General features: G+C 42.8%; 1 protein-coding gene and 1 long non-coding RNA gene across 4 annotated transcripts; both read left to right on the top strand.

Annotated features, from left to right (window-relative positions):
• The first annotated feature begins 27,080 nt into the window (after positions 1-27,080).
• LOC141500419 (uncharacterized) lies at positions 27,081-45,733 on the top strand. Of its 2 annotated transcripts, none has more exons than XR_012471920.1 (5): positions 27,081-27,187; positions 34,264-34,316; positions 34,872-34,969; positions 36,216-36,359; positions 44,759-45,733. It is a non-coding gene; the product is annotated as an uncharacterized LOC141500419 (long non-coding RNA). The 2 variants fall into 2 exon arrangements; XR_012471921.1 differs by lacking the exon at positions 44,759-45,733 and adding an exon at positions 36,557-41,650.
• Positions 45,734-53,172: 7,439 nt separating this feature from the next.
• NANOS3 (nanos C2HC-type zinc finger 3) lies at positions 53,173-56,890 on the top strand. 2 transcript variants are annotated; one of them, XM_074203572.1, is made up of 2 exons: positions 53,173-53,936; positions 56,204-56,890. In XM_074203572.1, the coding sequence occupies exons 1-2, from the start codon at positions 53,426-53,428 to the stop codon at positions 56,221-56,223; spliced, it is 531 nt and encodes a 176-aa protein (XP_074059673.1). In that variant the 5' UTR covers positions 53,173-53,425; the 3' UTR covers positions 56,224-56,890. The 2 variants fall into 2 exon arrangements, with proteins under 2 accessions (XP_074059673.1, XP_074059672.1); XM_074203571.1 differs by having other exon boundaries at positions 53,194-53,936; positions 56,166-56,883.
• Positions 56,891-65,120: the final 8,230 nt, after the last annotated feature.

A 65,120-nucleotide genomic window follows, 5' to 3' on the forward strand; every position in this document is an offset into this window, starting at 1 on the left:
AAACCAATTGTCCTAAGTGAGAAATGAGGGCCTGAATTAGGGTGGTCTGGGTATTGAGGGAAATGCAAGAGCGGCTATAGAAATGGAAACAAGATGACTCCACATGAGGGTTGCTTTCACTCCAACACCCCCTAAAGGCAGGAAGTGGTCAATGTAACCTCCCCCCCACCAAGTCTCTCCCACGGAAGCTTTTGTCCTTGAAAGTGGGAAACCTGTTCAAAGAGAGTTCAATAGCCATCTCACTAGATGGGTTTGCTGGCAAGGACAGGGAGAGACAGGCAGGGCTGATCTGAGCCAGAGGTGGGGAAAGCTAGAGGTCAGGGGAATGGGTTGGGATAACACAGAATCTCGAAAGCTGAAGTTTTCTGATCTGTAAAATGGGGTCAATACTACTTATACTACCTATCTCAAAAGACTTTTAGGGGGCAGCTAGGTGGCGCAGTGGATAGAGCACCAGCCCCGGAGTCAGGAGGACCTGAGTTCAAATTTGACCTCAGATACTTAATAATTACCTAGCTGTGTGGCCTTGGGCAAGCCACTTAACCTCATTGCCTTGCAAAAAAAAAAAAAAAGACTATTAGGATGAGGAAAATTATAAAGCATTATAGAAATCTGGTTACAGGGTGTTGGGTAGGTAGAGCTGGATGTCATCTTAGAAATGATTTCTAAGATAAGACCATCCTGAAATATTGAGTCTTCCTTGACTGGAGTCTTCCCTGGGAAGGACTGGAATCTCTAAAACAGGGAAGGAACCCAGAGCATTGTGAGCAGAGGTTGTTGGTCAGAGGGTTCCATCCAAGTGGGCGGTATTAGATGATCCAGGAAAGGAACAACCATACAGGTTTTTTAGTTCCTTTTTGTTCAGTTTAATTCAGTGTAGAACAGTGGAAAGTCTACCTTAGAGTGACTTTAGAGGTAGGGGACCTGAGTTCTGATTCCATCTCTGTGAGCTTGAAATAGTCCCTTTCCAACTTGCCTGGGCCTCGGCTTCCTCACCTTTGAAATGAAATCTAGAAAAGAGGGGCTTCAGCCACTTTGCCCACAAATTGGGTAGGGATGGCAACAAAATGCTCTAATTTTAGGGGGAAATCTTTGGAAGAGGAGGTCAGAGGAAAATTTGGTGTGGCTAGAACTTGTTTCTGCTCTGAGTGGAGCTAGCCAGCCCCCCCAAAACAGTCTGAGGGGCTTGTCCAAGCCGAGATTGAGGTGAGGGATTGGAGGGATCTGCAAAGTGGCTCTAGGGGGCTGCAGGGAGTGGGAATGAAGTCTGGTAATTGTCCTAAGCCCAGAAACCCCCTTCCCGCTGTGCACAAATATACTGGCAGCGTGGGGATGAATCTGAGTGTCCCCGTGGAAGGAGCTGGCAGGAGGCTCCCAGAGGGGGTGGGGTGGGGGAGGGGGCCTGTGGCATGAGTCAGAACCCAGCAATGTGCCAGTGAGTCACCAGCAGGGCGGGTTCCCCTGCTTCTCCCCCCTCCAGTCACTCACACAAAGGCCCTTTGAGAAAAGCCAAGGAGGCCTCAAGCCCCCATTTCCCCCCAACCCCAGCTGCAGCCCCACCCACTGCCAAGATCCCCACCAGCAACATTTCAAGTCTCCATGAAGCCCGAAGGCCAAGTGGTGCCAAGGCTCCCAGGGCCCATGTGTGCTCGGTGAACCCCATCCTATGGCTTGGCTGGGAGAGAAGGTCACAGTTTGGGGGTGGAGAGTGTTAGCCTCCAGGATGGGGCCTTCCATGCCTCAGGGAGGTGTCTGCCTTGCCTGAGTCACTCTCGAGGACAGAGGGTCTTATGACTTAGGACCCATGCAGTGGGCAAATTGAGTCAGGTCATTTCTATGCCGAGGAGAGGCAGGAAGGAGGGAAGAACCTCTGGTACGTCTTTGAATCTAAGAGGTCTGATTGGGACATGCACAGATAACAGTCTCCTAGCATACCTTCTCCAAGCAATGCTCCCCATACACAATCACTCTCCATGGGCATAATTAGGGGCTTCTGGAAGTTGGCATCAGCTTCTGTGCCCCTTGCCATATCCTCACATCCATCTTCCTCTCATCCCCAAACCAGCTCTAAGAACCCCCAATTGCTGTGTCTAAGAAGAAATGGAAGGGGGCATCCAGGGCTCCCCATACTCCTCTCATAGGTGTGCCCCCTTCAGCACCATTCCCCACCCCCAGCTTCTGCAGCCTGGGTCTTGCTTTGTCCTCTGACAACCCCCTTTCTATTTCCTAGTGCCAAGATATGAAGAAGCCATGAGATACTATAAAGAATCTCAGTTGTCTCAACCACGTGTGAATAGAAATCTCCTTTATAACATCCCTGGTGAACAGAGACTACATGACTTGCTCAGGAGGGGACTTAGGATAATTAGAATTGAACAGAAAGTGTTTTGTTTTTGTTCTATGTTTTACATCACCCCCAAATCTACCCCTCTGCAGTTTCCCCAGGTGTTCTTAATCCAGCCTTCTGAGGCCAAGAAGAACAAATCTGTTCTCTCTTCCTAATGACTCCCAAGTGGATTTGGGAGCCCATTAATTTGGAGGTCTCCAACTCTGCAGTGCTTTACCCATCCAGGCCAGTAAATCTTGGGCAACTCTGGACCACGTTGTTTAATTCAGTTTGCTCCAAGATTTCTCCTCAAGGCTTTCCTAGGAGGCTCCACCCTATGACTAGCCCATTCTCTTCCTTGAGAACTTTTACTCTTGTTCTTTGAAGTTCCTTCTTGGCAACCTGTTAGAGCCTGCTTCCACCGACCAGACACCTATCCAAGTGTCCCTCCTGTGATTGTTTTTTTTTAAATTTTGAGTGCTTTGCTCACTCTTGTATTTCTCTTGTTGCTGTAGAGCAACTCAGATAGAGAGCTGGTAATTAAAAGTTGAGCCTTTACCTTCAGGAGAAGTTTGGGGTCAGTCTTATTGTCCAGTGTTACTAGCTAGCCAAGGTATTATGTAGTGATGGTCAAGTTAAAGACAGGTTCCCTTTTGTGGTCCTTAAAATACTTGCAGCTATAACTCTCATGCTCCTCCTAAGTCTTTGCTATACACCCCCAATTCTTCCCCTTATTCTAGACTCATTCCAGTTGGGGGAGGGGGACTGGAAATAGCAGGGGAGCTCCATTCAAATCCCAGCTTTGGTTCTGACTGCCTCCGGGAAGTTGGTCAAGCCCTTTCTCTTTCCCAACTGTAAATAAGGGGGTTGGCCCAGATAATCTTTAATGTCTATTCCACTTCTAAAATTATGATCCTGTAATTCTAAAAATGAGAGAGTTGAAGAAGCCATGCCGCAATCACATGGCACTACCTCTTATTTTCCTTGTACAATGAGGTAAGGATAAGTCAGGGCTACCTCTTTATCTTTCAAAGCATCCCCCAGGATCCCTAGGAGAGCTGGGATGAAGGAAAGTACAGAGATCTAGGGACCAAGGAAGAGGGAAAGAAGAATGGATTCCTAACACTGCCAAAGACTTAAGAGCCCCTCAACCCCCACATACCCCAGGCTAGGCTGGAGATGCCCATCCTGTTCTCCAGTAACCCAGACAGACAGTTCCCAGATCTCCTCTCCTTAGTTACTGATGGGAGATAGGAATGGAGGAGGGGAGAAGGGGGTAGAATATAATTTCCTTGAAGTCTGACGAGAACAATCAATGGTCAGTGTGCTGTATGTCAGCTCAAATAGAAGGGCTCTCTTGAGAGGTCAAATTTCCATCACAGTATTAGAAGGAAAGTCAAGCCTTTTCTCAGTCTCCATTTTCTCTTCTATAAAATCATGAGATTCAATTAGATGGCTTCAGCAGTGGAGTGGAGAACAGTGGAGAAAACCTTTGGGATGGGCCTGTATTCTAGTTCCAGCCCTGACACCAGTTCTTAGGAGTTTAGGACTGGAGGGTCTGCAGGGGTGGTGGAAAACCATTCTAACTCTAGTCTACTAGAGGAGAAAACAACCCCTGGAAGGGAAGTGACCTAGCCAAAGTCACATACATATTAGGTTTTAGCCTAGGGCTAAAATCAGAAAAGTCCATATCCAGTCATTTTTTCCCTTGGCCAAGCCTTTTTCCTGCTCTGACCTTCAGTTTTGCTTCTCTAAAATGATTAGGTCAGACTAAAGGCTCCCTGAGTTCCCTTCCAAATCAGACAGGCCTGGATTCACACGCAAATATATGCTCATATACTAACAAAAGCTAACATTTATCTCATGCCTTTAGACCTTTAGTCATACTGTCAACATAACAACCATTTGAGCTAGATGCTTTTATTATGATTCCCCAACAAAACAAATGAAGAAATAGTCAGAGAAAGATTTAAGTGACTTGCCCAGGACCACACAGCTTGATTAATGTCTAAGGCAGCATTTGAACTCAGGTCTTCCTGCCACTGTTTATCCTGCCATCTAATTCTTTACATTCAAGAACATCCAGACCCAAATAGCCCAGTTATTGCTTCTCACATTTGAGGCCGGGGGTAGGTAAAGGACGGGAGAGAAAAACTCAGGCTACTCTGCAAGAGAGACTTGGGCAGGGGATAGAAACCCCGGCAGGGCCACAGACAGCGGTGGTGAAGCCCTGGGGAGCAGCGGCTGACTCACTGCTTCCCTTGGTCTCCCTTCTGAGTCACTGGTTGGGGGGGGGGGGATGAAGGGAAAAGGCACCAGAAAAGGAAGAAGCATGGAGACATTCCCACGCCCTGTGGGGGGATCCAGGCATCCTGTCTCGGCTCCTCTAGGCTGAGGAACCCCCTGAACCCCACCTCTGACAGCTCACAGTGCTGGCCCCAAGGGAGCATTTATTTCATAGGCACTTGTTGACTGATTTTAAAGCTGCAATGAGGGTTCCCCACTTCAGAATGGGTCATATGTGTGGGGGGGATCCAATGGAGTTCAGGAGCCAAGCAGTTTTTTCCATCTTTGCTAGGTTAAAGACAATGGGACAGTATGAAGGACTGAGGACTCTCATACAGTGAAGAGGGTCAAGAGATGCAGAAGGAGCAGTGGTCTTCCAAATGGTGAGGAACGCTCCTCCTGTCCCTAGGCCCCACTCTGTTCCCCCCTTCACCCCACTCCCATTCTGGTCTGGGTACCTTTTCTGCAGAAACTGACCTGAAGAGACACCAAATCATATATCTTGGTAGAGCAGAAAGACTAGTGGTTTTGATGTCAGAGGGCCTGGGTTAGAATCCTGCCTCCACCATCCTTAGTTAAGTCACTTCCCTTAACTGGGCCTTTGGCATGAATTAAAAAAAAAAAAAGAAACGATTGCATTAGATTCTCTGTAAAGAGAACTGGGTTTGAATTCTGCCTCTGTCACTCTGTGCCTCAGGTGAGCTCATCTGTAAAAGCTCTGGGCTCACACATGGCCCGGGGAGGGCTGGGCAGAGACTGGGGTGATGCTCCTCAAGGGGAGCCCAGGTAGAGCAGTTCTACCCCTTGTCCCTCCAGGCTCGGCTCTCTGGGGTCTGCTGCCCTCCAGTGGTGCTCTGCGGGAATGACAGCAGCGAATAAAGAAGCTCCAGGCTACGTGGGAGTGAGAGAAGGAGGACCAGATGTTGGAAATGCCGCCTGGGGAGGGAGGAGAGGAAGGGAGTATCCCGAGACCCTCTAATTAGTTTCCACAGGCCCAGAGTCCCCAACCCCGCCCCGCTCCCATACATGTGACATGATGCAAAATGCAGAGCTCAGTCATAAAACGGCAAAGAAAAGATCTGGACTAGACCAGGACACCTTGTGGCCTCATTAGGGGACTACTCTTAAACTCAGCAAAGACATTTCCAAAATGTAATGATCAGAACCGGTTGTGCGATCCTGTAGAGAGTGAGGAAGAAAGGGGGTGGGTCTTGGGAGAGAGGCCCTCTCTCAGGGAGAACTTAGAGGTGCCCCATCCCCATGTTTACCCTTTATCTCTATGTACTTTTTTTTTTCTTTTGCAAGGCAAATGAGGTTAAGTGGCTTGCCAAAGGCCACACAGCCAGGTAATTATTAAGTGTGTGAGGTTGGATTTGAACTCAGGTACTCCTGACTCCAGGGCCAGTGCTCTGTCCACTGCGCCACCTAGTTGCCCCTCTTATGCGATCCTGATAATTCTGTCATGATGATGCTATAATTAGTCCCATTTTACAGATGAGGAAACCGAGGTTTGAGAAGCCAAATGCCAGTTCAGATGAAGAAGCATGGGCTATGCTAGGGGCAGGACTGAGAAATCCCAGAATGATCTTTGACTGGTGAGAAGGGAAGCCAAGGACAGCAAAATGTTGGATTCCTGAAAGGGGAAGAGACTCAACCAGGATCACCCAGGGAGTATTAAGATTCCTTTCTAAAGTTTCTGACTCTAATGGTTAAAACCCTTTGCCAAGTTGGTTTTCAGTTTTAACTCTGTTAAAAATGATAATAAGGTTGGATAAAAAGAATCTCAAGTTTCCCTCTGGCACAACAGACCTAGATTCACACACACACACATGCCTAGACTCACAAGACTCCTAGAGGCAAGAATATGCAGGCCCAGTGGACCAGTTATTATCCCACGCCTCAGGATGGGAGGAGTTGGGACAGGATAGGAAGACTTCTGCTGCTAAGAAGAAAAAAAGGAGACAGACCAGGACATACTCACTCATGGGAGAAGCTTTAACAGAGACAGACAGTGGAGACAAACCTTAGGATGTTGATTTGTTTAAAGACTCCAGAGTGGAGGCTCAAAAATGTTGAAAACTCTGTGTATAAGAGATGAAAGCAATTTGTCAGGAAGAGATTGAGGCAGAGAGACTCATTTGGAGGCTATTACAATAGCCCCAGGAAAAATATGATAACTGTGAAAGTGGCTGTAGGAGGGTAGAGAAGGGGAGTTAGAGATGGGGAGATAGAATGGGTGGGACTTAGCAGGTTTGAAGACTGATTGAGTCTGTGGGGTGACTGAAGTTGGACACCCAGGAGATTAGAGAGGGAGGACTGCCTTGATAGAAATAGTAAGATTAGGGAGAGGGTCAAGTTTATAGGGAAAGATGAGTTATTTTGGTCATAACCACTCAGAAAGTGTAGCCCCTCAAGGAAACTCTGGAACATCTTTATCCCAAATCTCACTCCCACTGAATGATTGGGGTCCCCAGTATTTAGATATCTATATCAATCCCTCAGCAGTCTAGAAGGTATTCTTTTTTTATATAATATTTCCCCCACTTGCTTGTAAAGGCCATTTTAATATTCAAATTTTTAAAAGGGGGGTTCTAAATTTTCTCCCTCCCTCCTTCCTTTCTCTTTCTCTCCTCCCTGAAATTGTAAGCAATTTGTATAGATTATACATGTACAATCATGCAAAACATTTTCATATTAGTCATGGTGTAAAAGAAGACAAAGACTAAAGGGGAGAAACAGAAAAAAAAATAAAGTGAAGCCCAATATGGCTCAATCTACATTCAGACTCCATCAGTTCTTTCTTTGGAGATGGATATAGAATTTTACATCATGAGTTCTTTGGAATTGTCTTGGATCCTTGTATTGCTGAGAATAGCTAAGTCATTCACAGTTGTTCATTGTACAATCGTGTTATTACTGTGTATAATGTTCTCCTGGTTTTGCTCACTTCATTTTGCATCAATTTGTGTAAGTCTTTCCAGGTTTTTTCTGAAAACATTGGACTCATCATTTCTGATAGCACAAACTTGCTATCCCTAATTGCTTGGTTTTCCCTCAATTTCCAATTCTTTGCCACTACAAAAAGAACTGCTGTAAATATTTTTGTACTTATACATCCTTTTCCTTTTCCCTTGGTCTCTTTGGGATACTTACTGAGTAAGTGGTATTGGTAGATTAAATGGCATGCATAATTTTATGGCTCTTTGGGCACAATCCTAAATTGTTCTCTAGAATTGTCAGATCAGTTCACAACTTCACCAACAGTGCATTAGTGTCCCAATTTTCACCTATGTCTAGGGATTATTCTAAGTCAGTAGTGTCAAATAGAATAGAGACAGTAAACTTACTTAAGAATCCCTACTGACTGCATATTGACTTAGAAAATCACAAATTTGTTCTATTGGGTTCTTATTTATTTTATTAAACATTTCCCAATTAAGTTTTTTTTTTGGACAAGGCAATGGGGTTAAGTGACTTGCCCAAGGTCACATAACTAATAAAGTACTAAGTGTCTGAGGTTAGATTTGAACCAGTCCTTCTGATTCCAGGGCAGGTGCTTCATCTATTGCACCACCTAGCTGTTCTCCAATTAAGTTTTAATTCTGGTTTGGTGGGCTGATAGTTTGATACCTCTGCTCATGAGATCGGGGATAATTCTGTGATGTCATTGGTTTCATGACTTTGATTCCCCTTAAAATTGTCAGTTGAAGATCAATTTAATAAGCCAGTCAGAAGTAGCTTTTGGAAAGAGGTATTTACTAAAGTGGTATCATAAGAATAGTTGGCACAAAGCACCCCCCCCCAGATATCTTTGAGGCACCATTCTCCAAATACATACAAAATACTGGGGAATGAGAAACTAGAGTTAAAGCAAAACTCTTGGCTCCCCAATGTCCTTTTCCCATTGGAAGGGTACCCAAAGGGGTTCCCTTTAAGTATGGTGACTCTGCCTCCATCTTTGTACACATTCTCAATACAAATATCTTCCCCCAATCCTGTAGATCTGGGGGAAAAGTGTTTAGGGCAATAAAAAGAAGATAGAACACAGGAAGACCCTTTAGACACTTCTAGGCTAGAAGTCAAGTCAAGAAGCATTTATATATTATATATTTGCAATGTGCCATGAACAGGAATGGAGTCTGAAGAGAACTGAAGACCCATATGGATGACCAAGCAAAAGAAGCTCAGGGATGAGATGAACTTCTGGGGTGAGGAAAGTTCTATGGCATGGTAGAGAAAGACCAAAGAGTCAGGATTAGATCCTAGAGATGGATGAAAAAACTGGAAAGTTCCCTTGTAGTCAAAGAAATGGGGAGGCAGAGGTCATCTGGTGGGTTGGAGGCTAAACCTTCTTCTTTCTTCCCAGGAGATTCCTCCTCAGGATTTTTAACTAGAACTCCACATTCTCTCCAGTTTCTTGATTTTTCCCATTTCAATTTTTGTACAGGACCCAGAATGCAGAGCAAAATACCTCAATTCATTATAATAGATCTCTTAACTGATGTCATTGAATTTCATTAACTGATTTTTAAAGGCTTATCAGTACCCCAAGGATCACATTTGAAACTGATTGATTGGGCATCTTATCACTTACTTCAAATGGGACTGAGTAAATCAATCATCCCACACTTAGCAAAAAGCATTGTGACCTGATAGAGAGCTAACTTGGAATCAGGAGGAGTTGAGTTCAAATCTTGCCTCTGACACACACTGGCTATGTGATTCTGACAAGTACTTAACCTTCCCTCACTCTGGGCATCTCTCCAAGATTATATGTTGGAAAGAAGGAGCCAAACTGCATCTATCAAGGGAGTTCCCTTATACTAATAAAAATTCATAGGCTAATTCTCTGTCCCCTCACAGGCTCTCTATTGGAAATGTTCACTAGGAAATGAGTAAGGAATCACACCCCACTCTTATTTGCACTGATGAGAAAACTGAGACTCTGAGACCAAGCAGGGAGGGAGGATTTGAATCTAGGCCCTCTATTTCCAAAGACTGTGCTTTCTTCCTCTGCATAATGTTTATGTGGCACAGAAATTAATAAAAGAGGCCAGGATTGAATAAAAAGACCCTGGGAGTCATCCTTACAGAGACGATATCTGGTAAAAAGGTAAGAGAGAGAAGAGAGGAGGATTGAGATATACAGATGAATGGGTATGGATGCTGATCTAAAAAAAAAATACTAAAGTGGAAAAAAAAATATTGAATTGAAGACTGAGAGGAAGTGAAACAAGAAAGAAAAGTATCATGAAAACCAAGAAAGAGACTTTCTTTTTCTTTTTGGAGAAAAGGGAGATCAACAGTGTCAAATGTTAGCAAAGGGTAACAAAGACTGGGAATTGTAAAAAGGCCAGGTATTTGACAGTTAAGATATCATTGGTTCAGAGGAGTATGGGGTGGGGGTAGGGGGTTGGAACAGAATGCAGAGTGAAGTAAATAGAATCAGGAAAACAATATAACAATTACTAGAACAATAAACAGCACCAAAAAAAAAAAAAAAATGTGTTATTTCTAAATGACCAAGGTCTGCCCAGGAGAGGAAATGAGAAAACTCCACTTTCCCCCTTCCTTGAAGTCAGGAGGACTGTGGACATGGGAGCATTGGATATGCCATTAGACTTAGATGATACTTTGGTTAATTTTGCTAAATTGATTTTTTTTCCTTTCTTTTTTTTAGAGGTAATTGAGGTTAAGTGCCTTGCCCAGGGTCACATCACTAGTTAAGTGTCTGAGATAAAATTTGAACTCAGGTCCATCCTTACTTCAGGTCTATGGCTCTATCCACTGTAGCTGCCCCCTTTCTTTTGTTATAAAACATGCCTCACTGGGAAAGAGAAGAAAGAGGAATATATTTTAAAATGTAGGTGATGTAAAAATAAGTTTTCACTTTTTTTTAATTTAAGACAATGGGGTTAAGTGACTTGCCCAAGGCCACACAGCTAGGTAATTAGTAAGTATCTGAGGTTGGATTTGAACTCAGGTACTCCTGACTCCAGGTTGGGTGCTCGTGCTCTATCCACTGTGCCACCTAGGCACCCCCAAAATATCAATTTTTAAAAAGATTTTGTTAGGAGGCAGCTAGGTGGCATAGTGGATAGAGCACTGGCCCTGGAGTCAGGAGTACCTGGGTTCAAATCCAGTCTCAGACACTTACTAATTACCTAGCTGTGTGGCCATGGGCAAGCCACTTAACCCCGTTTGCCTTGCAAAAAAAAACATTTTGTTAACTTTGGAGAGAGCAGTTTCAGTTAAGAGATGAGGTATTGGAAGCCAACTAGCAAGGGATGAAGTAAAAATAAGTGTAGCAAAGAGGATAGATCATTTTTGCTAGGAATTTAATTTCATAAAGCAAAATACAGGATGTCTAAACTGAATGGATGGAAGAGGCCTATGAATTAGTGAATAAATGAATGTATGAAAAAATATTTACTAAACTCTTAATGTGCAAAGGACTTTGCTAAGTGCAGGAAATGCAAATTTAAAAAGCAAGAGGTGGGGCAGCTTAACCCCATTGTCATGCAAAAAGTAAAAAACAAACAAACAAATAAAGCAAGATAGTCCCTGTCCTCAAGAAGCTTATATTCTAAAAGTGAAAGACTACACAAATAAGGAAATAAAGTTGGAAAGAGTGGATTGGCAGCAAAGGATACATATGTGTAGGTTCGGAGATGTTCAGAAAGTGGTCTGGCAGCCTAGCTGAAGGCAAAGTAAGAAAAAGGCTATCTCCTGAAGCCAGAGTCTTTTTTTTTTCTTTTTTTAGTTTTTGCAAGGCAATGGGGTTAAGCGGCTTGCCCAAGGCCACACAGCTAGGCAATTATTAAGTGTCTGAGGCCAGATTTGAATTTAGGTACTCCTGACTCCAAGGCCAGTGCTCTATCCACTGTGCCACCTAGCCACCCCCTGAAGCCAGATTCTTAGGAGCCTGAGTAAGGGTTTGGGTTTTTTCCCCAGGGATGTGTTTGTAGGCAGCAAGGTAGCTGCCCAAATCTATGAATATTGGAGAGAAAAGATCATAGCTATTATTTACTAAAAGAGAATGAAGAATCAAGGGTGTCAGGTCAGCAGTTGAAGAGGCCAGAAGGTCTGTCTCATCTTTAAATAATTATGTAAAAGAAGAAAGAATGGGAGATGATGTCAAGGGATTTTGAAATTTAGAATAAGGAACAAGGGAGCACCCACATTTCAAATGGCCTCCATTCCTTCAGTAAAGTATGAAGCAAAGGTCTTCTACTAAGAGAGTAGAGGTCTGGAAGAGCCTTTTTGAGCAATTTGAGAGAGAATCAATTAGGAGTGAAAGGATTTTGTTGCAGGAGTGAGACCTGTGTGAGATAAAAATCCTCTTAAAAATATAGAGACTCCTCTGAGCAAAAGAAAAAAAAAAGTTTATTTTGGCTTTTCTCAAGAAAAGGGCACACTCCAAGTCTCACAAAGCAAGTGAAGATCAAGGAGCTGCCCTGAATTGACAGTCAAGCAAGATTATATAGCCTAACGTGATCCCCTCCTCTGTGTCGTTCCTCTCTGTCAACTCATGGGTGAGTTTTCAGAGTTGCATTCTACTTGTAAAAATCTATTCCAGCAACAAAGAAAAGAATGAAAGGTTTTCATAAAATATTACCTCACCATCCAGACGGTGAGAATAACCTTCAGGATTATAACTATCTTATTGAAGTAATGTAACTTGTCTTGGAACACAAGGTCTAGGAACAGTCTACTTATCAAAAAAGAGGAGTCTTATGAGCTTCTTTGGAATGCAAGGTTTTTCTCCTGAGAACAGTCTACTGTTCTCCCAGTTAAAACAGTTTTATCATTGAATAGGTGACTAACTTATAAATGCAAGGTCTCTCTGGAAATAGTCCATTATTTCCCCCCCTAACAGAATTGGGAGGGTGCCTGGCTTAGAATGCAAGGTCTCTCTCTCTCTCTCTTTCTTTTAAGAATAGTCTAAAAGTAATAGACTGTCTTTGTTTTAAGGATTTTTTAACCCTGAGAGAACTTTACTAGGAATATTAACTCTTGAGAGGGAATATTCCACTCAGACCTAATAAGGAAGACAGAACATAAATGCGTTGAACCCAATTGGCAAGGTAATCTTGCTTGCAGACTTCCTTCATTTGGCTGCATGTGAATAGATGGAAGCAAGGCTTGTTGAGGTATGTGGTGGGTAATAAGATAAAAAGGGCAATGTCATTTTCAACTATGTCAGTATTGGGAAGAAAGGAAAGTGATGCCGTGGCTGGGACCATGACCTTGGAGAATCTCAAGGGATAGAGCACAACAAGGATGAAGAAGAGACAGAGGAGGAATGAAGCATCAGAAGAGATGGACTTATAGATTTTGGATCTATAAAGGAACTGAGTAATTCTTATCTTGAAGGTAAAACTTGCTAGGGATGATGAGATAACAATCCAATACTTATCTCAACTCATGGGATCTTATCAATCAAACTCTTCTTACCCCAGGGATCCCAGAGCTATAATACAGTTAGAAGGGACATCAGACATCAGCTAGTTCTATCCCCTCATTTTATGATCTAGGAAAGGAGGCCTAAAGGGGCAAAATAACTATCTCATTGCCCTGCTAAATGGTGAGGCAGAGATCTGAATCCACATCCTTTTGATCCAAATTTGCTGAGATACCATATAATTTTTTTTTAAAGAGGGGTTAAATGATTTATCCAGACTCAAGATGATGATGTTTTTGTTCTTTTTCTAGGTTTTTTTTTTTTGTTGTTGTTTTTTGCAAGGCAGGTTAAGTGGCTTGCCCAAGGCCACACAGCTAGGTTAATTATTAAGTATCCCAGGTCTGATTTGAACTCAGGTACTCCTGACTCCAGGGCTGGTGCTCTATCCACTGCACCACCTAGCCACCCCTGTTTTTATTTTTTTTCAAAGAAGATCATAACATCAGGAAGGTGATGCTAAGACAAGCATGTATTCAGACATCTTCAGCTCCATTTTCGGAATGGATAGTATTCTTTATCATAAGCCCTTCAGAGTTGTCTTGGGTCACGGCATTGCTGAGAATAGGTAAGTTATTTACAAGTGATCATACTACAATATTTCTGTTATTTATTTCTCATTCCATCTGCTCATCTAAGTTTTTATTGAGAGATCCTGTTAATCATTTCTTATAACAGAATAGCATTTCATCTTAATCACATACCACAATTTGTTCAGTCATTTCCCAGCCGATGGGCATCCCCTCAATCCCCAGTTCCTTGCCACTAGAAAAGAGTTGCTATAAATATCCCTGTTCTCATAGGTTCTTTTCTTCCGTATTTCATCTCTTCTAGTGGCACTGCCAGACCAAAGGGTCAGCATGGTTTCAAATTGCTCCAAAGAATTATTGAATCATTTCAACTCCTCCAACAATGCATCAATGTCTCATTTCCCCACATCCCTTCCAATATTTATCATTTTCTCCTTCAGTCCTATTGGCCAATCCAATAGATAAATGATAGTACCTCAGAATTGTTCCAACCCACAATTTCTCCTATCAATAGTGAGTTAGGACATATTTTTAAAAATTATTCAAATAGATTGCATTGAGGTCAAATTTGAACTCAAGTCCTCCTGACTCTAGGGCTGGTGTTCCATTCTTTGTATCACCTAGCTGCCCCTGAGATACTGTATAATTTTGTTTGTTTGTTTTTAAGATTTTTGCAAGGTAGTGGAGTTAAGTGACTTGCCTAAGGCCACACAGCTAGGTAATTATTAAGTGTCTGAGGCCGGATTTGAACTCAGGTACTCCTGACTCCAGGGCCCGTGCTCTATCCACTGTGCCACTCTAGCCACCCCACTATTGTATAATTTTGACATATTAGTGGAAGAGATCTTGAAGGAGAGAGCCTGTAAGGGATGTATCAAATACCTCATACATACATTCAAAAATAATGATTTCAGCCTCTCTACACATTACCAACCTTCACATAGTCATGTATATCAATGGTCCAGGCAAACTGGTCCTCTTACATTTGCTCATCCATGATATTCTATCTCCCTTCTCACTGCTGCTTCTTAGAATTCCTCACTTTCTTTAAATTTCAGCTACATTAAGTTTTTCCTGCTCCCTCTCCCCCCAGCAATGATCTTATCTCTTTTTGTTTCTATCTGTACTACCTGTTTTCTCTCCCAGCTAAACTGTAGGCAGAGAGCTTCCAATGATACCTTGCAGATGGTTTGGCATGTTGTAAGTTCTCAATAAATACTTGTAGTATTGACAGTACCTTGCAGTGAGTTATGGCATAGTAAAGATGTGGTCTACTGGACAACACAACTTATGAAAGCCTGTTATTTTATCAGGTTCTTTATCAAGACTACCATTAAGGTGTCTAAATTATTCTCATTAAATGTTATATAGATACAAATGTCGATGAGGAGGAGGAGGTAGTGATGTTCTCTTAGTCATTTTTTTTAGCAATAATTATGTCTGAATTTTTTTATACCTTTTGTTTCTTGTCTTCTTTCACATGCAATGCCTTCAAAATTGTCTCCAATTGCTTCCAACATAGCCCTCCTCATGAACCATGCTTGATCCATAGATTTTCCTGTCTTTATGTTCCTCACTACTATTTCCACTTCTTCTAGAAGCAGATCTGACATTGTAAAGTCCAAATGTTGTGACTCTGTTGTCCTTCTTGTGAAAAGTTTGTTATAAAAATCTTTGTGCATTTGAGGAAATACTTTTTGCATGATACAAATGGATAATGTATATAAAATTGCTTGCCTTCTCAATTAAAAGGAAGTAAAGGGAAAGAGAAAAAGTTTAAAAACAAATATTAAAAATTATTTTACATGAAATTGGGGAAAATACAATATTATGTAAATATATAATTTTTAAAATAAAAAATAAAATCTTTATATATCTTTTCCATTTTTTATCTCTCTGTTGTCCTTGCAGCTGTATCTTTAGATTCCCCACAGTATCACCTAATTTAGTTGGGTCTCTTAAGCTTTCTTGAAATCAGTTTTTCCTTTCATTTGCTTCTGGCTGGTTTAGAAAACTGTACTGTTTATAATCTCCTATCATCCTTCTCTGCAAAATTTTTAGATTTTTTCTTTATATAATTATAAATTTAACACTTTCTAACACAACCTACCCCCCTTCCCCAGAAAAAAGTGAATTGAGTATGACACTATTAAATTGAACATGGTAGTTTCAACATTACCCTGCTTCTCTGGATCCTCTTCTGAACTTCCTTCTGCTCTCTGCTGTGTATTTTTTAAATATTTCTTTGATGTTCTTTCTTTTTTTTTTTTCCTAGATGGAAAAGTGAATATGGCACTGGATCTGGATTCAAAAAGACTAAGCTTTGTGAGCTCAAATTTGGCTGTGTGACCCTGGGTAAGTTATTTTCCTGTTTGCCTCTATTTTTTTGTCTGTCAATTGAGTTGGAAAAGGAAATTGCAAGCTGCTCCAGCAGCTTTGCCAAGAATACCCCAAATGAGATTGTGGAGAGTCAGACTCTTGACAGCTGAAAAAAGACTGAACAATAACAAAATCACTAACCTCTACTTCTCCCCATAACTTCCCAATTAAGTATAGTTAAGCAAAATGAATCTACACATTGGCCATGTCTAAAAATATATTTCTCATTCTGTATCTTTAGTCATCATGATTGCCAAGAGATGGAAAGTATGATTCAGTGTGAGTTCTGGAGTGTCCTTTGGGGCTAAATAAGTTCCTTGGACAATAGATACCTCTACTTTCTCTCTTCTTAACCCCTTACAATCCAATTTCTGACCTTATCATTCCATTCAAATTGCTCTCTTCAAAAGCTATCCATGATCTCCTCCATCTTCATTCCTCTTGATCTATCTGCAGCCTTTGTCACTGATGACTCTGTCACTTTGTCTTCTTCTCTCAAGGTTTTCAGGATGCCCCTCTCTCCTGGTTCTCCTCCTACCTATCTGATCACTCCTCTGTCTCCTTTGCTAGCTCCTCTTCTAGATCACAACCTCTAACCCTAGGTGTTCCTGGGCCCTCTTCTCTCTATACCCTAACCCTCATGTATAAGATGATAAGATGCGCTTTTTTTTTTAGTTTTTGCAAGGCAATAGGGTTAAGTGACTTGTCCATGGTCACACAGCTGGGTAATTATTAAGTGTCTGAGGTTGGATTTGAATTCAGGTTCTACTGACTACAGGGGCCAGTGCTCTATCTACCACACCACCTGGCTGCCCCAGACACACCCTATTTTGTAAAAATTTGGGGTCTAAAAACTGGGATCATCTTCTACAGTGGTTCTATTGTTTTTACTTGCATTTCCCTCTTTTTCATGCTTGTGTCTTTGCACTCATCGTTTCTCATTTGTTACCAATACATTAGGTTATGTTTTGCCACATTCTGCCCAGAAATGGCTTGGAAAAGATTTCTGTACAATGCTGAATTCAAGTTCAAAGTGATTCAGTTTGCAAAAGTGAGTGGAAATCATGCTGCTGAGCATCAGTTTGGTCCTCCTCCAACTGTGAAACCAATGAGATTGACTACAGGAAGAAGAAACCCTACTGAAAACCCCAAAGCAGAAGAAGGCCATGAGAGGCAAGGCAGCCAAACTGCCTGATTGAAAGACAAAATTGAAGACATGGATGGGAAAAAGCAAAGGACCATTGGAATTCCTATGTCCATAAAGATGGTTCAGCAGGAGGCAAGAAGAATTGCTGATGAAAAAGAAGTGACTGATTTCAAAGGAGGACATAATCGGTGCTTCAGGTTCATGAAACAGAATGAACTAAGCCTGAGTACACACACCAGACTTGCCCAAAAGATGCCTGAAAGCTATGAGCAGGGGCGGCTAGGTGGCACAGTGAACACAGCGCTGGCCCTGGAGTCAGGAGTACCTGAGTTCAGATCCAGTCTCAGACACTTTCCAACTCAATGTCCAGTAGACATATTAAACTCAACATGAGCAAAAATGAACTAATTATCTCTCTCCCCCCAAACCTTACCTCCCTATTCCTGTAGAAGGAAATACCATCTTCCAAGTCTCTTAGGCTCAAAATCTAGGTATCACCCTAGACTTTTCACTATCTCTCTACTCCTCATATCCACGTTGTTGCCAAGAACTGTTGCTTTCACATTTTTTGGCATCTGTCTAATATGCATCCTTCTTTCTTCTGACACTGACACTACTCTGGTGACGGCCCTTCTCACCTCAAGTATTGCAATAGCTGCTGATGAGTCTAACTGCCTCAAGTCTCTCCCCACTCCATTCTACCACTAAAATGATTTTCTTAAAGTACAAGTTTCATTGTATAAACCCCCTACTCAATAAACTCCAATGGTTTCCTATTGCCTACAACATCAAATACATTACATCAAATAGAGTATTGATCTTCAACCTAGCCCCCTCCTCCCTTTCCAGTCTTCCTACACCTTACTCCTGGGTCTGTCCTCTTTGATCCAGCCACACTGGCCTCCCAGCTGCTCCACAAACAAGACCCTCTCTTGACTCTGGATATTCTTTCTGGCCTGGATGCGTTCCCTCTTCAGCTCTGCCTCTTGGTTTCCCTGACTTCTCCAGGAAGTTTCTCAAGTGCCTCTTATTTCCAGAGCCTTCCCTCTGTTTGGATTCCTTGAGGACATGAACTGTCTTTTGCTTCTATTTTTTGTGTCCTTACTTAGTTTATCACAGTGCTAGCACATAATAGGAACTTAATGTTAACTGAGCAATGTAAATCTTTCAGTGATTTTCCTTTACAATGTGGTCATTGTGAACCTTGTTCTTTTGGTTCTGCTCATTTCATATTGTATTAATTCATATGAATCTCCCAGGATTCTCTATAATATTCTATAATTTCTTTCTAATAATATAATATAATTAATAGAGAACATAATTCTCTAAATACTATATTATTTTTATAGTAAAATAATGTTCCATTACATTCAGATAATCATCATTTATTCAGCTACTCTCTCATTAATTCCAATTTTTTGGTACAATAAAGTGTGGTATTATAAATATTTCTGCACCTGTGTGTTTTTCCCTCTTTTTTTTTTTAATCTCTTTGAGGTATATATCTACTAGTGGTAATAGAGTAGGCATTATTTAATGAATTGGGTTATATAGCTACAACTTGCTTTCCAGAATGGTTGGACTAATTCATATAGGGTATTAGTGTGCCTATCTTAAAGAAGAACAGTTCCTCTAATGATTATCTTCCTTTTTTAAATCATCTCGCTAAACTGATAGGTGTGAAATGGAACCTAAGATTTGTTTTATGATTTTCATATTATTAGTGGTTAGAGCACTTTTTTCATATAATTGTTGGTAGTTTTCCTTTCTTCTTTTGAGAAGTCTGTTCATTTCCTTTGATCATTTCACCTATTAGGCACTTCTTGATAACATTTTGCAAAAATGTTTATATTCTCAAATGGTGTTGCCCTTATTTGCCATACATCCCTCCTTGGGATATAAATTAAGTATTTTCTGATTTTAGGATGTTTTATTCTCCTTACTAAGGCAATAGAGTTTATATAAGTCAAAATTTTTATATTAGATGCTTATAGTCAGGCTCAATGTCCATTCTTCCATCCATTTTTTAAATAATTGTTCAAATAGGTCAAGTTAGAATTATTTTAACTGAAAATAATATCTTTTTCTCAATTTTATTCTTTCTTCTAGCTTTGTGTTTTCATCTTTGATCTAATAAACTAAAGATCTGACCTTATGCAGACAGCTGATTCAGAAATAACTCCCACCTCAATAATGAGTCATTTCCTGTCCCTTAAAGGGATAGGAAGCAGACCTGTGATTTCATTGCTATAGGGATTTCCCAGATGAGGAAACTTCTGCAAATACAGTTGGCACTACAATTTCTAATCTTAAAGAATTGCGTAAATATGCCTAAAGTGGCATAGCCAGAGCTACCCATTCAATATATGTGTCAGAAGTGGGATTTATCCTCTGCTCTGTCTCCCAGGCCAAGGTCTCTCTCCACTACTACAGAAGGGTCAAACTCAGGGCTACAGCCCACAAAACTCCCAAGTTTGGCCTAAATCATTTTAACAAAAACATTTTTTTAAAATATAACAGAGATAATGTTAATTTGTAGTTTTCTAAGTCAATATACAACAGGAAGGGATCCATTTCTATTTAACTTTGATAGTCTACACTATACAATACTCTCTTATCAGTTAAAATATAATCAGTTTTATTTATTATTATATTAGATTCTTATCATGTCCAGCATCTTATCCTTTTTTTCTTAGCAAGACTATTCATGATGCTAATCTATTAGGTTTCTGTCTGCTCTTCCAGTCTTTGGTCTCTTTCATTCTTATATCTGAAAGATATTTTCCAACACCTTTATGTTAAAGTCACCAAAAATCAAAGTAAGTCGATTTAATTTGGAGCCTTTTAGTGAGTTTTTCTATAAAATCTCTCCGTTTTTCTTCTTCCGCTACAAATTTTTATTTCTGGATAAGCTGCAATCATGTTACTGGTCAGTGTTCCTGCAAGCATTCACCATGAACACTGAAATATGAGATGATCAAGTGTCCTGTAAAATAATATTTCTTGTTGATTTTAATGGACAATAAAACCAATTAGTCAGCAACTTTACTAGAACTAAGGGGAATTGTGAACCACTCTAACATTTATTTTATTACTTAATTTTATTTTCTGGTTTTGTTTATCAAAATAATGTAAAGATTGGTATGATTCATTATCTCTTGTATTAAATTGTTAGATAACACTATCACATTTATAATTCTTACAGACAAATTAATGTTTCTACATAATTTAAAAACAATGTGATTCATAGTACTTTCTGTCTCTCTGTCACAGTCCTTGCAGAAAAGAAAGAGATACATTAAGGCCTGAGGGCCATTTTGTATCTTTCTTTGTTTCATGGTTTGCAGTAGCCCAAAACTTCATAACCAATGAGCTAACCTGCTGGAGAAGAGCCTCTGGATGCTTATCTGATATGGTCAGACCTAAGACCAGAATTCTTTCAAGTCAGGCTTTGAAGGCATAGTCTTTATGGACTCAGAATCACTTCTCTGCCATCGAGAGAATTAGAGTAAGATTATGTGACTGTCAATAAACAAATAAATAAATTAGTGAATAAAAGAATGAATAAAAATTAAAATAATTTTAAAAATTAAAAAAGATTATGTGAGTAAATTTAAAGTTTTATTGCTTGGGTTCAAGAAATTGACTTCACAAATATAAGATATTTATCTGGGAAAAAAAGGCAGGGGGCAGGGAGGGTTGGTAGACTCAGTAGGAGTCAAGAGTCAAAACACTGAATATGCTCTTGGTCTGCACTGAAAAGGACATAACTTCCCAGAATAAGGAAATGATGGGCCCACTGTCTTACGTTCTGGTCAGACCTCAACTGGGATATTGTGTTCAGTTCTCAGCACCACAGATTAAGAAAGACATTGTGAAAGTCATTCAGGGGTGGGCAAATGGAATGTCAAGTGCCTTGAGTTCTTGAAATATAAAGAGCAACTGGAGACTGGAGATATTTGGACTAGAGAAGAGAAGGCTTGAGAGTGGAAAAGGGGCATGATAACTACCTTCAAGTATCTAATAGCCAGTTGGAGTTGATTGTCACTCTCAGGAACAGTGCTCTTCCAATGGGCATCTTAAACCATGAGTCTGATGCCATGATTGTCTTTGTTCTAAGAAGACAGCCAAATGACTATCCTTTAATTGAAAGACTGGCATTATTTATAAAATGATGAAATTATTCAGGAAAAAAAGTATCTGAAGGAACTTCATGTGGAAGAAGAATTCAATTTTCTTCTTTTTGATCTAAGAGGGCAGAACTAAACAGTGGGTCAAAGTGGAAAAGGTGCCCATTTAAACTTAATGTATAGAAAAACTTACAAGTTTTGTACCCAAATGAAAAAGGCTGCTTCAGTAGATGGTAGATTACCCCTCAATAGGAATCTTAAGCAGAGAATAGATAACCACTTGGGTGATTGTTTCCAGAGAGTTATTTTTATGGGATGGTATGGACTAAAATAGCTAGTAAAGTCCGTATCAAATTTTCTATTCTGTTGTTTCAGTCATATCTGTCTCTCCATGACCCTAATTGAGATTTTCTTGGCAAAGATATGGGAGTGGTTTGCCATTTCCTTCTCCAGCTCATCTGACAAATTTTAGAAACCGAGGCAACTGGGTTAAGTGACTTGCTGGGGTTGATTAACTAGGAAGTGTCTGAAACTGGATTTGCCTCAGGAAGATTTCATCTTCCTGACCCAGGCACTGCACTTTGTCCACTTCCAGCCCCTGTTCATCACAATACACATTCAAAACTTTTTCATGAGATAATCAGTGAGGGAAAGAATTAACATTAAGGAGGACTGGGAAAGTTTCAGGCCTGTGCAGGTTGAACTGAGTATAAAGCTTATTTCACAGACATCTAAGGCTCCACATTTACCCTGGAGGAGGGTAATATTATGTATTATGATATTTGTCCTTCATCCTCAAAGAAGACCATGACATCAGGGGAGGTGATGCCATTTCAAGTACATGGATTGGATTTGAATGAGGGAGATGCTGTGCTAAGTCATCAGCCTCATTTTCTTCTCCACAGTCATCTGGGTCAGTGGCCAGATATGGATCAGGACAACTGGAAATGGTCCTGGATGTGAGGCAATCAGAATAAATAACTTTCCCAAGGTCACACAGCTAGTAAGTGGTAAGTGTCTAAAGCTGGATTCAAACCCCTGTCCTTCTGACTCCAAGGCCAATGCTCTATTCACTACACCATATAACTGCCAATATGATGATAACATTACAAAGTGAAGACTTTTCTCACCACAACCCTATGAAGTAAGTGCTTCAAGTGCCATTGCTTCCATTTTACAAATAGAGACTCAGGGAGATCATAAAGCTAATAAGTGATTGGTAGACCAGGTATCATTTCCATCTTCTCCAGCTTGCAATGTTTCCTCCAATAAGTTTTTCCCAGAAGTTCCATTTAAGAAAGTACTTGACGGCCAAAGATATTTGAAACCTGGCTGAGCCACTGGCATCCCCAGAGTATTTCAATCAATCAATAAATATTAAGTGTTTACTATGAGCTGGATATTATACTAAGTGTTGGGGATACAAAAAGAGGTGAATGATACTCCCTCCCTCATGCAAACAAAGATATACATATATATATATATATGTATATATATATGTATATACATATATATATATAAAGTAAGTTACATACAAGATAAATGGGAAAACTTTAACAGAAGGCACTAGAATTAAGAGAGGCTGAGTATGGTTTCCTGTTTATAGAAGATGAGATTTTTTGTTATGTCTTAAAAGGTAAAGTGGCTAGAACACTGGTTCTGGAGTCAGGAGGACCTGAGTTCAAATGTGGCCTCAGACACTTGATACTTACTAGCTGTCTGATCCTGGACAAGTCACTTAACCCTAATCGCCTTGTATTCAATCATCCTGATTCATATCTGGCTGCTGGATGCAGATGACTGTGGAGGAGAAAGTGAGGTTAGTAACTTAGTATAGCAACCCCTCTCCAAATCCAATTCATGTGCTTGTCATGACATTACCTCCTTGTGTCATGGCCTTCTTTGAGGAGGAAGGAAAAACATCACCCTTATTTTTCCACTACTTCTAATCCATTTGGAAGCCTAGATCTGATAACTGGAAAAGACAAACATCAGCATTATCATCATCACCATCATCAAAGAAACTAGGGGGAGTGCTGAGCCTGGGGTCAGGAAGACCTGACTCTAGTTGGGTGACCCCAGACATGCCAACTAATCCTGTTTGCCTCAATTTCTTCATCTGTAAAATAAATTGGATAAGGAAATGGCAAATTATTCTAGTATCTTTGCCAAGAAAAGCCCTAAATGGGATCACAAAGAGTTGGACACAATGAAATAACTCAATAACAACAAAGAAACTTGGGAGATCAATAGGCAGAATGGAAGAGGGAGGGTGTTCCAGGAATAAGGGATGGTTACAGAAAATGCCCCAAGCAGAGAAATGAAGTGTCCTATTCCTGGAGTGGCAAGGAGGCCATTGTCACTGGACTGAAGAGTATATGGCAGGTACTAAGGTGTAAGAAGACTGGAAAGGTAGGAGAGGTTTAGATTCTGAAGGGCTTTGAATACTAAACAGAACATTTTGTATTTGATCCTGGTAATGATAAGGAGTCACTGGAGTTTACTGAGCAGTGGGGTGATATGATCCGACAGGCTCTTTAGGAAATCCCTTAGGTAAGTGAATGGAGGATGGATTGGAGTGGGGAAAGACCTGAGGCATGTCTTTCTTGACTTTACCTCCTCTACACAAATGGACATCTTTAACTTCATTTTATATATTGTCTTCCTCCTTTAGAACCTAAGCTCTATGAGGGCTAGGACTATCTGATTATTTTTGTATTCCCAATGCTTAGCATAGTTTCTGATCTATAATAAACATTTAATAAATGCTTTATCTATATTTCTATCTGTTTGTCTCTCTCTCTCTCTCTTGCTAGCTTCTGCCAGATATGGTATATGCTGTAAGTCGTGATACTGAGACTAAAGCAAAACAATTTCTATTTTTTTAGGTTTTTGCAAGGCAAATGGGGTTAAGTGGCTTGCCCAAGGCCACACAGCTAGGTAATTATTAAGTGTCTGAGGCCACATTTGAACTCAGGTCCTCCTGATTCCAGCCAGGGTTGGTGCTCTATCCATTGCATCATCTGGCTGCCCCCCTTAAGTCTTTTTCAAATTAAGTATCCTCAGATCTTTCAGCTATTTCTCCTACTTGCATGAACTTCAGTCATTCAGCATCTTGACTGCCTCCCTCCTGTCACTCCTCCACTTACCAAGGGCCTTCCTAAAATTCAGTGCTCCAAAAAGAAGACAATATTCCCACTGTGATAAGGCCAAAGCACAGTACTTTGAGATTATTACCTTTTTATTCCTAAACAGAATGAGTCCCTTAATGCAGTTATTATTGCCCCCATTTTGCCATTGAGGACTCTGAAGTGAAGAGGAAAGTGGGGTGAAGTGCTTTTGCCAAGGTCACACAGCAAGCCGTACTCAAACTGGGTTTTGATGGGGTCACAAAGAGCCATACAAGGCTACCACAACTGAACAACAATGACTACAACCTCCCAATGAAAGATCCAGTGGGTCTATTGCACCCAGTTGCCTCTTAAAGGACCAGAAAGGCTCTGGGGTTCTGTCTGCTCTCAGAATCCCTCCAGCTCTGGTTTCCTTCCACCACCACCCCCCCCTTTTTGGGAAGCCTTATGGGAATGGGCTAAGGGTGAAGCAGCACATCAAAGTGGTTGATGTCACAGCTGGGGAAGACTAATTAGTATTTATTCTATGCCTCCTCCCCTTCCTCTCCATTCCCCCTCCCCAAAGCTGGTCATTAGGCAGGAAATAATTAGACACTTGGAAGAATTATAGACAGATTCCCCTGGGCATGGAAGGGCAGGGCCCCATGGATCTTAGGAATCTTGATTCAAAGCTGGTTTCTCTATAACACTGACCAGAAAGAGAGACTTGGGTTGTGTGTGTGTTTGTGAGGGAACATGATGATTCATTTAGGATTGAGGGGGAAAGTAAGGATTGCAGAGAAGAAAGCAGATGGGAAAGGAAGGAAGGGAGACAACACCCCCCTCACATGCACACATTAATCCCATATAGTTTTGTGCCCATTGTTCAGATGAAAAAAACTGAGGCTGTCCTTAAAGCATCCTGTCCCAAATAGGAAGTTCTCCCTCCCTGCCTGTTTTTTCCCTTAATTGTAGCTAGGTCTGAAAGATTTGAGTATGGAGTGTATTTTAGAGAGGGGAGGGGCAATGAAATGGGATCAGTCCAGAACAGGGACCAATGTGCATTTTGGAAAACCAGTAGAGAAAGGTTTGGAGGAGAAGGGTTGAAGAAGTCAGATGATAAGGGTTAATGTCCTGGACTTTGAGTCTCAACAGATTATCTCCAGTCTGCTCTTAGACAAGCTGAGGAAGTGGAAATAGCTCATCTATGGAGATGAATGAATAAACAGGTAATAGTTACCTAGCTAGCTAGCTACATAGATAGACAGGCAGATGAGTAGAAAGAAAGATAAATAGTAGAAAGAAAGAGAAAGGTAGGTAGATAGAAAGACAGACAGACTAGTAGAAAGAAAGATAAATAGGTAGAAAGAGATAGGGAGATAGACACAAATACACAAGTACAAAGAAAGATTAAATAGGTAGAAAGATAGGTAGAAAGATAGATAAATAGTAGAAAGAGAAAGGTGGGTAGATAGACTGGTAGAAAGAAAGAAAGATAAATAGGTAGAAAGGAAAAGAGAAGTAAGTAGAAAGAGAAAGAAGGGAAGAGAAAGAGAGGAAGGAGAGAAAGAAGGAAGAAAGAGAAAGAAAGAAAGAAAGAAAGAAAGAAAGAAAGAAAGAAAGAAAGAAAGAAAGAAAGAAAGAAAGAAAGAAAGAAAGAAAGAAAGAAAGAAAGAAAGAAAAGAAAATTAAGACAAGTAAAGGAAAACAATGAAACATCACATCTCTGGCTCCCAGGCTAGGGCCAATGGGAAGAGCCCTCATCTGCTAGCTAGCCAATCTGGCAGCACTGTCCATCTTGGGATGACTGCCCTCCCCCAAACACTTTCCCCAGCCCACCAACGGGAAGTATGCAGCTGTGTGTATCCCTGGGTGTGCTCCTGGGAGTGTGTTCGGATGTCTGGGCTCTTTCTTGGTGCCGCCTTAGCGGCAGAATGTCTGTGTCTCCCGGGGTCGGCGAGCTTGGGGCTGGGTGTCTGAGGGACTCGGGGAGCGCGTCCGGGAGTTTTTGAATGTTATTGTGCACAGTGGTGACCCACAGTCTTTGTGAATAGACGTTCTGCGACGTGTCCATGGGAGGAGCCTGTCACCGTGCAAGGGAGGGCAGGAGCTGGAATCGGAGCCCCGCGCTCCCGTCCTGAGGCTGACATTCATTTTGTGACCATCACTGGCCAGTCACTCAACCTCTAAAAGGGTCACTGTGCTCATCTGTGAAATGGGGGTAACTCCCGCGGCGCCCCCTTCCCCGGGTGCTGGTGAAGAGCAGATGCGATCGGATGTGTAGAGTGTTGTAGAATCTGAAACCGCTCTATAAATGTCAGCGTGTGCCCGTGTGTGTGCGTGTATGTGTGTGCGCGCGTGTGTGTGCATGCATGTGCGTGCGCGTATGCATGTGTGTGCGCGTGTGCATGCATGCATGTGTGTGTGTGTGTGTGTGTGCGCGCAGACAGACTGGGCTGGAGGATCCCGGGGGGAAGGGGAGGGGAAGCAGGAGAAGGCGGGGAGCAGGGGAGGGAGGCGGGAGGGAGGAGGGAACGTCACGGAGCCCGAGCCGGAGAGGGAGCGCGGCGGCGAGGGGAGGCGGGAGGCGGGGGGCGGGGGCCGGGCGGGGGAGGGCGCTCCGTGGCCCCACATAACCTTCGCCGAGGCCCCACGGCCCCGCAGAGCCGCCGCCAGGGCCGGCCCCCGGCGCCGCCGCGGCCCGGGAAGGCCGCGAGTCCGCGGAGGCCGGCCCGGGAGCCGGCGCCGCGGGGCCCGGGAGGGGCGCGGGGCCCGGAGGGGCAGCGGCCCGGCCGGGAAGGGCGCGCGGCGGGGAGAGGTGAGTGTCCGGGGCCGGCGGGGGGCGGCGGGGCTGCGGCCCCGGGGGGCGGGGGGCCCCCGGCACAAAGGCCGCGGACCCGAGGGAGCGGGAGCGGCCGGGGGGCCTGGGGCAGGCCGAAGGGGCAGGGGGGCCCGGGGCACCCCGACACCCACACCTGCTTTCAGAGAGACCAGAACCGGGGGCCCCCGCGGCCCTCTTAGCCCCGCTGAAGACTGTTGCTCTTGGGGAGACAAGGGGAAAGGAGGGGCAGGGGGGATGGGGAGAAAGGAGAAGGGAAGGGGAGACAGAGATGGAGAGGAAATGGGGGGAAGACGGGGGAGGGGAGGCCGGAGAGGGCCCGGGGGGCAGCAGGACAGAGGAGGGGGGAGTGTTCCGAGCTGAGCCTCAGCATCCTGGCCGCCGGGGTTCCCCGAGCTCTTGCGCCACCCCGGAGCCCCAGAAAGGGATTGTGCGGAGGCTCTTGGGAAGGGGATGGAGGCTCACTCCGGAGTTAGCCCCAGGCCAGGTAGAGAGGCACCCTTCCCCCATCCACACCCAATCAAAGCCTGGGCCACAGAGGGAGGGGGTGGGGGTGGAAGAACAGGTATCTGGAGGGTGCTGGAAGGGGGATGGAGGAGGGCTTTGCTCGGTCTTGCCTCCTGCAGGACTGCCCTTGGGGGAAAGGGGACAGACAGAGAGGAAGATGGCACAATCTCGTAGGGTGGAGCTTCTGAGATGGCACTGATCTGTGGGCACCAGTAAATCTGTTTTGTGGGTGCTCTATGAGATGTGCTCCGATCCTTTAGGCCGGGTAAAGGGAGAAGGCAGAGAGGGCTAGAGCGGAGATGGCCCAAGCCACAGGGGCAGTAAGGAGTAATGGGCAGAGACCGAGGGGCCTGAATTGCCTCAGTTTTACCCCCATACTCTATTTTGGGAACCCCCTCCCCCATGGGCACATGAGAGCTATTCGGAGTCATATTTTGCATTCTCTAAATTGGGGAGGGGGAGTGTATCGAAGATGGCAGTAGTTTTGAAATGTCAGGGGGAAACATTTTGCTCCCTTCCCGCACCCAGACTAGGTTTCTTCTGAAATTTCCCTTTGATCACGATGAACTTGAATCAAAGTCACCCAAGCACTGGAAACCAGGGAAGCTGGGAACAGGGGCAGCTTGGTTCCCCTGTAAAGAAGCAGCTGGGCCCAAGGGGCTGTGCTTCCAAACCAATACAGAAGTGACTTCTGGGGTAACCATCTATCTCCAAGAGGATTGGGGGGCAAGGGGCATCAGGAACCTTTGTGAGGGGTAGTCCCTTAGGCAGATCTCTGACCCCTGGCGGGCTGCTCCAAGAACCCACACCTGCTCGGAGATGTGCCAAGAGAGTGCCAAGGACCATGGAGGGCAGCCCTTGTGGAGACAGAAGCTGGGGAAATGGCTGATTGGGAAGGAGGGAGCCTTGGGCTGGGAAAGGAAAGTTGGGTGGGGGAGGACTAAGGCTGGGGTGGCTGGAGGAGCTGGGCCCTCCTCTCTCCCCTGTCATTATGGCTCCTCTGCAGTGTATTTATAGTGCCCTGAGGTTTACTTAAAGGAACACGCCCTCCAAAATCTGCTATAAAAAGGAAAAATGGCCCCTTATTCCAAAGCTCACGTAGCACTTTTAAAGAGACAGGGGCCTTTTTATAATCTATCCTGGCCAAGAAAAATCTTAAAATGGGGTTGGGGGGGCCAGCTGTCTAATTCAGTCAGAAAGCTTCTATCACTTTGGGTGGGGGTGGGCAGGAAATCTGTTCTCTCCCATTTCCCAAGCTCCACTCCTACTCCTTAGTTTTTCTGTCACAGTTCTCTTAGCTTCCTCATTCTTCTAGCTCAGCTCGCTTGACACACAGACACACTGAGAAACAGACACAAGAGAGGGGATTGACCAGGGAGAGAGCTGTTGGCCAGTTTTGGCTGGGACATAGAACTGGTGGTGGGTTATCCTGTGGCACAAGACTGGAAAGGTAAACTGAGTCACAGTGAAGTGTAAATATGCTGTCACAGGCATCTATGCACTGGCTTATGAGTGACATGTGTGTCATTTGTGGTGGTCACATAGACATGGAAACCCAGATGGACACATCTAAATAGAGTCACCTATTCTCATGGGGCCACCATGCTTTGACATATAGACACAGTCTGTCATTTAGGGATGGACACAGATCTCCACAATGACTTACCAACACACACATATCTTCATAAACAGTTAAATACTGATACACACTTGCAAATAATGACATAGATATGTCATGTATGAGCACGCACCCATAGATCTTTATGTCCATGTGTTGACGTGGGCAGACTAGACGCACTGTCCACTGACCTTATGCTCATTAGGCTCCAGGCCTCATCCTGCCTCAACCACTTCAAAGATGATCCTCCAAGGTGGAGGACTGGGAGACTCCAGAGGCAGGCAGGGGAAAAGGGGTCTGATACCTCATTCTCACAACTCCAGTTCCTTTTCCCGTGTCTCAGATAAGATCTGAGGATGTAGAAGAGGGATACCCCCCTCCTCAAACCGAATTTCCCTCAGGAGGAACTTCTGAAAAAAAAAAACCTTAAAGGAAGAAGGCGGGGTGGAGTGGGAAGTTGAAAAAAGAAGTATCTGGTGGGCTTTCTTTATTTTTTCAAATCATGGTCTTTCAACCAGGGGCATCCCAGTAGCCTCAATTTTCCTCCTTTCCCATGTTGTGGAAGAATCCCCCCATCTCGCCAAGGTGCTCTCCTTCCCCTCCTTGAATATTTCCAAAGAAGATGAACCAAAGTCTGTCTATACTTTGAGATTGAATATGAGACCTTCCTTTGCCTTCCATTCCCACACCACCCCTCCTTTTGGAGATTCAGAGGGATGAAAGGCTGGAGGGGGAGGCAGATAGTGGGAGTGGGCTGGGGCCTGGCAGGGGCTGCTGGTAACCTGAGAGCCCAACCGAGGAGCAGGTGTCAAGGAAATGAGAAGCCGCCAGCTCTGTCTAGACAGCCACGGACCATTAACAACTCTTCCTCACCAAACCTCCCCCAGAGCACACACATGGGGGCGACCCTGAAACTGGCCCTCCTCTGCCACTCCCCCCACAATGGGTCCTTTGTCTTCCTCCAGACTCTCACATATACTTAGACTCACAGACATAGACAGGTACACACACACACACACACACACACACACACACACACACACACACAGTCGCACAGTCTCTCTCTCTTACACACACACACACACAATATACAAACATAGACACAGGCACAAATACAATTCTTCACAGACACACACAAAATACTTTTGCTCTGTCTCACAGCAAGATGCCAGACACCATCTTATTGCCTGAATCTCTCAGTCTGCCTCTGACCTCTGCCCTTTCTCCCAGGCCCTTCCCCCACCTTGCTCTTCAACTTGGTGGCCGAGCTGCCGTGCACTCTGTTCCATCTGTGGCCTCAGGCACAGCCATGTTTCTTACTCTCACCTCTGACCCCTGAATCCCAAGCCCTCACCAGCTGCCCCCTTAGGCCTCCAAGCTCTTACAGCCCGCCCCCCATTCCCCACACCCAGGACCTCAAATTGGTCTTTGACCCCGACTGGACTCTCTGGCCCTTGGACCCCTGAAATGAGAAAACACTGGAGCACTCCCCCTTCCTGCCCCAGGGCCCATGATTGGGGGCCTTCTTTAGCCGGCCTCAGGATAACAGATTTCAGAGCAGACTGTGGTGGGGGGAATATTCGTAAGTAATTTCTATTCTCCCCATTGACTTCTACTCCCTTTCTCCTTTCCCTGTAATTGTCCAGTCTAAGGCAAAAGGGATTTTTCTTTTTTTTTTTTTTTTTTTGGCTTGGGGGTAGAAGAGAGTCAGAGCCCCAGGAAGCTGTAGCAGGTGGGGGGGGGGGGAGGAAAATTTCTGGGAAAGAGATTCAATTCTGAGCTTCAAATCTGAACAGAGGAACAATCAGAGACTGACCAACAGCCCCACCACAGACACTAGGACATAGTCAGATGCAAGCAGAGACCCAGACAGCTGCAGGGGACAGATGGACCTAGAACTTTTTTGCCATGTGGCACAGCAGCAGGCTTGGGAAAGGTAGGCCTTCCCCCACCACCCCCCTGCCCCTCATTCCTCCTGCTTGGGAAATGGCATTCAGCCACCCACTTCAGCCTGCCCACAAGGTCTGGCCATAGGACTGTCAGAGTGGAGTGAGAAAAGGGGTGGGACAGTTCCCTAGCCCAACAGACCCTTCCCCCTAGTTTGGGAAAATTATAGATCAGGGAGGGAATGCCCCCTAACTGCCTTTCTAGGAACCCCCCAGCAGGTCCCTGGCTTGGGGAGCCTCATATTCCAAACCTACCAGAGTTGAAAAAAAAGGGAAGAGGGAGGTCTGAAAAGACCCCTCAATGTCCACCTCCTCAGTCCCTCTGTCCCTTCCATTTCTCCTTCCTTTTGGGCCCCCACCTCTCTGGCTTACCCAGCCTTCCTCATTCTCTTAACCCATTCCCCAGAGGGTCAAGACAATCTTGAGTAGAAGGGCCAAGGTGTAGGAGCCTCCTGTGCCTTGCTCAGGGCCTGCCTTCTTCATTCCAGCCCTTATCTTGGTGCACAGGAAGGTTTCCCTTTCTTCTTCCCTATTTCCCCATCCCTCCCCCACCTTCATTTATCTCTTTGCCATATCATTATGGGACTCCCCCGGCAGTTCCCCTTGGCTCAGTTTCTGGAGGTTGGCCTCCTCCACCCGAATCCAGATAAAGGGCCTCTCTTCTATTTCAGGCCAAGAGATCCTGTCTGGGCCAGTACTAAAGACCCCCCCTCCCCCTTCTCTTCCCCTGGCACTCTGGAGAAGGAATGGTGAAAATGTCAGTGACCAGTTTCCATGAATGAAGAGAGAACATAGAATTTGGGAAACCTTTCTTTTTTTGTAGGGAACTCCAGATCCAGAGTTCTTTTCACTACCTGCTTCTGGGGTCCTGAGGAAAGGGAATTCTGCCATAAGATGCTACCATTCTAAATTGGTGGACTTCGTGAAGACCAGATAGCAAAGGAGAAAAGAGAGAATGGGAAGAATTAGGGGCCAGAGCCATGAAGTGAACTGGCGAATTCCAGGTTCCATCCTGGAAAGAGCACAGAATGGGGTCTTATGCCAAAAAAAAGGGGGCCTACACAATGCCAACCTGGACACTTGTGTCCTTTTAAGCTTTGAACAGAGAGTGGGTCCCCATACCATCTAGTATACTAAACTAAAAGCTGCCCTTGGGATTGAGCTTGAAAGGCTTTAGGAATAATGGACCTGAACCCTCTGAGGAAAGAAGGAGGGGATTTAGGAAAAGAAATCAGACAGCAGGTTTCCAATCTGCCTGTCTGGCAGCCAATGTTCAGTGTTTTCCTAAGCTCACCCTGTGGAGGAAAGCTCTGGGAAAATGGGTTCCAACTGGGATTGAATTTGTAGATTATAGGGCCAATCCCTTTGGACTAACATTTGATTTCCCCTCTGAAATATATAAACTAAAATACACTGTTCGGTTGTTGTGAAGTTCAAATGAGGACATGGTTAGGGGAAGAAAGGACAGACCTGTTAAAACCAGTGTCTTTCCTTCCTCATGCACTTAGCTCTTAGCCCAGACTAGTTTCAAGGTTCCCTAAAATATAAAGTGACTTCTCCATTCCCCTTCCCAACCCTCACCCCCACTCTGTGCCTGAGGGTGGACCAGTCCTGTTGGGAACTCATTAGAGGGCTGGGCCCCGGGAGTATTCTTGGAGCTGTTTGGTTAATGTGTATGTCCAACTACCTCTCCCCACCCATTCATGGGAGACAGTCTGTAGATAGCACAGAATGGCAACAAGAGATCTCACACCCATTGGGTCTTCCCCTTCTCACTGCCAGCTCTGCCCTTGCCTCTGCCCACTAAGGGGGGGGCACAGGAACATCCAGACACCACATAGTCCATTCATTTACGTGGATACCCAAGGTGCACCACTACTCTGGATAACGTGTCTGTCTACTCTGTGAATTTGCTTTATTTCTCTAGATCTTTTGTTTTTCAGTAGGTAAAATGAAAGGTTTAGTCTAAAACACTTTATTCACATATTAAATGCCCACTGAGTTCGAGGTGTTTCCAATATTAGCTCTTATAGGAAAGGGTGCTGCAAAGAACATCTCTCTCAGATAATCCCCACATCTATTCATGCCACGCTCCTGGAGAGACAGGTGAAGTCACACAAAACCCCGTACCCCCTACAAATAAAAAGATCCCTACCACATAAACACAGAAAACAACAGCTGTGCAGGCAGGAAGCTATAATACCAGCGTGAGCCGGTAGAAAGGGATTGAGGATTGGCAGTGAACAGGATGCAAAGATAACCCAGAGAAGAACCCCATCTGGGCAAGAAGCAGTCAGAGAATAGGAGGAGAAATGCTGCTGGAGCAGAGCCCAATTCCTTATTCTCTGAGATCATCTACCCATAGGAAATGGAGAAGGGAGATGATCTTCAACCAAGTCTACCCCTTGGATTGTCCCAAGGATTTTCTCTTCATTATCTTTATAAAAGTTGTGATGCTAAATAGAGCAATTCTTTGAGCAGAACTTTTTTCATTAAAAAAAAAATCCAGGGGCATCTAGGTGACACAGTGGATAGAGTTCCGGCCCTGGAATCAGGAGGACCTAAATTCAAATCCAGCCTCATACATTTAATAATTACCTAGCATGTGACCTTGGATAGGTCACTTAACCCCACTGTCTTGCAAAAACAAAAACAAAAATCCTTGTGTAGGTGTCAGTTTGTTTACAGGTTTAATTCAATTAATAATTGGATTAAAAAGATGGCTACCTCTGATACATTAGCTATGTGAAAATGATTTGGAAAGTTGTCCCTTTTTTTCAGGGCCCTAAGCATCTAACTCTAACTCTTTGGAAAGAGGGTCCAGGTGGGATTCTACACACTGACAAAATGATTAAACTTAAAAAAAATAGCTATCAGCCTTATTGTTCTTATTCAAAGAAATACCTGTAAACCAGCTAACACTTTTGAAATGAATTATTATTGCTCTAAGTTTCAATTCAACTCTCATTGTTCTCATTTGACAGCTCTGTACAAACTCTTACTTCCAGAAGGTGAAGCATTGGATCAAGGGGACCAAGTAAGTTAAAACAGGTTAGGCTTTGCTCTTTGTATTCTATTCCCCCACTCCAGGCCAGGCCAAGATCATAATTGACTTTTAGCAGGACCTTGAAGATTTTCATTGCTTTAAGGTCCATTAGATTGTAAACTCATCTGAGGGCAGGGGCTTTTTCACTTTTGTCTTTGGATCTCTGATGTTATCTCTAATCTTAGAGGTTACATAATAAACACTTGCTGGTTGATTGCTAAGTCTGCATTATCTCTTTTGAACCTCATCATTATGGGAGGTAGATATTACTCATATATTATTGAAGCAAATAAGAAAAACAAGGCCAGAAGGTGTGGAATTTTTCCTAGTCATATAGGCAGATTTAAACCCAAGATCTCCCTCTGCTTTCAAGTTCAGTTCCCTTCCCATTACACAATTCTGCCTCCTGAAGGTGGGGCAGATTCCCTTCAGTCAAAGTTCTAGGGAACCTCCTAAAGGTTAGAATCAATCTGGAATGAGTCCTCACTCCAAAGACACTGGAGTCCCTGATTATTCCAATCTGAAATTCTTTTCTCTCTACTCCAGGATAGGCCCTCCTCAACACTGAATCAACACGTATTTTTTTTTTTTTGTCTGCTACCTGCCCCTAATTCTAAGTCCTGTGGGGAGAAGCTAAGAAAAATGTAAGTTGTGGTTTCTGAATTTTGACCTTATTCTAATTGAGAAGACAAGTACATGAAATGGTCACGGAAAGAAAAGGGAAAATACTAGAAGAGTACAGAGAAGTAGGGACAACCTGTTAATGTAGGAAGAGCAATGATGTGGTTATTAAAGGACCAGGTTACAAATCTTGTAAGCTGATTGAGCCTTCGTTTCCTCATTTGTAAAAGTAGACTGTTAGGTTAGATGAATGTGGAGGACCCTCACGGCTCTGAATCTATGATCATGTAAACCAGTAGCGATTGGATTGGTCACTTTCTTTGGAGACTGAGATTGAGTTAAGAAAAGAAAGAATTTGGAGAGAAGGAGTAAAGTCTCACAGTGGGTGAAAAGGGAACATAGTCTGGATATGTGTAGAGAGATGGGTTGGTTGGGATGGGGCCAGATTATTCAGGGCCTTTTAAGAAATTTGTTATCATGGAACTAGTAGAATTGGAAGGAATGTCAGAGATATTTTTATCCAACTCATTTTACACATGAGGAAATGACCTACTAAGAGGTAAAGTGCCCAAAGTTAACTAAAATAAAGCAGCCCCTTAAATTGGGCCCTGGAATTTGTCTGTAGCAAGAGATGACTTGTCTCCCAGCCTGTGGCTACAGATAACTAACTGGCACGGTGGGAACTAGTCATTCTCCTTTCCCCTCCAAAGCCTGGGTGTCTGAGAATTGTAATGCAGCTGCTAAACAAAGGCTTCAGAAGATCAAATTGTCCCAGGCTTCGGCTGCCCCCTTACGGCATGGGGTGATATCTAGTTAATCTAGCCAGAGTTAAGACTTCAATTTAGTTTTACCAATACTTACAGAGCATCTACTGAGTGCTCAGCACTTAGATTCTTTTTTTTAGGTTTTTGCAAGGCAAATGGGGTTAAGTGGCTTGCCCAAGGCCACACAGCTAGGTAACTATTAAGTGTCTGAGACCGGATTTGAACCCAGGTACTCCGGACTCCAGGGCTGGTGCTTTATGCACTGTGCCACCTAGCTGCCCCACACTTAGATTCTTAAGGAAATTCAGAGACCTATGTAACATGATCTTTTAGTCTGAATAAGTTCACTCTTCGAGGCAGTATGTGAAAGTGTGCTAAAATATGAGTGGTAGAATCAGTAAGTCCTCTAAAAGCTCAGAGAAATTTGGTGAGAGCTAATCAGAGGAAGCTTCTTAGAAGAGAACTTTTGGAACTCTTTTATTCTATTCTTCTCACTCTTCTACAGGAATTAGAAGTGCAGAATTTCAGAGCTGGAAAGGACCTCAGAGGTTAATCAGTTCCATCCTCTATCTAAGCAGGAATTTTGGACAAAAGGTTATCAGCCTCTGCTTGAAGACCATTAGTGAAGAATTACTCACTACTTGCCAAGGTAGGCCATTCCACTTTTAAGCAACTCTTATTGTTCCCAGTTTTTCTGGGAGCTAAATTTGCCTTTCTGCAACTTCCCACTTAATTTAGTCCTCCAGGGACAAATATAACAAATCTGATCCCTTTTTTCATATGACGGACCTTCAGCTATTGAGGATAGCCATGATATCTACCCTAAAATTTCCCTTTTCCTTGCAGAGCATTCACAACTGGACTCCATGTGGCACAGTTCCCAGGCCCCTTACTATTTTGGTTCCTCTCTCCTGACCACCCTTCTTTTTGGTACTTTCTGAAGTATCATACCTAGACCTGGATACAGTAGTCCAGACAGGGTCTGATCAAGGCTGAATATGGACAGCTAGGTGACACAGTGTGATGGACCTGAAGTCAGGAAGACACATCTTCTTCAGTTCAAATCTGACTCAGATACTAGCTGGATGACATGGAAAGGTCCTGTTTGCTTTAATTTCCTCATCTGTAAAATAAACTAGAGAAGGAAATGGCAAACTGCACCAGTAGCTTTACCAACCAAGCCCTAAATGAGATCATGAAGAATTGTACATGATCTAAACAAAAACAAAAATGGTCAAATACAAAAGGACTTCTTTCTTCATCATTTTGGACTGCTTCTATTAATGTAGTCCAAAAATTTTACTACTATACCTAGGATAGATAATAGATTGAACTGGAAGGAGCCTTAATAAAGGCTATGTAATGCTATGTATTTTACAGATGATAAACTGAGTTGTAAAGAAGTCACAGTTAGTGTCAGAGGCTTGATTTGATTGCACTTCAAAACCAGCCCTCTTTCCACTGCATCAGATTCTCTGGCTTCTCTGGATTCAGAGTGTGAGAACTGGATTCAATACTGAAATCTGTGGCTTTCTTCATTTGACCTTGGACGAAACTCTTCTCCCTAAGAAAGTCTTCATTTGTAAAACAAGAAAAGCAAATTAAAGCAGGGGTTTTTTTTTTGTTTTGTTTTGTTTTTTTTAGGTTTTTGCAAGGCAAATGGAGTTAAGTGGCTTGTCCAAGGTCACACAGCTGGGTAATTATTAAGTGTCTGAGGCCAGATTTGAACCCAGGTACTCCTGACTCCAGGGCCGGTGCTTTACCCACTGTGCCAAAAGCAGGGTTTCTTAACCTGGGCTCTGATCTTTTAAAAACTGCTTTGACAACTATTTGAATTTCATTGGTTTCCTTTTGTAATTCTATGTGTTTATTTTATTCATCTAAGTTTACAGATTTTATCAGACTGCACCCTTTGACACAAAAAATGATTAAGAACTCTTGGACCCGGGCTGCAGAGGATAGAACTTTAACCCTGGAGTCAGGAGGACCTGAGTTCAAATCCAGACTCAGACATTTAATTACCTAACTGTGTAACCTTGGGCAAAACCAAAAAAAGGAAAAAAAAAAGAACTCTAGGACCAAATAATCTCTGGGATCTTTGGGGTTTATCAGTAATCCTCCATTAAGTCCATTATCACAGTTTTCATCCAATTTCTCCAATACTACTAGACTATGTCTTTACATTTTTTTTCACAAGGATTTATTGACAAACTACAAAATGTCTTTTGAAATCTAATTACATATTTCTATGACTCTCCTAATCTAATTATTTAGATTGTAGAAATGGATCTAAGTTCTCATCAATTTGAGTGTCCCCCTCCCTCCAAAGCTGAAAAATCACAGTTCAGTGCTTGCCTGCCTTCTCTCCAGGGCTTCCACCCACCCCACCTTAGTCCTTTCTGGCTTCTAACATTGGAAGGATACCTGTCCATACTTGAATTGTCCATCCATCATGAGACTAGCCCATCATTCCCACCCCCTTCTTTTTCAATCATGGAGTTCCTTCATGACATTTTTTAGTCCTGTTCTTCAAAATTCCTCATTTTGTTATATATCACAGCTTGCTCAGGGTATGACCGCTAATGTTCTTTGTGAAAATCATTTTCAATTTTTCCCAAACTCTTGTGTATGTATGTGTATAAATTTGTATAAACACAACATATATAGATAGTGATAAGCCATATATGAATATCTAGATATACACAGTGGTGAGATTTTTATACACATGATGAAATATAGATATATCTATAAATTCACACACATTTAAACTGCACATTAAAATCTGAGTATTAGTTAATCTTTAATCATTTGATTTTCTTATGTGGATTGTCAAGCCAAACTCTTCTCTCTCTACCAAGAGGCTTTGCAACATTCAGGGACTTCAGTGTGAATTAGCACAATGTCATCCACCAAAAGGAGGGTCTCTCAATTACAGGGAGACTTATTCAATTTGGATTCTGTGCTCAATCTCAAACTTGGTGACTAACATTTTTGGTGAGCTACATTTTTCTGTTTTATTCTTAATGTGATATTTATGATCTGGTCATTTAGTCATTAAACAAGACTATCCCTGTTCTTACATCTTTCAAGGAATCTTGATTGAATTTGATGTGTGGATGGAATGCTAATTAAGGTCCCTTAAGGTAGTATTTTACTTCATTAATCAATGTTTTTGTGCCCCATAATTAATTAGAATGGACACTTTTATTATCTGTATTTTTTTCAGTCAGTTCTCTAATCAAACTACTTTTTTCTCTTTGTTCTCTTTAGTGTTATTCTCCCTCTTGTAGAAATAAATCTAGGACAATGATGTAAGAATCCAAATGTGGTTGGTTGCATTGGCCTTGATGGTGTTTGTTACAAAATGTCATTCTAGGAGACTTTGCAGATTTTTTCCATTTTTCTTCTTTTTAATGCCATTTCCATTTTAGTCCTTAGACACTCGTGTGATGACTTTGTTTAGTTGGGTCTCTTACCAAGCTTTCTTTTAAATTAGAGTTCCCCCCCTCTATTTATCCCTGCTTTATGGGGTGATAATGCTCATAAGCATCTATCAAGATTTTCTAATCTTTCTCTCTCTCTCCTCTCCTCTCTCCTTGGCTAGTAAGCCAGCCATAACTTCTGTATAAAATTATTATATTGGTGTCTGATGACAAATTTATTGTTCATTACTCATTACTCATTTTTCATTTCTACTCCTTTTTAAAAATAGGCCAGGAATTTAAATCTTTCAGTTACATGCCATATTTTTTTCTCATTTTTCTTTCTTAAGGCTTTCTACTAATTCAGATCATTACTTTAAAAGCTGGTAGTCTGACTGTTCAGAGAACTGATTCAGGAATGACTTCATAGCAATACTAAGCCCTTTATTATCTCTTAAAATGTAATTAACTTCATTTTTTAAAATTATAGCATAGTTAGGTGATCCAGTGGACAAAACATTGGTCCTGGAGTCAGGAGGACCCTACTTCAAATCCAGGCTTAGGCACTTAATGGCTGTGTGACCCTCGACAAGTCACTTAACCCTGAATGCCTCAAAAATAAATAAATAAAATTGTTACTTGGTGATCTCCATATGCAATGCCTACCTAACTACTCTTTCTGTTGTGAAAGTATTCATGAAATAGAGACTTGAGGTTTCTGTGCAGTCTACATGTCTTGAATTTCTCTCTTTCTTTATTCTTGAACCATGTTTTCTAATATAATTCTCTCCATTCCCATCTATTCTTGTCATTGCATTGAAGTCACCAAATATTCAAGTGTATATGAATTTTAATTTAGAGTTTTGTTGTAAAATTTTTTCTACCTTTTCATTCTCTGCAACCTAAGTTTACTGATAAGATGTAATTCATCTGTATAAAGAGTCATTTACAAGTACTTCCCATGAAGACTGAAATATAAGATGACCAAATATTCTGGGAAATGAGTGATTTGGTTGCTTTTGGGCATCTGGTAAAATCAATTACCACAACTATCTTTTTTTTTTTTCCAAGGTAATAGGATTAAGTGATGTGTCCAAGATCACACAGCTGGGTAATTATTAAATATCTGAGACTGGATTTGAACTCAGATACTCCTGACTCCAGAGTCAGTGCCACCTAACTGTCCCCCCCCACAACTTTCTTTGTGACCCCTCCATGGGGTACTTATGAGATAGCCTTCCATTTAACTCAGCTTCCTTTTTCTGATTTTATGTCTAACAAGAATGTTAAGATTGATATGATTTAGCTCTTTTGCTACTTTGTTCACTTGCTAGTCACTAGACAAGAATCTTACAGTGGAAATGCCAGCAGCCAGGGTAAAGTTGATCGTTGCTCTCAAAAATCGAGACTCTTGGGACTCCTGTTTCAGCCACTCTGCCTCTGTCACTTCAGAAGTAGAACTGAGGGCAAATTTGTATTTTGTCCTTCAGTTTGCACTGGCACTGGTAGGTGAGGATTCCCTGCAAGAACCCTTTTTTTTTTTTTTTTTTTTTTAGGTTTTTGCAAGGCAAATGGGGTTAAGTGGCTTGCCCAAGGCCACACAGCTAGGTAATTAGTGTCTGAGACCGGATTTGAACCCAGGTACTCCTGAAGACAAGGCCAGTGCTTTATCCACTATGCCACCTAGCTGCCCCAAGAACCCACTTTTAATACAGGAGCTCACAGTCCCCATTGTTGTGTTTTCCTTAAACAGTCATCGAGCAGATAAAATTAGCTCTTCAATTATCAGTCATTTATTTGTTCTCTCTCCTACCCCTCACACCAGTGGAAAAATAAAAGAAAAACAAAACCCTTGTAACAAGTATAGTTAGGTAAAAATAAATTCCCAAATTGAACATGGTGAAAAATGTATATCACATTTTGCCTATTATTCCATCACTTCTGTCATGAAGTGGGGCAGCTTTATTAATCATCAGTCCTCTATAATCATGATTGATCATTGCATTGATCAGGATTCTTAAGTCTTTCAAAATTGTTTGTCTTTACATGTTAAAGATGTTAAAGAATAAGTTGTTTTTCCTGGTTTTGTTCTCTTTATACTACATGTCTATTCAAGACTCCCCAGGATTTTTACTATCCAAAAATATTCCATTTCATTTATATACTATAATTTGTTCAGTCATTCTCTAATCAGTAGATATCCTCATCATTTTTTGGTTTTGCCACCACAAAAAGAGCAGCTACAAATATATATATATATATATATATATTTTTTTATTTTTTATTTTTGCAAGGCAATGGGATTAAGTGGCTTGCCCAAGGCCACACAGCTAGGTAATTATTAAGTGTCTGAGGTCAGATTTGAACTCAGGTACTCCTGACTCCAGGGCCGGTTATCTATCCACTGCGCCACCTAGCTGCCCATACAAATATATATTTTTATACTTACACTATCTTTTCCTCTTTCTTTGATCTCTTTTAGATTTATAGGTTTAGTACTGGTATAGAGAGGTCAAAGAATGTGTGTGTGTGTGTGTGTGTGTGTGTGTGTGTGTGTGTGTATACATGTGTGTGTATGTATATATATGTATATATATGTATATATATGTATATATATCTATATCTATATCTATATATATATCTATATATATATATATATATATATATATATATATATATATATATGTATGTATGTATATACTATTTAATGCTAGGGTTCTTCTCCCCTCCCAGCACACTGTGTCTGTTTACAAGAAGGAATGAGCTTGCCCTTTGAGTAAACTGAGTGTGAAATGTGCCTGTAAAGAACAGGTGTCCAAGGTTTCTCCTCTCTATTGCTCAACCTGGAGTTTTCAAGGTTAGCTCTCTCTTGAGTCTATATGGCTCTCCTCTCTGATGACTCCCTCCTAGAGACTGCATCTGACTTCAGATGCTTGCCTACAAAACTGAGGAGGGGCATGTGTGTCCATTTCACCTGTATGTGCCTCAGAACTAACTCTGCAACTTCTGGGCCAGTCTGTTTTCTGTTTTTTTGGCAAGGTAATGGGGTTAAGTAACTTGCCCAAAGTCACACACAGCTCTGCTGCTGGATGGGGATAAAATCAAAGAGAATCCTCCAGGTCACTTCCGTACCAGGTGTCAGAAGCAGACTTTGTAAGGGACCACCACATCCTACATGGCTTGCTCTTGGTGAATCTGTGATAGTTTATAGTGATCAGCATCTTCTCCACACCCCCCCCCAAGGCAATAGGGTTAAGTGGCTTGCCCAAGGTCACCCAGCTAAGTATAATTAAGTGTCTGGGGCCAGTCTGAACTTCTGACTCCTGGACTGGTGTTTGATCCGCTGTACCACCTAGCTGCCCCCATCACCATCTTTTAATAAAAAAATTTTCTGAATTCTTTTCAAGAATCAAAGTCAACCTCATAAATCTACAGCTTGAAAAATTCACCCTCCCCTTTTTTAAAAGCAAGACTACCTTTGTCTAATATGTCTTCTCACCAAACAGAAAAATGGCGGCCAAGACCAAAACCATTTTAGAATATAAACTTGTTTATAATGAATCACAGGGGAGAATGGTAGAAAATTATGAGCATTATTATCTTTCTTTTTTTTTTTTGGCAAGGTAATGGAGTTAAGTAACTTGCCCAAAGTCACACACAGCTAGGTAATTATTAAGTGTTTGAGACTGGATTTGAATTCCTTCTGACTTCAGGGCCCAGTGTTCAATCCACTGCACCACCTAGCTACCCCAATATTATCTCTTAATAGTGAGAGGTAGTGGAAGAGAAGATAGCTTTATAAAAACATGTTACATCAACCCCAAACTGGAAGAACAATACACAGAGAGAGCTCTGGAGTCATAGGAACAGAGTTCAAATCTTGCTGTGACTCTACCTGTATGACCTTAGGCAAATCCATTTGCCTCTCTGGTACTCAGTTTCCTAATCTATTGTGTTGTTTACTCTTGTATCCAACACTGCATGACTCCTTTTGGAGTTTTCTTGGATAAAGATTCAGAACTAGTTTGCCATTTCTTTCTGCTCATTATATAAATAAAGAACTGAAGCAAACAGGGTTAAGTGACTTGCCCAAGGTCACACAGTAAGTGCTGCATGCTGAATTTGAATTCAGGAGTATGAGTCTTCCTGATTCCCAGCCCAGTGCTCTATCCATTGCACCTCTTAGCTATTCTCCATTCTTTATTAGTAGCTATTGACTCCATCTTCTGTATATTTTTAAAATCTGAATTGTGAGTTTTTTAAAGAGCCACATCAGTTTTTTCCTTCATCCAAGCTATTTCTTCCCTTCCCCCCCCCCCAGTTTCCTCCCTTAAAAACTTTTTTCAATCAAAAAATCCATTTTTCCCCCTTATCCCCGTTTCAAAAAAGAAAAAAAAAACTTTTCCCACTTCCCCTTTAGAACCATAGGTCGGGGCGGCTAGGTGGCGTAGTGGATAAAGCACCATTCTACCCTTTACCCCCAGTTTCCTCCCTTAAAAACCTTTTTCAATCAAAAAATCTATTTTTTTTCCTTTTATCCCTGTTTCAAAAAAGAAAAAAAAACTTGTCCCACTTCCCCTTTAGAACCATAGGTCAGGGCGGCTAGGTGGCATAGTGGATAAAGCACGGGCCCTGGAGTCAGAAGTACCTGGGTTTCAAATCCTGTCTCAGACACTTAATAATTACCTAGCTGTGTGGCCTTTGGCAAGTCACTTAACCCCATTTGCCTTGCAAAAACCTAAAAAAAAAGAACCATAGGTCATAGGATCTGTTCTATCTGTAGTTGGATTGTATTCTCAGAGCCCTGCCACTCTGTCATGTACTATGGAGTACCAATATATTTGGCATTTTTAAAGCTCTTGTTCCCTAAAGGGCATTAAGCCAGGTGCTCATAAAACAAAGAGCCCAAAAACAAAACAAAGGAAAACTAACCCTTAGGAAGCTTATGTTATGTACTCATATAATTAGGAATCTGTTGGAGCTGATTATTAAATATTCAACGGGAGCATTTATATTTCAGAAATGGACAAGTGCCAATAAATCAGGGCTTGATTGATTGATCCTTTTGTTGATTTTCTAGATTTAAAATGATAGAGAAAAATGTTAATAATGAAAAATTTTAAAGTATTTTATATCTACTTTTTTTCTAGAAAGCCTGCTTATTAAATACACTCCTGCATATAAATATATATCAAATGTCAATATCCAGCAATTTAGAGGGAAACCTTGTCAACCGGGAGCCTCAGGAAAGGCATCAAGTAGGAGATGATATCTTGAAAACTAAACAGCTGAGGCAAGGAAGAGTGCATTCCAGATATAGGGGAAATCCTGAGCCTGGCACAGGAGATAGAATATTATGTGTGGGGAGTAGCAAAAAGGCATGAACACACCTGAACTGAGCTTCATAAGATGAGTAGAGGTGAACAGAAAGGGAGGGAAAAGCCATTCCAGGCAGAAGGAACAGCAGAAACAAAGGGGTACAACATGGTGTTTCTCTACTTCTAGCCATTACTTCAACTCCACCTGTGTTTCTATGATGTCCAGTGTCTGGGGTAATGGGGAAAGAGAACAGAGTAGGGAGTGTTATTTGGGACCTCCTCCTCCAGCCCTGCTTCCTTCCTTCTAGGAGCCTGCCTCCATGAGATGCCAGAGGTTTGGGGGAACATTCAACGCTGTCGGTGAGTTTGAGCAGCTGAAGGCAAACCATCGACCGTTGAGTGGACCCTGCAACCTTAAACTACCACCTGATGCCTACCAGAGACCTGATGACCAGAGGGACTAGAGACACTGACAAGATGCAGGATCCTCATACCATAGGCCATATACTACCTGGAATTTTCTGGGTCCCTTGTCTCAATTTTGACCTTCAGACCATTTTTTCCACCCCTCAAATGTCATAGGCCTATGGTCAATCTATACTACTGTCTTAACTGGATGAATCGAAGCAAAGTCTCCAGACTTTGAGCCACACTTGCCAATCCTAGGTCATATTGCCCACCTAAACCAAAGGTCACAATCAACATTCATTGCTGTCGGTGGGTTGTGAGTTGTGAATTAAAACTCACCGATGGATGAATGTCACTGTGGCTGGGCCAGACCCAGACCTGGAGAGACAAGGATTGGACAGTGCAGGAGGAAGAAGGTTTTGCACCTACTGCGAGAGAGAAGGAGTGACTCAAGGAGACCAGAAGGCAATAAGGGCTCCTGGGCTGGAAATGAGCCATGAGACAATCAGACTCCTAGCCTTGATCTTACCATTGACCTTTGACAAACAATTTTCCTAAAGTTTCCTCAACTGTTAAATATAGAGAGAAATCCATTCTTTGTTCTGCTTTTCTGGGTATAATGAGAGGGCTGTAGGCACAGAATGAAGATAGGGGCAGCACTAGTTACAAAAAGAGCCTTGGTCTGCAATCAGAACCTGGATCCAGTTGCTTTCTAGTGCCTCAGTTAGTTACCAATATTTAAGGGCACAAGGGCAAAACTAGGGATATAAAGACAGGCAAAAACATGGTCCTGGCTCTTTAGGAGCTTGAAATGTAATGGGGGAAGACTGTACCAACCACACACACATATTAATATGTGTACATATATACATACATATATATATATATATATATAGTGGGGAATGTCATGGAGGTGGGGGTGGGGAGAGCAAGGGAAAGGCCTCTTGGGGAAGATGGGATTTGAAGTATCTTGAAGGAAGGTCAGAGAAATGAAGGAAGAGGAGAATCCAAGGTCTGGAGGACAAAGGCTCTGGAGAGGTAAAATAGTGTGAGATAAACCTCATAGAGGCCAGAGCCAAGTGTAAGAAGATTGCAAAGGTAGAAAGGGGCCAGGCTGTGAAAGCTTCCTCCACCTGGATCCTCTTCTGTATGATAAGGGTTCCTCTCCTCTATAAATCTCAAGATTATCACCATAATATAATTATAACAATAATAATAATAATAATACACTACTATGGAATCCTCCCCGACTTGATCCCATCCTAGCTTTCCAAAGTCCCTGGGCCTGGGCAGAATTGAGTCTTACATTTTTTTGCCTCTAACCTTCTTTGCTAAGTGGAGACCATTTTCATTACCAAAGGGAGTTTTTTTTTCAGTGCAATATCAACATGAATGATATTTGTTTTGAAATCAAAGGCAAGTATTTTCTTTTTTTTTCTTTTTTCTTTTTTAAGAAACGAATGTTTATTTTCCATCAGCATTTTCCCAACACTATTAGGACCACTCTGTGGTAGTTCCTACCCATTCAGTGGCCTGAGCAGTAGGAGCTGCAGACCAGTCCTCAGTAGCTGGCTGAGCACTCCAATCTTCAGTAGGGAACTGCTGAATGGGCACATATGGCACCTGGACACCCTCAGACCAATCATCCACCTCTGGCTGAGCAGCAGTGAATTCTGGGGCAGGTGCAGTCCATTCACCCTGAAATTCCTCCTTTGTCACTGCCTTCTCAGCTGCGACAGGCTCTTCCTTTTCAATCTCCTCTGGATCTCTGTAGAAGTAAAGATCAGGCATGACCTCCCATGGGTGCTCATGGGAGATGGTACCATGCAGCCGCAGGACTTCTTGGGCCAGCATCCACCACATCAGACCCACTGAGTGAGCTCCCTTGTTGTTACATGGAATGGCAATGTCCACATAGCGAAGTGAGGAGTCTGTGTTGCGCAGTGCAATGGTTGGAAAGTTAACATATGATGCTTCAGTCAAAGGCTGATGATCTGCACGAGGATCAGTGACCACCAAGAGGCGAGGCTCCCTGAAAGCTGCCTGGATCCGGTTAGTGAAGGTGCCCAGGGTGAATCGTCCAGCAATAGGTGTGGTGCCAGTGGCAGCAGCAAATTTCAGAACAGCTCTCTGGCCAGTGTTCCTGGATGAGATGACACTAACATCAGCTGGATTTTTAATGGCAACAATGGCACGAGCTGCCAGCAGAAGCTTTTCCCAAGTTCTCTTCAAATTAATGATATAGATGCCATCACTCTTCCTTTTGTAGATATACTGTTCTATCTGGAAGTCCAAATTGGTGCCACTCATGGGTGCCTGCAGCGAGGAATTTGAGGACATCCTCCTCCTTCATCTGCAAGACATCCAGGGCTCTGGACATTGTGAAAGTTTCCCTTGAAAGTTATGACTGAAATGCTGAACAACGCCGTATGTATCCCTCTTCTGGGCAGCGCGGAAAGGGGAAAATATTTTCTTATAAAAGTTTAGTTAGCATTTTTTTATTAAAGATTTTATTTATTTTAAGTTTTACAATTTTCCCCCTAATCTTACTTCCCTCCCCCACCCCCCAACAGAAGACAATTTGCCAGTCTTTACATTGTTTCCATGGTATACTTTGATTCAAATTGAGTGTGATGAGAGAAATCATATCCTTAAGGATAGCAAGATCAGACAATAAGATATAAGCTTTTTTTCCCCTAAATTTAAGGAAATAGTCCTTGGTCTTTATTCAAACTCCACAGTTGTTTCTCTGGATACAGATAGTATTTTCCATGGCAGACAGCCCCAAATTGTCCCTGATTGTTGCACTGATGGAATGAGCAAGTCCATCAAGGTTGATCATCGCCCCCATGTTGCTATTAGGGTGAACAGTGTTTTTCTGGTTTTCATCTCGCTCAGTGCTCAGTATCAGTTCATGCAAATCCCTCCAGGCTTCCCTGAATTCCTGTCCCTCCTGGTTTCTAATAGAACAATAGTGTTCCATACATATGCCACAATTTGCTAAGCCATTCCCCAATTGAAGGACATTTACTTGATTTCCAATTCTTAGTCACCACAAACAGGGCTGCTATGAATATTTTTGTACAAGTAATGTTTTTGCCCTTTTTCATCATCTCTTCAAGGTATAGACCCAGTAGTGGAATTGCTGGATCAAAGGGTATACACATTTTTGTTGCCCTTTGGGCATAGTTTCAAATTTCTCTCCAGAAAGGTTGGATGAGTTCACAGCTCCACCAACAATGTAATAGTGTCCCAGATTTCCCACAGTCCTTCCAACAATGATCATTATCTTTTCTGGTCATATTGGTCTGAGAGGCTGAGGTGGTACCTCGAAGAAACTTTAATTTGCTTTTCTCTAATAAGTAATGATTTAGAGCCATTTTTCATATGACTGGATTGCTTTGATCTCTTCATCTGTCAATTGCCTTTGCATATCCTTTGACCATTTGTCAATTGGGGAATGGCTTTTTTTAAAATAAGACTCAGTTCTCTGTATATTTTATTTATTTGTTTGTTTGTTTGTTTTTTAGGTTTTTGCAAGGCATATGGCGTTAAGTGGCTTGCCCAAGGCCACACAGCTAGGTAATTATTAAGTGTCTGAGACCAGATTTGAACCCAGGTACTCCTGACTCCAGGGCCTGTGCTTACAGTTGTTTTGTCTGTGCAAAAGCTTTTTAATTTAATGTAATCAAAATCTTCTAGTTTGTTTTTAGTGATGTTCTCCATCTATTCCTTAGTCATAAACTGCTTTCCACCAAAGGGAGTTTTGAGGGTCATTAATTACTTTTTTTTTTAGGTTTTTGCAAGACAAATGGGGTTAAGTGGCTTGCCCAAGGCCTCACAGCTAGGTATTTATTAAGTGTCTGAGACTGGATTTGAACCCAGGTTCTCCTGACTCCAAGGCCCGTGCTTTATCCACTATGGTCATTAATTACTAATCTTTCACATGAGGGAATTGGAAGTGCCTAGTCCTAGTATTCACAATAGAAGCTGAGATTAGAAAACCCAGGTCTCAAATTTAGAGGCAAGTAAGAAAAGGATGCAGTGGGAAAGGCTTGAACCTGATTGAACTTAGCTCCCCAGAGACACATGGAGAAGGGCTCATTTGGGGCTTGCCTCCCTAGCTGGGGGGGGGGGGGGGGCGGATAGCTGAGAAGGCCTTGACTAACCACCAGTAAGCACAGATTCCATTGTAGGACCTGCTCAAGGGGAGAGGGTGGAGGAAGAGGAGCTGGTAAGGTAGCTCCAATTCTTCCCAGTTCTGTAGACCTGTACCCCAACAGCCCCTGTGGACATGGAATAAGGAAGGAGGGAGGGTTTTGCCACCTATTTCAGTCAGGATTTAGTTCGAAAAGGCTGGTAGGGGCTCCTGCAGACCATTCAATCCTCCCTGCAAAGCTGAGATGCTACTCCAGGAAGGAAGTGGCAGCCCATGTCAGATACATTGTAGCTGAGCCAGCAGGTGGAAAGGTGCACCAAGGACGACCCACCTTCCATTGGACTGAGAATGGTGGAAAATGAGAGTGGAAGCCCCTGGAAAATGGAGAGGGAAGTAAGAGGGGAGGAGCCTGAGTAGGATGTTTCCTTTATTTCTTAGTTGGTCCCTGAAGTTAGTTTTCTAGGCTTCTCTGTGAACCCTAAATGGGATGTGTAGAATGGTGTAGCTGGTAGCCCTAGAGGACAAAACTGCTGGAGGCCAATCAAGCTTAAAGTCATGAATTGGAGCTAATCCCTGTCCCCAAGAAACAATTTTAGGGAAGAAAAAAGCATTGGGAGTTCCCTAAAAGCATTGCTAATGAAGCATAGGGAATTTATTGGCTAATTTAGAATTTAAAGGTGGAGGGGCAGCTAGGTAGCACAGTGAATAGAGCACTGGCCCTGGAGTCGGGAGTACCTGAGTTCAAATCAGGAACAGTTACTTAATAATTACCTAGCTGTGTGGCCTTGGGCAAGCCACTTAACCCCATTTACCTTGCAAAAACCTAACAAAAAAAAATTTACAGGTGGTCCTGAGGCTGTGGTACTGGATCTGACCTCAGGGAGATCCAGCCTCTTAACATTTAATAACTATATGGTCCTGGGCAAGTCACTAAACCTAATTATCTCAATTTACTTATCTGTAAAATGAGTATAACAGAACCTGTCTCCCAAAGTTATGAGAATCAATTGAGACAATCTATGTCAGGCTCTTAACACTGACTCTATAAATGTTAGCTAGTAATGATCATAGGGGATGCAAGTGCAAGTAATGCAGGATAAGTATAATTGAACTGTGAGTCTTAGAAAAAGAGTCTAGAGCTAAGTCACAGAGTTAAAGGATGGACAAAGATTGTTATTATTATCATTATTAATTTATATTTGCACATAGAGGACCAGCATCATCCCCCCCTCCCAGGAACAAATTACTTTGTATTGGCTTTATACTAATTACTTATCTGTATACTTCCCCCTCCCACCTCAGGATATTAGTTTCTGGTGGTCAGGAAATGTTGCTTCCTTTCTGTTTTGGGTCTATGCAAGGGGCCTTTTGTTGTTTACAGTTTTGTTTGATACACTGGACAAAAGGCAGCTGCTTGGGGAGGATGGGATGATAATGATGAAGAGAAGATTGTGTTGTATTACTTTATTATAAACCCCTCCCCCCCAACCTCCAAGAGAAATAATCTTTGGTATGAAAAGGGCATGATAAAATTGTCCATCAGAGACCAAATAAGTGGGTATATACACTAAGAGAATACCTGGCTTCCCTTGGTGTCTCCAGGTCATTACACTCCTAGGGGTTGAAAGATCTACTGATGGGATTACTGAATCACCTTTGGAAGATCCTGTGGAATGGGAAAAATATCCCAGGACTGCAAAAGGGCAATTATAAAATGAATAAAAGATTTAAAAAGTGAAGAATGTAAATTAGGTCTGTGTGCTTGATATTTATGCCTAGAAAAAATTTTAGAACTATTATTAAAGGGATGGTAAGTAAACATTTAAATTAGATGAAATAGTTTATCATTAGCCTAATACTTTGAGGCTTGCAAACTCTGGGAGGGTTCTACAGGTAATAGCTGTACATAGGTGTCACTATCCCCATTTCATAGATGAGGAAACTGAGGTCAAGAGAAGTAGTGTCTCTGCAGCCATGTTGCTCCTAAGTATCAGAGAGGCCAAATCCTGCACTTTATTCACTTGCATTATTGTCAATCTAGAAAAGGAATCCTTGGTCACAAAGAGCCTGTAAGATTTCTTCAGAAATATCGCACACCAGACCAACTCTGACTTCTTTTTTCTTGTTTTGTCAGGGTTACTAGACTGCAAGGATTATTTGGCAAAGTCTCTCAAGTTATTTTGAAGGACAAACTGGAGAGAGATGGATCGCATTAGAAATTTTTGAGGACTGCTGATCTATTCTGACTCTTTCCTCGTACAGATGAGGAAACTGAGGTCCAGAGTTGGGAAGGGACATCCCCAATGACACATGGAGCTACAACCAAAACCCAGGGCTCAACATTGTCTCCTCCTTACCTAGAAGAATGACTATCTTGGATGACGAAGGAACATCCTGGCTGTATTGCTGCCCATCAGACTGGTGAGTGAGGCAGAACCAAATTAAAATGTAAACGGGAAGTATTTTTAAAAATAAATAAAATTGGGGCAGCTAGGTGGTGTAATGGCTAGAGCACCGGCCCTGGAGTCAGGAGTACCTGAGTTCAAATCCAGCCTCAGATACTTACTAATTACCTAGTTGTGTGGCCTTGGGCAAGCCACTTAACCCCATTTGCCTTGCAAAAATAAATAAATAAATGAATGAATGAATGAATACATAAAATTACAATAGACCCAATGATGTTTAAGTCACTAAGCAGTCCTTTCCATTGTTGAGTCCAGCCCTATTTCGGCTTGAGTTTGATCCCCCCCTGCCCTAGGAGACTACTCCAGACCTGAGTGACCCAGCTCTCCATTCCTGGAGATCCAGGAGCCCTTATTACACTAAATGGACTACTCATTGAGCCCTCATCAAATTCATGAGTCAATAAGCATTTATTTTTTTTTAAATAAGGAGTTTGACTAGTGCAAGGCTCGAGATACAAAGACACCTGCACCCTAGAGGGGAGACTATGTATAACTGTAGGAAGACACAACTAGCTACAGGTGATTCTTGGGGGGGGGGCACTAGCAGTGCGGGGTCCAGGACTTGCTGCGGTTTTGAGCTGAAAGCCGTCTTGCAGGAGCTGAGAGATTCTAAAATACAGAGGTGGATGGGGAAATATTGCCCGTGCAAAGAGATAGGAGATGCACGTGGAACTCAGAACCACTGGAAATGAAACGCCAGAGAAATAGGTTAGGGGTGAAGGGCTCGATAGTGCTAAGCAGGGGTCTCCAGTTGATCCTGGAAGCAATAGAGAGTTACCTTGGAAGTATGTCAGGGACCTATTGGAGTGGGGCAGGGAAAGCCAATAGGAAGACTATTGCAATGGTTTAGTCCAGAGGAGATTAAACCAAATAGTATTTCAATACAGAGATCTTCTTCAGCTCGTATATCCAAACATTTTTGATGAGTGACACTAAATTATTTGCTAAATGAGTTATTGGATGGCCTAGCATGGAAAGGGCTGCCTTGCTATTCCAACCCTAGTCTAATGCCCCAGAGAGAAGTTAAGCCTTAAGCATTTTATTTTATTTTTTTAGGATTTTTTTTTTGCAAGGCAATGGGGTTAGGTGGCTTGCCCAAGGCCACAGCTAGGTAATGATTAAGTGTCTGAGACCGGATTTGAACTCTGGTACTCCTGACTTCAGGGCTGGGGTCTATCCTCGGTGCCACCTAGCCACCCAGCCTTCAGCATTTTACCAAGGACAAGACCGTCCTAAAGCAGGGAAGTGACCCTCCCAAGGCAACCTGAGCTGTTTCCTAGACAGACTGGAGTGGTGTACCACACCCCTCTCCAGGAAGGGCCCTTTTTACAAATGATGAACTGAGACAAGCTGGACTAAATGCCTGGCTCGGGGTCCCACAGCTGGCGGGTTTAGTGTCAGAGCCTGGACCTGAATTCAAGTCCTCCTGCCCCCAGGCCCCCGGCTGCCCTGGCCCCAAGTCCGCACTACCACCCGGGGCCAGGGTCTCCATCGGCTGCCAGGTTTTCGGAGCCGCCGAGCCCCGGGGGGTCTGGCCCACCTGAGGTTTGCAACTTTTGCAGCCAGTCCCGCCCAGCCCCGGAGGCCCGGAGGCCCGAGGCCCGGAGGCACTGCGTGTTCTTCCCGGCCCGAGAGCTACAGTGTTGCGGAGTGCGGCTCGGCGGGGCGGGGGCGGGCCCCGGGGTGGGGCCCTCCTCGCCCCCTTAAAAGCTCCCCCGGAGGAGCGCCTTGCTCTCTCGCCCTGAGCTCGGCCCGAGGCTTTGGGACGGGGGAGCTCCGAGGAAGAGACCCCGCCCCCAGCCCCCCGCAGACTTTCCGTCTCCTGGTGGGGTGGAGGCCGGGGGCTGGCTTAAATTGGCCCAGCCAGGTGACTTCCAGCCTCGCTGCTCCCTGGGAGCTTGAGCCCCTCGCCGTTCCCCTCCGGGGCTGCGCCCGCCGTGGAGATGGAGGTCTTCAATTTGTGGAGGGATTACCTGGGACTAGCGAGTGTGGTGGGGGCTCTGCGAGAGGAAAAGCTGGAGGCCCAGGGGGCAGGGGCAGAGCCAGGCCCAGAGCCAGGCCCTGGCCCCAGCCTAAAGCAGGACCCCCTGCCCCCCAAGGACCCCCTCTGCTCTTTTTGCAAGCACAATGGGGAGTCTCGAAACATCTACCTGTCCCACTCTCTGAAGGATGAGGAAGGGCGAGTGGTATGCCCCATCCTGAGGAAGTACGTCTGCCCACAGTGCAGGGCCACGCAAGACAATGCCCACACCAAGCGCTTCTGCCCGCTCACCAGCAAGGGCTACATGTCTGTGTACAGCTATACGGCCCGCAATTCGGCTGGCAAGCGGGCCACGCTTCAGTGGCCATCGGAGGAGACGAACCCGACCAAGGCCAGGAGCAAGAGAGGTCCAGCCATGCCTGAAGGAAGGATTCCCAGAGCTCCGGATGAAAGCAAAGCTGACAGCGGCACAGGTAAGGTCGGAGGGCCGGGGTGGGGGGAGATTGGCCGGACTCCTGGGTTGGGAGCAAAATGGGGGGGGGGCAAGACTTGGCTTTTTACTGGACAGAAGAGATAAAAAGGAAAAAACTTCCAAACAGTCAGACTGCTGTAGTAAAGGAAGGAATTGACAGCCTCCTTCTAAAGGAATGCCTTCCTTATCTATTACTCTGACTCGTTTACTGATTTCCTAGCCTCCCCACCCCCCCCAACTCGAAAAGCCTTCCACCTCTCCCCTCCCTCCAGGGAAGTCTCTTGTACTCTGCAGTCATTCACTTATATCTATTCTTGGAAGTTGGTTGATATGCATTGGATTCCTGCTCTTGGTCGATTAGATTAAAAATAGCTTCTATCTCTAGGTATTTAAGGTTGCAAAGTAGTTCCTTGATCTTCGTTCTGGGAGCTAGTTAGAGGTAGTGTTATCCCCACTTTCAAGGGAGCAAGCCAAGTAAGGTTATCGGAGAAGTTAGTTGATTTTCCAAGTTTATAGAACTGGGAAATTCTTAGTATCAGTTTACCTGTGACTGTTAAGTTCCAATGCCCTTTCTTACGGCATGGTGGTCCTAAATAGGATAAGGAATAATCTCTGACACAATTGATAAAATAGTATTTCCTCTCTTAGTTTGCTGGGGCAGGGGCTGGAGGAAGAGTCCAAGACAGGCAAGATATCTCTAAATAATAGAACGTGTCATTAATTCATCCTGGGTGGCCAAACCTAATTCTGAGATGCACAGGATCAGAATTACTAAAATGACAGCATTGGGACCTTGTGTCTTTTATTGTGGCTTTTTTTTTTGGTTTTAAGGATTTTGCAAGGCAAATGGGGTAAAGTGGCTTGGCCAAAGGCCACACGGCTAGGTAATTATCTAGTGTCTGAGACCGGATTTGAACCCAGGTACTCCTGATTCCAGGGCCCGTGCTTTATCCACTACGCACCTAGCCGCCCCGGAACCTTATGTCTTAAAAGCTAAAAATATAAAAACAAAACCCCAAACCTGAAGCCACCCTGGGCAAGCCCTGTCCGGAGACTCTAGTTTTCTCACATAAAATTAAGGTGTTATAAGAGACCTTCAGTTCGTTACTTGAGATTCTGGGACCCTGACTAGCATTTAATTTCTTGGTATTAGGTTTCCCAACTGCTATTGAAAAAACCTTTCGGCTATAAAAACTAAAAGGATTTTTTTTTTTTTACAGGACTGTTCTTTTACCTTCTATATAGCAGCACATTGTTAATGAGGATTTCCATACAAATTTTCATCCCTTTCCTAGGGGCAATTCCTGCTAGAAGCAAATTTGGGAGGAAAGTTCTGTTATTCAAGGGAATCCAGCTTTAGGTAATCTCCCATCCAGGTTGTTGAGCAGTGGCAGAACTTCCATCCCAAAAGCTTTAGGCTATAGAAACTATAAAAGGATTTTTTTTAAAGGATTGTTCTTTTACCTTTTATAAAGCAACGCTTTGTTAACTAGGATTTCCATACAAATAACCCACTTCCCAAAATACCTTCTTTCATTGTATGCATCTTTTCAGTAAGCAAAGTGTGACCTTTGCTGAGCTGTTGCTGAGTCTGATTACAAAATGTAAAAGTATTTTGAAACTTCTAAATTTTGTGTGTATATATATGTGCCTTCCTATGTGTTCTCAGTGAGGATTGCAGTGTATAGCCTGAAATCTCAAGCCTTTCCAATCATAGAAGGCTAGGGATGGAACTTGCTTTACTGCTTATGAATTATCTGACAGCCTTGGCTCCAAATCAAAGATAAAATGAGACTAGGGAGAAATAATAGAGCTTTCCTCCCAAATTTGCTTCTTGCAGAAATTTCCTTTAGGGAAAGGGGATGAAAATCCAGGACAAATCCTAATGGGATGTCTATTTTTGTAAGATATTAATTACTTGGTGGTACAAATTCCACCCAACAGGAGAGGGCAGTGTCGAGCAATCCAGGATCTAGTTTTCCTGCTTCTGGGATTCAGGAATGGGCTCTGATGAGACCCACAAGTGAAGTTTGGTGTTTTTTTTTTAAGTAAGCACCAGTCTTTCTTGGGAGATATAGGGGTCCCAGCTGCTCTGAAAGGACCTGTCTTGGTGGGAGGAGGATGGAAAGGAAGTTGGCAAAATCTGAACCTCCTGCCTTGTTCTAGACCCAGAGTAGCTCAATAAAAACGTTTTCCTATGTTGTCTTTTTCTTCCCCCATCTTAATCCAGGTTCAAAAACCTCCAAGACTTCTTTTCTTACTCTGCAGCCGTGAATTTCAACTTCTAAGAGGACCTTTGGGAACCAGACATTTGCTTTGCCTAAAGCGAAGGTGACCCGAAGGACAAAAAGGACCAGTGTGGGCCTAAGGGAAAGAAGAGTGCCAGTTTGGCTTCGTCTCCCTGGACTCCTAGTTAGTTGCTTTCCTCACAGAACAGTTTCTTTTATAGTAGATCTGCCTGCCATGGGCCCACCTTACCCCCAAGGCCTGGCCTTTGTTGGTCCCTCCTGATTGTCCTGGTCCTTGTCCCCATTATAGGAAGTGATTTGCTTTAGGACTTGTGATGAGCTTGTGGGATGGAAGTTCTGCCTCTGCTCTACTACCTGCACTGGGGATTATATCATTCTACCTTTCCAAGTACCTAAAGCTTTGGTTCCCTTGATTATATAACAGATAAAACTTAGCCTAGGACCAGGAAATGTTATCTTGCTAGAAAGGCTTCCTATGAATCCTGGAAATGAATGACCCCTTTCCACACTTTAGTTAAGGGGTTCAAGTTCTCCTGCATTGTTTTTGGTGATTTGCTTTCTAAATAAAGAAAAAAGACATCTATGGATTTTTTTCTCTGAGTCATTTTTCTTTACCTGGCTATTCATTTTTTTTTCTTCTCATTCTTTTTACCTTTCTCTGCCTTTAGGACTCTTGGCAGGGTTTTCCCTTTTCTTTGTCCTCACTGTGAACTCTAATCCCTTCACATCTCAGTTCCCCCCTCCCCTCCAATGGCTACACTCTATTCCTTTCCCTATCTTGACCCCTTGGTGAACTAATCTGACCCTGTTCAATTTTCTATACTTGAGTCTCTTGCCCCTATCACTGATGATACCCTGTCAAATCCTATCCCTGGGTAACCCCCTAAAAACTACCAACACTTCTGTTGACATGCTACTGAACAGAACTTGGGGAAAAAAATCACAGACCTATCCATGACTGGCTGGATCCACTACAATTTCATTACATAAACTCAATTGAAATCTTTTTTTCTTTATTTTTTTATTTAATCTCATTTTGTACAAATGGTTTTTTTACATTAATAACATATTCTTGTTCAAGAGTAAACAAAATAGGGGCGGCTAGGTGGCGTAGTGGATAAAGTGCCAGCCTTGGAGTCAGGAGTACCTGGGTACAAATCCGGTCTCAGACACTTAATAATTACCTAGCTGTGTGGCCTTGGGCAAGCTACTTAACCCCACTGCCTTGCAAAAAAAAAAACCCTAAAAAAAAGTAAATGAAATACCCTCCCCCCATAAACAGAAAAAAATAATAGTAGTGGACGGAGCATCAGCCCTGGAGCCATGAGCACCCGAGCCCACATCCGGCCCCGCACACCCAACAATCACCCAGCTGTGTGATATGCAAGCCACCTGAACTCCACTGCCCTGCAAAAACCAAAAAGAAAAAAAAGACCCAAAATAAAATAATAATAGTAGGGGTGGCTGGGTGGCCAGCAGAGTGTTGGCCCTTGAGCCAGAAGCACCCAAGTCCAAATCCAGCCTCAGACACCCAACGATCACCCTATGTGGCCCCAGGCAGGCCACCCAGCCCCATTTGCCCTGCACCACCCCCAAAATAATAATAAAAAATGTGCTTCAGTCTTTGTTCCAACACCAACAACTCTGTTGCGGGTGGGTCACATTCTTTATAAGTCCATGGCAAAAGTGACTTCATATTTTCCCACCGTTGCCATTGTTGATCGCAACTCCCTCCTTTCATATTTTGTTGGGAGCCAGGGTCTCTAAGCTGTTTGACACAGTCACAGCAAGAAAACTCAAGGCAGTGAAACTGTCTGATGGAACATTTCCTTCTTCAATATATATAGGGATTTCATATATACCAATATTGATAGGTTTATTATTGATTACAATATTTACTTACCCTAATGACTGGAATGACTATAAAGGAAGGATTTCAGAAAAATTCCTTGAATAAAACAGATTGTAAATTCTGTCCAAATTTAACAGGACTGCCTCTTCCTGAGGCATACAAAAAGCTTCAACATTATGAAATCTCTGGAAAACCCAACACTGGGAATTCCAAGGAGATGCCAGAATATATACAGGGAAAACAGATACGAGATGGGTCAGATAGAATTCCAGGGAAATTAATAGTTTCCCCCCCCTTACCATACACAGGAATATATGAAAAAGATGGTGAGAAAATAGTACAGGTGACCTATATGTGAACTCCAGCAGCCTTAGTTTCATGGGAAAGAATAAAAGTCACAGAAACTGGCTTCTACCAACAAGGCCTGAAAGAAAAATTGGTTATTGTAAGAGTTAATGGATGGGTGGACAAGCATAAAGACCCTCACTACAGATTGTTAAGGAAGTGTATTGAAAAACATTACCTACACAAAAAATATAAAAAAACTTTACATTAAAAGAATTGCTTGATTAGTAACTTTAAAGGAATTAACAATTTTACAATGTAATAATAAATATGGTAACAGGTTAAGGTCATCATGGTCTGAGTAGGGATAAGAAAGCAATTATATGATTATTATTTAAACTTGTAATCACATGATTATAACTTGTAACCATATGAACTATATGATTGTTGATGAAAATTGTACACTTTTGTAACCAAGGAAATGATCTCAGCTTGCTTGAAACATACATGATTCTGAAACTATAAAAATAAATCCAAGCAGCTGACAGTCAACCTGCTCCTGCCTTTACCCACTTGTTGACTCAACTCATTTCACCGACTCTATCCCTCCTGTCAGGTTCCAAAGACCCCACAGAGGCTGGACCCCTGCAATATTTCTCCACTACCATGTACTATATTTTCTCTCTCCTCTCACTTTGACTCTGCTGTAGGGTAGTTGAGTGGAGCAGCAGACAGATCCCCGGCCCTGGGGCCACAAGGCCCTAAGCCCCCATACCACCCCTTAGGCCCAGCATCCACCTGGCCCTATGGTCCGGGACAGGCCTTCCAATCCCAGCCCCTTGCAAGAAGTAAAAAAGTAAATGTGTTATATCTGACCACTGTCCCCCCATGGTCCATCCTCTCCTCCTTTATTCACATCCCCACCCCTTCCCCTTGCTCCCCCCTCCTTCTTACTCCAGATGTCCATACCCCATTGAGTATATATGCTGTTTCCTCTCCTAGCCACCTCTGATGAGAGTGAAGATTCCCTCATTCCCCCTTGTCTTCCCCCCTTCCATATCATTACAATAGCTCATTGTAATAAAGAAAAATCTTATTATATGAAATGTCTTGGCCTATTCCCCTTCTCCTTTTTCTTTCTCCCATTACATTTCCCTTTTTTCTATTGACTCCATTTTTACACCATATTTTATCTTCAAATTCAGCTTTCTTCTGTGCTTCAACTATAAAAGCTCCCTCTACCTGCTCTATTAACTAAAAAGGTTCATATGAGTATTATCAGTATCGTTTTTCTATGCAGGAATACATGCATGCAGTTCATCATCAAGTCCCTCATATTTTCCCCCTCTCCTCCAATGTCCATGCTTCACCTGAGTCCTGTATCTGAAGATCAAACCTTCTGTTCAGCTTTGGCCATTCCAACAGGAACATTTGAAATTCCCCTGGTTCATTGAAAGTCCATCTTTTTCCCTGGAAGAGGACATTCAGCTTTACTGGGTAGTTGACTCTCGGTTGCATTCTAAGCTCTTTTGCCTTCTGGTATATTATATTCCAAGCCTTACGAGCTTCCATAGTTGCTGCTAAGTCCTGTGTGATCCTGACTGCAGCTCCACGATATTTGAACTGTGTCCTTCTGGCTGCTTGTAATATTTTCTCTTTTGACTTGGGAGTTCTGGAATTTGGCTATAATATTCCTGGGGGTTGGTTTTGTGGGATCTCTTTCTTGGAGGGATCGGTGGATTCTCTGCATTTCTATTTTGCCCTCTGCTTCTAGAATATCAGGGCAATTTTCCTTTAGTAATTCTTTGAAAATGATGTCAAGGTTCTTTTCCTGATCATGACTTTCAGGTATTCCAATAATTTTCAAATTATCTTTCCTAAGTCTGTTTTCCATATCAGTTGTTTTTTCAATGAGATATTTCACATTTTCTTCTAATTTTTCATTTTTTGGGTTTTGAAGTATTGATTCCTGATTTCTGATAAATTCATCAATCTCCCTGAATTCTATTCTTTGTCTGAAGGATTTGTTCTCCTCAGAGAGTTTTCTTATCTCCTTTTCCATCTGGCCAATTTTGCTTTTTAAAGCATTCTTCTCCTCAACTTTTTGAACTGTTTTATCCATTTGACCTAAGCTGGTTTTTAGTATGCTATTTTCTTCAGCATTTTTTTTTTTGGATTTCCTTGACTAGGCTGCTGACTTCATTTTCATGTTTTTCCTGCATCTCTCTCATTTCTTTTCTCAGTTTTTCTTCTAACTCCCTCATTTGATTTTTTTTTTTAGGTTTTTGCAAGGCAAATGGGGTTAAGTGGCTTGCCCAAGGCCACACAGCTAGGTAATTATTAAGTGTCTGAGACCAGATTTGAACCCAGGTACTCCTGACTCCAAGACCGGTGCTTTATCCACTAGGTCACCTAACTGCCCCCCTCATTTGATTTTCAAAGTCTTTTTTTGAGTGTCATAGCTTTGAGCCCAATTTCTGTTTTTTTCTTGGAGTCTTTAGATGCAGGAGCTTGTGCTTCCTCATCATCAGACTTGAGTATTTTGATCCTTCTTGGGCTCATATGCAAAATATTTCTCAATGGTCTTCCTCTTTTTTTCTCTGCTTGCTCATTTTCCCAGCCTAAGCCTGTTTTTGGGGTGCTTCCTGAGCTTTTGGGACACTCCCACAGGGATCTCAGTGTGTGAGGCTCTGTCCTCCCTCCTGGTTTGTGAATGACCATATGTGCTCCCCTCTGCCACAGGGCTGAGGTGGGGAGGGGGGCCCTGCTGTTCTATGGGGGGGCCTAGACTGGGATCAGGATCTGAATGTGGTCAGAGCCCCAGAGTCCTGTTCCAGGGGCAGAGCTCTGCAGTCTCTCTCTCTTCACTCCCCTCCCTAGGTTCAATGGGCTCATGCCCTGGGGGCTCCTGCTTTTGGCTCTGCCCGCTTCTGTTCCTGGATCTGGGCTGCTGTGTGCCCTGAGGACTGGGCTCCACATGCTTGCTCTGGCAGAGGTCCCTAGCTGTTCCCCCACTTTGTGTCTGGTGTTCCCCGGGGCATAGCTCAGGAAACTACCCCCACTGCTGTGAGCCCAGGTTCCTTCCCTCTGGCGGGCCGCCCCTCCAACCCCGGGGAGCAGAGCCTTTCCAGGTTACCTTGAGTAGGAGAACTGCCTCCCTGGGTCCCTCTGTGGGTTCTGTCTCTGGAAAGTTTAGTTAGAGTCCTTAGTTTATGAGTTTTATGAGAGAGCACCTAAGACAGGATCCGCTCTTGTCACCATCTTCAGCTCAATTGAAATCTAACAGTGGCAAAGGCAAACCTTTAAGTCTGCCCTAATTCATTTGACTATAGCTGCCACTGCTATTTTCAGTTCTCTCAAGCTTCCTATGGCACTCCTCCCGAAGCTGTCAGAACTTATCCTCATATTTCACTGAAACAAATTGAGCTCATTCACTGAGAGCCCGTTTTCTTCCTTCCAAAAATTATTTCCCCTTACTATTCCCATTTTTTCCTCCTTCACCTCTCTTTCACATGAGGAAGCAACCCTTCTAAATACAGCCTTGATCCTATTCCTTTCTGGTTTCTCCAGCAGATTGCCCCTTCTGTTCTCTTCCCTCTCCCAATGATCTTTGATCTCCCAGTTTATTGGCTACTGCCTACTGCCTACAAACAATCCACGTCTCCTGGCTTAACAGTCTTCACCTAACCATCCCCAATTAGCTACCTTAAACTCTTTAAAAAGTAGGTATTTCCAGAGTTACCAACTACCTTTGTAGTCAGATCCAATGGGCATTTTCTTAATCTTCATCTTTCTTGACCCTCTTTAACACCTTTTACACTGTCAAGCACCTCTGCTGGATTCTCCTCTCTAGAATTCCCAGATTCCTGATTCTTCTATTTGACTTTCTCTTCAGCCTCATTTGCATGACCAGTAATAGTAGGTACTCCCAAGGGTCTAATGTCTTTTTACCTCTATACTAGGGGTTCTTAATGGAGAGTGTGAACTTTTTTTTTTAAAGATTGTATTTATTTTGAGTTTTACAATTTTCTCCCCCCCCACAGAAAGCAATTTGTCAGTCTTTACATTATGTTATACATTGATCCAAATTGAGTGTGATGAGAGAGAAATCATATCCTTAAGGAAGAAACATAAAGTCTAAGAGATAACAAGATCAGACAATAAGATATGTATTTTTTTTTTTTCTAAATTAAAGGGAATAGTCCTTGGTCTTTGTTCAAACTTCTTGGTTCTTTCTCTGGTTACAGATGGTATTCCCCATTGCAGACAGCCCAAAATTGTCCCTGATTGTTGCACTGATGGAATGAGCAAATCCATCAAGGTTGATCATCACCCTCATGTTGCTGTTGGGGTGTACAGTGTTTTTCTGGTTCTGCTCATCTCGCTCAGCATCAGTTCATGCAAATCTCTCCAGGCTTCCCTGAATTCCTGTCCCTTCTGGTTTCTTTTTTTTTTCCCGATGTCATGGTTTTCTTAAATTTATTTTTTATTCTCATTGTGTACAAATGTTTTTTTTTACACTAATAAAATATTCTTGTTTACAAGCAAACAAAATACCCCTCTTCCTCCCCCATGAATATAGATAGACTTGTTTGGGCAAAAAAAGTAAAGGGGAGAGGAAAAATAATTAAAATAAAAAAATAATAATAGTACTAATTGTAGGTATGGCCAGGTGGCGCAATGGATGAAGCAACAGCCCTGGAGCCACGAGCACCCAAGTCCACATCCAGCCTTGTAAACCCAACAATTACCCAACCATGTGACATGCAAGCCACCCGATCCCCACTGCCCTGCAAAAACCAAAAAGAAAAAAAAAAGAAAAAAAGACCCAAAATAAAATAAAATAGTAATAATAGTAGGGGTGGCTGGGTGACAGACAGAGCATTGGCCCTTGGGCCAGGAGCACCTGGGTCCAAATCCGGCCCCAGACACCCAAAGATCACCGCTATGTGGCCCCAGGCAGGCCATCCAGCCCTACTTGCCCTGCACCCTCCCCCAAATAATCATAACAAAAAATGTGCTTGAGTCTTTGTTCCAACACCAACAACTCTGTCATGGGTGGATCTCATTCTTTATGATAAGTCCATCACAAAAGTTATTTCCATATTTTTCCACCTTTGCCATTGCTGATTGCAACTCCCTCCTTTCTTATTTCTCCACTACCATGTACTCTATTTTCTCTCTCCTTTCACTATGACTCTGCTGTAGGGTAGCTGAGTGGCACAGCAGACAGATCCCTGGTCCCGGGTCCAAGAAGCCCTGAGCCCCCCATACCACCCTTTAGGCCCAGAATCCACCTGGCCTTGTGGTCCTGGGCAGGCCTTCCATTCCCAGCCCCTTGCAAGAAGTAAGAAAGAAAACATGTTATATCTGGCCACTCTCCCCCCATGGTCCATCCTCTCCTCCTTTATTCACATCCCCACCCCTTCCCCTTGCTCCCCCCTCCTTCTTACTCCAGATGTCTATACCCCATTGAGTATATTTGCTGTTTCCTCTCCTAGCCATCTCTGATGAGAGCAAAGGTTCCCTCATTCCCCCTTGCCTCCTCCCTTCCATATCATTGCCTTCTGGTTTCTAATAGAACAATAGTTGAACTTTCTTTTGAAATAGGTATTTTAACCTAATTGTCTTTTTTTGTAATCCTATATTTTCTATTTAATTTTTTACCTTATAAGAATATTCTGACAAGGGGTTCAGTCTACCAAAGAGGTCCACAACCTCACTGTCTTGTTTGGTGAAGTCTGCAGTCCCTTTTGGTCCAATTTTTTTACAAAGATGATTCTCAGATCTTATCTCTAGCTTTCCTGAACTCCAGGTCTGTAAAATCCAGTGCCTCTTAGACATCTTGAAATGGATGTCCTAAAGACATCTTCAAACATGTCCAAAAGAAAACTTACTGGCTTTTCCTTTTATAATCAGCTAAGTGGTGCGGCATTTATAGAGTGCTAGACCTAGAATCAGGAAGACCTAAGTTCAATTTTGAACTCAGATTCTTTTTTTTTTTTTTTTTTAGGTTTTTGCAAGGCAAATGGAGTTAAGTGGCTTGCCCAAGGCCACACAGCTAGGTAATTATTAAGTGTTTGAGACCAGATTTGAACCCAGGTACTCCACTGTACCACCTAGGCACCCCTTGACCTCAGATTCTTCATAACAGCATGAACCTGGGCAAGTCCCTTAACCCTGTTTGCCTCAGTTTCCATATCTGTAAAATCAGCTGGAGAAGGAAATGGCAAACACTCCCATTATTTTTGCCAAGAATACTCCAAATGGGATCAGGAAGAGTCGGACACGACTGAACGACAATAACAATCTTCCTATTTTGATGGAGGACACCATCATCTGATACCCAGTCTTTGGTGTCATTCTTACTCATACTAACCTCAGGTATTTTCCTTTCTACCTTCAGTGCAGCTCTCATATAGGTCTCTTCTCCATTTATACAGCTACCACTTTGGTACAGACCCTCATGACCTCCCACTTGAACTGTGCAGTAGCCTGCTCCTTGATCTTCCTGCCTCAAGGGTCTTCCCACTCCAATCCATCTTCCACTCAGTTGCTATCTAAAGCATAGGTCTGACTGACTCTCCTCCCACTCAACCTGTAATGACTAAGCAAGCTCTGCATAGCATTGAAAGCCCTTTCCAGTCTGGCCCCTTTCTACCTTTTTGGTCTTTTGCTTTTCTCCCTCTGATTCTCCATGGTCCACTTATATAGGTCTGCTGGCCTTCTTGCTATTCCTTGAACACATCTGAAATCTACTGTGCCTAGAATGTTCTTTTTGACTTCAATCTTTTAGAAT

This window comes from Macrotis lagotis, chromosome X, assembly GCF_037893015.1.
Source record: "Macrotis lagotis isolate mMagLag1 chromosome X, bilby.v1.9.chrom.fasta, whole genome shotgun sequence".
NCBI lineage: Eukaryota > Metazoa > Chordata > Mammalia > Peramelemorphia > Peramelidae > Macrotis > Macrotis lagotis.

Excerpts from the sequence above, each read along its gene's own strand:
- NANOS3 (XM_074203571.1), top strand. The coding sequence starts at position 53,426 with ATGGAGGTCTTCAATTTGTGGAGGGATTACCTGGGACTAGCGAGTGTG. Across the intron at positions 53,937-56,165 it reads CAAAGCTGACAGCGGCACAG|GTTCAAAAACCTCCAAGACT; the intron begins GTAAGGTCGGAG and ends ATCTTAATCCAG.